This window comes from Phyllobates terribilis, unplaced genomic scaffold (assembly GCF_046119375.1).
Source record: "Phyllobates terribilis strain yellow unplaced genomic scaffold, ASM4611937v1 Scaffold_139__1_contigs__length_4784569, whole genome shotgun sequence".
NCBI lineage: Eukaryota > Metazoa > Chordata > Amphibia > Anura > Dendrobatidae > Phyllobates > Phyllobates terribilis.
The window spans coordinates 1,299,693-1,371,781 of record NW_027362899.1 but is presented as its reverse complement, the minus strand read 5'-3'; positions in this window follow the sequence as shown (position 1 = coordinate 1,371,781).

Genomic DNA, 72,089 nt, shown 5'->3' with positions numbered 1-72,089 from the left:
TCCTCTCGGTCTTCCACCTGCACCCAAAGCCTGTCTGGTCATGCCACAAGCTTTCTAACTGCGCAGAAGGGATCCTGCACACCTCCTTACTATGCTGGCAGTAGGGCTCAACGTCATCAGGCGGTTTTTACATTGAAATGTCTGGGAAATGTGAGTCACACAGCTGAGGAGTTGTGGTCAGCTCTGGAGAACCAATTTCATGAATGGTTGTCTCCACTGGACCTGAAACCAGGGAAGGCCGTGTGCGACAATGCTGCAAACCTGGGTGCGGCCCTTCGCCGGGGCAATGTCACACACGTGCCTTGTATGGCTCACGTGTTGAACCTGGTTGTCCAGCAATTTTTAGCCCACTATCCCAGACTAGATGGCCTTCTGCAGAGGGCACGGTCGCTGTGTGCTCACTTCCGCCGTTCGCATCCCGCAGCTCAGCGACTTACATCTCTACAGAAGTCGTTGGGCCTGCCACTTCACCGGCTAAAATGCGATGTGCCTACCCGGTGGAATTCAACTCTGCACATGTTGCAGCGACTGTGGCAGCACCGACAAGCCCTGGTGCAATACGTTCTGACGTATAGCCTGGGCCAACGAGATTCAGAGGTGGGGCAAATCACGCTGGAGGAGTGGTCTCAGATCAGGGACCTATGCACCCTTCTGCACAGTTTTGAAATGGCGACAAAGATGTTTAGTGCTGACGATGCCATTATCAGCATGACTATTCCGGTGATTTACATGCTGGAGCACATGTTAAACAGAATTCGGAGTCAGGTGGTGGCACAAGAGGAGGTGGAGGAAGTAGAGGAGGAGGAGTTGTATGCGGAAGGGCTAACATCTGCAAGGTCCAGACGGTCGGCAGCACCAGGGCGGCAGGCATGTGAGGGTGGGGGAGATGATTTTACCAGGGCGCATGGTAGCAGCCAAACTAGTGAGGAAGGTGCAGGAGCCCAGGAAGAAGTGGAGGACGAACTGATGGAAGACTCATCAGATGAGGGAGACCTTGATCACATTTCTGTTGTGCGAGGTTGGGGGGAGAGGACAGAGGAAGGAAGCATGATTGTTACCTCGCCACCAACACAACAGGGACTTGGTGCTCCTGGATGCGCAACACACATGAGTGCCTTCTTGCTGCTCTACCTGCAACATGACCCTCGAATTGTGAGAATTAGAAATAATCCTGACTACTGGGTTGCCACACTGTTAGATCCCCGGTACAAAAGTAAATTTGCAGAAATTATTCCTGCCATAGAAAGGGATGCACGCATGCAGGAGTATCAGCAGAGACTGTTGCAGAATCTTACATGTGCTTTTCCACAAAATACCAGTGGTGCACGTAGTGAATCTCACAGTTCCAACTTGCCAACCGTGGTCTGTATGGAATTGTTCAATAAAGGGCCCAAAATTAAGATAACATAGATGGGAGAGGTCTCTATGAATAGGAATTCCTAAGTATTTGATACCCTGTGAGGGCCAGGCAAAGGGAAAGTTGGACTGGATGGAATCCTATATGGATTTAGGGAGGGAGACATCGAGGGCCTCAGACTTCGCTGCATTGATTTTAAAATTTTACCATGTAACAAAGTGATCTATTTCAGCCATAACAGCAGGGATGGATATATGTGATTGAGTGATATATACTAGGACATCATCAGCAAATAGAGAGCACTTGTACTCGGTGCCTCCCACCTCAATCCACCTAATATTGGGGTTATGGCGAATTGATGAGAGCAGGTGCTCCGTCACTAGGATGTATAAGAGAGGGGACAGAGGACATCCCTGCCTTGTCCCATTGGTGATTGTGAAAGGTGATGAAAATGTTCTGACGCACCCCCTGGGCCTTGGGACACCCGGAGCCGGACCCTTTTTGGTGGATGCTGGTGGTTGTAGTCTTCGTGGCGGCGATCCGGTTCCGTGGCTCAGGGCGGTCAAACCAGTGGCGGAACTATTTATGTGGTTTTGATGTTTAAATGTCCGACTACGCCACCCGTGGATTGCGGTCAGAGTGAACCGCCGCTACAGGGCAGACCGCTAAGGCTGGTGTTGTGGGTGCAGCAGAGCGTAGCATAACTCCCCACGGGAGGAGTATAGCCTCAGGGCAGTGTATGCGGAGGATGGGGGTGATGGTGCAGGGCAGCAGCAGTAACGACACGGAGTCAGTGATGCAGTTCAGGGCCTTTACTCACAGTTCTTATTATCCAGACCACGTCTGCAGGTAACGGCTGCCCACGTCGTACTGTGCTCACCAGGTGAGGGGCTCAGACAACTCCCAGATAACTTTGGAGCGCTTCACAGGACCCCCTTTGTGTGTCCTTTGTCTGGCCTTTCTTACCAACACTTCTGTCCGGCTGCCTCGGGCCTCCTCTTGGTAAACTTGGCGCCAGTTTCCCTGACCCTATGTGGTGCCTTCCTAGCGGGTGGAGCAAGGGGCTGCGCCACATAAAATGTCAGAGCCTCCGGTTTCTAGCTGAGGGTCGTTTCCTGCCTCCACTAGTTCGGGGACCGGTCTCCCCCTTTGGCCTGACCCCTCCACGCAGGTGGATTCGGGCGTGCGGTGGCGACTCAGCCGTCCGCACCCCTGGGATCCCTTCATTCCTCGTTCCTGGAGCCTTCTCCGCTCCTCTTCCTTCCTTCTCCCTCTTGCAGGCCTGGGCCTCTGTTACTAGGCCCGCCTCCGGAGCAGAGCTCATGCAGAGCCCCTGCTCCCTGCCACTTCTGCTCAGACTTCTCTGCACTGAACTAAGATGGTGCCCACCTTTTATACTCCCTTCTCAATGCACCCAGGAACTGCTTCCTCCCTGCTCCTGCACTGCAGGGTTCCCCTTCCTCAGTGTTCCCTCCCCCCACTCCAGCCAGGGACAGGGACTGTCGTGCCCATCTCAGGGGCATATTGGTCGCCCTGCCCCACGGCAATGTGGTGTAATGCATGCAGGTGTCGGGTCCTGATCCACACTCCATCCTTATCTGAGAGTGAGATATCACACCTCTGGGTGAGGTGCAATACGTCTGTAGCAACCGAGCCCTCGGTGCTACAGTTCCATTTATCTTCAGCCTAGGTGACGTATTGTGATACAGGGCCGTGATTTTGGCTATAAAAGGGTCCCCTAGACCCCTACCCCAAGCTTTTTAAGAGAATCATATATGGCGTGCCAGGAGACTCTATGGAATGCTTTCTCAGCATCCAACGAGAGTATCTACTTACAAATTTTTAACTGCATCTAGCCCAGGAAATACTTTGTGCCTAGTAGCAGTGTCTGCTAGTCAGCGGATTATCCCGGCTGTTAAGCAAGCTACACCACCTGTAGTTTGGACACTTAATTTTTTCAAAGGAAATGCTTCGGGACCACGGGATACTTAGTGAAGAGCATCAGGAGGCACCCCAAGGCATAGGGGCTGGGACTGGCACTAGGATGCCTTGCGGTGGACAGCCGAGCTCGATCCTTATAAAAGCTTTTTAACTGCAGCAGCTTTAGTGGACGCTACTGGAGCTGGAATTACGCGGCTGCTGGCATGAGACTTGCCCTCCAATAGATCCTTGTAAATGGATTTAAAGTGTATTCATTCAAATTAGAGGGACAATTTAAATTAAAAAGCTTAGAGCTGCCTCCACCACAGGGGGGCTCTCTCGACCCACCAGCGGACAGGCACCAGTATTGGGAGAGGGGGGCTGGCCGTCAGGGTTCACCGCGGCTCTGGCACAAACCCGGCGACACGGAGGTGGCACGGGCAGGAGCGGACTGGCCGTCTCGGCTTCTCACTTTTTGGATTTTAGAAGGGCATGACATGCCTATATCTGTGTCTCCCCCTCCTTTTACTCCTCCACCTCTTTTCTTTTCGCATGACTATATGTACTTGTCACTTTTCCATGTGTTAGTTGTGTCTTCTGAGCAGTTTGTCAGCTTTTGGACACCTTTGAAGGTGTTTTCTATGTGTTTCTATGTGTTTTTGTTTGCCTGCCATTGGTTTTAACGGTGTTCGAAGGTGTTCGACGAACAGTTCGACGAACAGTTCGGCGAACACACGGGTGTTCGACGAACCGAACCGAACTCGAACACTACGGGGGTGGCTCAACACTAGTGATATATTGGTCTGCGGCAGATAAAGAACTTGTGAGTATGTGTATTACCTATACACGCACACTGACACTATATACAGAGCTCCTGTGTGTAATGTCACTGGTGATCACTGTATTACCTGTACACTGACACTATATACAGAGCTCCTGTGTGTAATGTCACTGGTGATCACTGTATTACCTATACACACACACTGACACTATATACAGAGCTCCTGTGTATAATGTCACTGGTGATCACTGTATTACCTATACACACACACTGACACTATATACAGAGCTCCTGTGTATAATGTCACTGGTGATCACTGTATTACCTATACACACACACACTGACACTATATACAGAGCTCCTGTGTGTAATGTCACTGGTGATGACTGTATAACCTGTACACTATATACAGAGCTCCTGTGTATAATGTCACTGGTGATCACTGTATAACCTGTACACTGACCCAATATACAGAGCTTTTTTACATTTTTATTATTTTAGCATTATTTGTCACTATGTGGTGGCATTATGTGCTTTGGTCATGGTGTGGCGGTATTTGTGCCTTGTATGTGGCATTATTTGGGCACTATGTGGTGGTAATATGTGATCTGGTCACGGTGTGGTAGTATTTCTGCCTTCTATCTGGTAATATTGGTCTTGGTAGAGTGGATTGTGGTTGGTCATTTGTTTTATCTGATATCAATTAGGGGAAACCTCTTCATTTCCAACAGATATTAAATACTTGGATGTTTAACCCCTCCCTGTCCTGTAACTATTACACAGCAGCAGAGATGCAGTTACAGAGGTTCATCAGAGAAAGCAAGTTGGCATTTGGTGAGATTTTGACCTCTGTATTTATAAGAAAAAAAACAGAAGTGGGTGAGAAATGCATAAAACATTACCTCGGATTGCTCCACTCCTGGTTTTGTCTTATAAATACTGAGGTAAAAATCTCACCAAATACTCAAAGTGCCACAATCTTCTGACAGTGCGGATTCCACCAATAAATAAGTGATCACCTTCCCAACCTGTTCATCGCTGATAACTTGTTTTCACCAATAAAAACCCTTTAATGCAAACTACAGTAATTGAACATCACAGTTCTGGTGAGGGCACAGTGATGGGCAGGAGCCGCCAATATAATGGGTATAACGGCTAACCGGTATTTGCAAATAGCTGAAGGGTGGGTTGGCCTGGGTGGGTGGGCCCCTGGAGTCAATTTCCCTGGTGGGCCCCAGACACTCCAGTCCGGCGTTGGCCTCCGCCTTCGCCCTAACTCCTGCCTTAGCCCTCCTTCTGTTCTCCGCCACCTGGGGAAGAGTGGCGCTACTGTGCACTGTAGTACACCAACTCTACAAACAGGGCTACAAAGACAGGGGTTAATAGAAAACTCCAGGCATACGAAATATTCACTCACATATTACAGAGGGAAACACCAGGGTGTGAAGGTAGGGGGAATAAACCAAAATGGAGAAGGATAAGGAATTACACGCATACAAACCAGACACCAGTCACAAGTAATTCCTCCAACACTCCTTCTCATAAGAAACTCCTCTCCCTCCTCTGACATAGATTAGTATCAGAGCCCAGATTATAAAGGGAAAAGGAGTGGCTAACCGAGCTCAGCTGTGAGCACAGGGAAATCCAACATGGCCGCTTAACCCCTGTTCAGCCAGAATAAATACACACAATTAAAATGACAGAGAAGTGCTTTGTCTCAGAGCCGGAGTAGGAGCAATATGACGCTTAGGTCTCCTGGCTCCAAACTGTCGTGGTAACCATGTGACAAAATCATTTTTCGCATGATTATTAACTGCTTTGTTTGTTTCTTCCTGACCATCCCCCAATGCTGCGCAGAGATTTGTGGAAGAAGTATCATAGAACCTGCAATTATCAGGTGACAAAACCTTTCCCAGTCCAGCACAGAAGGTGGGTGTGCGTGCATTTGCCAGTGTATGCATGTGCCTCTGTCTGAAAAAAATAAATTTTGCGCATGATTATTAACTCCATTATTTTTTACTTCCTGACCCTCCCCCTGCATGGAGATTTTATCATAGGACCTGCAATTATCAAGTGAGAAAATATTTGAAGGTCCAGCACAGAAGGTGGGTGTGCGTACATGTGCCTGTGTCTGCAAAATATTATTTTCACAGATAATTATTAACTGTATTATTTCTTTCTTCCTGACCCTCTCCTATTGCTGCACTGAGATTTGTGGAGTAAGTATCATAGGACCTGCAATTATCAAGTGAGAAAACCTTTCAAGGTCCAGCACAGGAGGTGGGTGTGCATGCATTTGCCTGTCTATACATGTGCCTGTGTCTTCAAAAAATAATTTTTGCTGATGACTATTAACTGCATTGTTTCTTTCTTCCTGGCCATCCCCCAATGCTGCACTGAGATTTGTGGAGTAAGTATCATAGGACCTGCAATTATCAAGTGAGAAAACCTTTCAAGGTCCAGCATAGTAGGTGGGTGTGCATGCGTGTGCCTGTGTCTGCATAAAATGATTTTTGCTGATGATTATTAACTGCATTGTTTCTTTCTTCCTGACCCTCCCCCAATCCTGCACTCAGATTTGTGGAGTAAGTATCATAGGACCTGCAATAATCAAGTAAGAAAACATTAAATTCTAGCACAAAAGGTGGGTGTGCGTACATGTGCCTGTGTCTGCAAAATATTATTTTCACAGATAATTATTACCTGCATTATTTCTTTCTTCCTGACCCTCTCCTATTGCTGCACTGAGATTTGTGGAGTATGTATCATAGGACCCGCAATTATCAAGTGAAAAAAATTTCAAGGTCCAGCAGAGAAGGTGGGTGTGTATGCATGTGTTTGCAAGAAATCATTTTTGCGGATGATTATTAGCTGCATTTTTTTTTCTTCCTGACCATCCCCGAATGCTGCACTGATATTTGTGGAGTAAGTATCATAGGACATGCAATTATCAAATTAGAAAACTTTTCAGGGTCCAGCACAGAAGGTTTGTGTGCGTGCGTGCATTTGCCTGTGTATGCATGTGCCTGTGTCTGCAAAAAATCAGCTTTTCAATTGATTATTAACTGCATTGTTTCTTTCTTCTTATCCCTCCCCCAATGCTGCACTGAGATTTGTGGAGTAAGTATCATAGGACCCGCAATCATCAAGTGAAAAACCCTTTCAAGGACTAGCACAGAAGGTGGGTGTGCATGCGTGCATTTGCCTATGTATGCATGTGCCTGTGTCTGCAAAAAATCAGTTTTGTTGATGAATATTAACTGCATTGTTTCTTTCTTCCTGACCATCTCCCAATGCTGCACTGAGATTTGTCGCATAAGTATCATAGGACCTGCAATTATCAAGTGAGAAGCCATTTCAAGGTTCAGCACAGAAGGTGGGTGTGCATGCATTTGCCTGTGTCTGTATGTGCCTGTGTCTGCAATAAATAATTTTTGCTGATGATTATTAACTGCATTGTTTCTTTCATCCTGGCCATCCCCCAATGCTGCACTGTGATTTGTGGCGTAAATTTCATGGGACCTGCAATCATCAAGTGAGAAAACCTTTTAAGATCCATCACAGAAGGTGGGTGTACATCATTTTGCCTTTGTATACGTGTGCCTGTGTCTGCAAAAATCATTTTTGCGGATGATTATTAGCTGCATTTTTTCTTTCTTCCTGATCCTGCCTCAATGCTGTACTGAAAGTTGTGAAGTATCATAGGAACTGCAATTATCAAGTGAGAAAACATTTGAAGGTCCAGCACAGCAGGTGGGTGTGCATGCATTTGCCTGTGCATGCATGTACCTGTGTCTGCAAAAAATCATCTTTGCGCATCATTATTAACTGCATTGTTTCTTTCTTCCTTACCCTCCCCCCAATGATGAACGGAGATTTGTGGACTAAGTATCATAGGACCTGCAATAATCAAGTAAGAAAACTTTTCAAATTCCAGCTCAGAAGGAGGGTGTGTGTAAAGGTGCCTGTGTCTGCAAAAAATCAGTTTTGCAGAAGATTATTAACTGCATTGTTTCTTTCTTCCTGACCCTCCCCCAAGACTGCACTGAGATTTGTGGACTAAGTATCATAGGAACTGCAATTATCAAGTGGGAAAACATTTCAAGGTCCAGCACAGAAGGTGGGTGTGCATGCATTTGCCTGTGTATGCATGTGCCTGTGTGTGCATAAATAATTTTTGCTGATGATTATTTACTGCATTGTTTCTTTCTTCCTGGTCATCCCCCAATGCTGCACTGAGATTTGTGGCGTAAATTTCATGGGACCTGCAATCATCAAGTGAGAAAACTTTTCAAATTCCAGCACAGAAGGTGGGTGTGCATGCGTGCATGCATGCATGCATTTGTCTATGTATGCATGTGCCTGTGTCTGCAAAAAATCAGTTTTGCTGATGATTATTAACTGCATTGTTTCTTTCTTCCTGGCCATCCCCCAATGCTGCACTGAGATTTGTGTAGTAAGTATCATTGGACCTGCAATTATCAAATGAGAAAACATTTGAAGGTCCTGCACAGAAGGTGGGTGTGCATGCATTTGCTTGTGCATGCATGTACCTGTGTCTGCAAAAAATCATCTTTGCACATGATTATTAACTGCATTGTTTCTTTCTTTCATACACTCCCCCAATGATGGACTAAGTACCATAGGACCTGCAATAATCAAGTGAGAAAACATTTCAAGGTCCAGCACAGAAGGTGGGTGTGCATGCATTTGCCTGTGTATGCATGTGCCTGTGTCTGCAATAAATAATTTTTGCTGATGATTGTTAACTGCATTTTTTCTTTCTTCTTGATCCTGCCTCAATGCTGTACTGAAACTTGTGAAGTATCGTAGTACCTGCAGTTATCAAGTTAGAAAACATTTCAAGGTCCAGCTCAGAAGGTGGGTGTGCATGCATGTGCCTGTGTCTGCAAAAAATTATCTTTGCACATGATTATTAACTGCATTGTTTCTTTCTTCCTTACCCTCCCCCAATGATGCACAGAGATTTGTGTAGTGAGTATCATAGGACCTGCAATTATCAAGTGAGAAAACATTTCAAGGTCCAGCTCAGAAGGTGGGTGTGCAGGCATTTGCCTGTGCATGCATGTGCCTGTGTCTGCAAAAAATCATCTTTGCACATGATTATTAACTGCATTGTTTCTTTCTTCCTTACCCTCCCCCAATGATGCACAGAGATTTGTGTAGTGAGTATCATAGGACCTGCAATTATCAAGTGAGAAAACCTTTCAAGGTCTAGCACAGACGGTGAGTGTGCGTGCATTTGCCTATGTATGCATGTGACTGTGTGTGCAATAAATAATTTTTGCTGATAATTATTAACTGCATTGTTTCTTTCTTCCTGGTCATTCCCCAATGCTGCACTGAGATTTGTCGTGTAAATATCATGGGACCTGCAATCATCAAGTGAGAAAACTTTTCAAATTTCAGCACAGAAGGTGGGTGTGCATGCGTGCATTTACACATTCTGTGCTTGACCTTAAAAGGTTTTCTCACTTGATAATTGCAAGTCCTACGATATTTATTTCACAAATCTCAGGGCAACATTTCGGGAGGGCCAGGAAGAAAGAAATAATGCAGTTAATAATCATCAACAAAAATTATATTTTGCAGACACAGGGACATGCATACTCAGGCAAATGCATGCACACCCACCTTCTGTGCTGGACCTTGTAAGGTTTTCTCACTTGATAATTGCAGATCCTATTATACTTACTTCACAAATCTCAGTGCAGCATTGGGAGAGGGTCAGGAAGAAAGAAACAATGTAGTTAGTAATCTTCTGCAAAACTGATTTTTTGTAGACACAGGTGTTAAGATGAATAAATTAAGTTGTTTATGAAATTAATTATTGCCTTTATATGAGTCAGTAGAGATGCTAGAAAGTGCTGTGAGACAAGATGGCGCCTGCACTCAGGACCAAGCCCTGGAAAGCAAGATATCTCGTGCTGGAAGTCCAATCAATGCAAAGACCATATATGGACTATCCAATGGAAAAGGACATGACAATCAGCTAGCTACGCCTTAGTATGCGATGATATAAAATGCCCCTTGCTTGTGTCGCAATAAAGATTTGACGCACCTACTCTGTCAAGAGAGGAGCTGCACCTGACTGTGTCTGGTTTTATTTCTTCTGCGCATGCACTTGATTTAAACCATTAGGTCAGGAGCAGGCAATCGAGCGTCCTGATATAGGACCACCCTAACATTCTTGGCGCCCAACGTGGGGCCACCAGCAGGAGGCGCCCCAACTCCAGCAACCGAAGGAGATGCCGCGGGACACATCGGCGAGGCTTGATACGGAGACTGATCACCTCCAAAGGAACACATTTTTTGGATATTCTATCTCTCAATGTTAAAATTACCCTACCCTTAAAATTATAGACTGTTCATGTCTTTGTAAGTGGGCAAACTTACAAAAACAGCAAGGTATCAAATACTTATTTCCCCCACTGTGTATGTATATACACTGCTCAAAAAAATAAAGGGAACACTTAAGCAACAGAATATAACTCCAAGTAAATCAAACTTCTGTGAAATCAAACTGTCCACTTAGGAAGCAACACTGATTGACAATCAATTTCACATGCTGTTGTGCAAATGGAATAGACAATAGATGGAAATTATTGGCAATTATCAAGACACCCTCAATAAAGGAGTGGTTCTGCAGGTGGGGACCACAGACCACATCTCAGTACCAATGCTTTCTGGCTGATGTTTTGGTCACTTTTGAATGTTGGTTGTACTTTCACACTCATGGTAGCATGAGACGGACTCTACAACCCACAGAAGTTGCTCAGATAGTGCTGCTCATCGAGGATGGCACATCAATGCGAGATGTGGCAAGAAGGTTTGCTGTGTCTGTCAGCGTAGTGTCCAGAGGCTGCAGGCGCTATCAGGAGACAGGCCAGTACACCAGGAGACGTGGAGGGGGCCGTAGGAGGGCAACAAACCAGCAGCAGGATCGCTACCTCCACCTTTGTGCAAGGAGGAACAGGAGGAGCACTGCAAGAGCCCTGCAAAATGACCTCCAGCAGGCCACAAATGTGCATGTGTCTGCACAAGCTGTTAAAAACCGACTCTATGAGGGTGGTATGGGGGCCCAACGTCCACGGATGGGGGTTGTGCTCACAGCCCAACACCGTGCAGGACGCTTGCCATTTGCCACAGAACAACAGGATTGGCAAAGTCGCCACTAGTGCCATGTGCTCTTCACAGATGAAAGCAGGTTCACACTGAGCACATGTGACAGACGTGACAGAGTCTGGAGACGCCGTGGAGAGCGATCTGCTGCCTGCAACATCCTTCAGCATGACCGGTTTGGCAGTGGGTTAGTAATGGTGTGGGGTGGCATTTCTTTGGAGGGCCGCAGAGCCCTCCATGTTCTCGCCAGAGGTAGCCTGACTGCCATTAGGTACCGAGATGAGATCCTTAGACCCCTTGTGAGACCATATGCTGGTGTGGTTGGCCCTGGGTTCCTCCTAATGCAGGACAATACCAGACCTCATGTGGCTGGAGTGTGTCAGCAGTTCCTGCAAGATGAAGGCATTGAAGCTATGGACTGGCCCGCCCGTTCCCCAGACCTGAATCCGATTGAGCACATCTGGGACATCATGTCTCGCTCCATCCACCAACGTCACATTGCTAGTGTTGAGCGAGCACTAAAATGCTCGGGTGCTTGAAGCTCGGGCCGAGCTCGCCGTGATACTCGGGTGCTCGACCCGAGCAACTAGCCCAATGTTAGTCTATGGGAGACCCGAGCATTTTTGCGGCGGCTCCCCCGGCAGTCTTTTAAAAGCCTAACAAGTGCCCAAAACGATAGTGACAGTGCTGAAATGACATGGGGACAGCATGGGGATCGCCCCAGGAAGCATTTCTGACCCCCAGGTCACTGCTGTCAGCAACGTGGTCAGAGATATTAAGCCACTGTTAAGGGCTCACAATAAAATGTTCAAAAACGAAACTGAAGTGCTTTCCTGTGAAATATGTTAAGGAAGTTCCTTTCCAGGGTAAAGACTTGTGTATAAGGTAAAATAAATAACCCAAAAAAAATACTCCTCCACACCTTGGGCTATGTTCACAAGTAGCATTTTTTATGCGTTTTTACACTTTTGTATTGCCTTCAACCGTGACAAATGCATTCACCGGGAAATGTCATTTTAACATTTTACAACCTTATCTGGCCATGTGCTGTGTGACACATGCATACAGTGCTGAAAAGACATGGGAACAGCATGGGGAAGACCCCTGAAAGCATCTCTGACACCCAGGTCACTGCCTAAATGTGTGCCCATCAGAAGTCATCCTTGCCGCATCAGAAGATACAGACTTGCAGCTATCCCCGTGCAAGTTCTTGTCCCAGGGCAGTGCTCAATTGTACCTCCCCCATTCCTTGCGATGCAAGCACAAATATGCAGCCAACTACCCACCCACCCCCAGGCTGCAATACCATACTGCTTGCTTGCACTTGAAATTGGGCCTTTTAGGCATGTGGAGGCGGAATCTGGCCACCACGTCATGGCTGCGTTGGCGGCCTGGTATCCATACTCAGTCCCCAGCCGCCCGGCGGCCGGGTGTCCACACTCGGTCCCCAGCCGTAAGGGGGCGGCCGGGTGTCCATGCTCGGTCCCCAGCCGCCCCGCGGCCAGGTGTCCACACACGGTCCCCAGCCGCCTGGGGGCAGCCGGGTGTCCATAAACAGTCCCCAGCCGCTCCTATTTCTCCTTGGAACATCCCCCACACACTTTTCTCCGGTGGGCCCTGGCTTTTCCATCAGGGGAGTTGAGAGTGCCAAGGTGAGGAGCATGATGATGATGATAGAAGTTAGCATCTGCTTTGTTTTCTTGGAATGCAAGCGTAAGTGTGCAGCCTGCCACCCACCCACCCCCAGGCTGCAATACCATACTGCTTGCTTGCACTTGAAATTGGGCCTTTTAGGCATGTGGAGGCGGAATCTGGCCACCACGTCATGGCTGCGTTGGCTGCCTGGTATCCATACTCAGTCCCCAGCCGCCCGGCGGCCGGGTGTCCACACTCGGTCCCCAGCCGCAAGGGGGTGGCCGGGTGTCCACACACGGTCCCCAGCCGCCTGGGGGCAGCCGGGTGTCCATAAATGGTCCCCAGCCGCCCCTATTTCTCCTTGGAACATCCCCACACACACTTTTCTTAGCCCGGCCTGCTTTAGGGCAGCATTGGACGAGCCCACCAGAGAACCAGACTCCTCCGGTGGGCCCTGGCTTCTCCATCAGGGGAGTTGAGAGTGCCAAGGTGAGGACCATGATGATGATGATAGAAGTCAGCATCTGCTTTGTTTTCTTGGAATGCAAGCGCATGTATGTAGTAGCGGCTAGGCCTGAGGTGGTCAGCATTTTGGTGCATATCCTACCTCCTCCGTGGATTGCTGGATGTTTTCCTGCTACTATTCCAGTTCTATGACTCCCGTTAAAACAAAGCTTCAGGTGATAAATAATGGATGAGGTAGTGGCAAAGGAGAAAGAGCAGGAGGAACAGGGACCATTCACATCAATATCAGGCCAGTCAACCACATATGTCTTGTAGGATATGTTTCTGTAACAAAAGGAGCGGTTCGGCTACACAGTTATAGGGCATACAGTGAGTGCAATGCCTACCAAAAATTTTGAGGCACTCCAATGCCCCTTGGAAATGACATGGAGGTCAGAGGGCCTTAACTAAACCTTTTTTTCCATTTATAGCAACTGGGTCTCCTGTACACTGTTGGCCTAAGCAGTGAATGGAAGGCTTTCCAAAAATTATGAGGAACTGCAATGCCCCTTGAAACAGATGTGGATTACAGCGTACTAAAAACTTTCTACCCATTATTGGGGAGTGGGTCTCCCTTAGTTTTCGCCTTTGCATTGAAAAGCAAAAGCTGACTAAAATTAGGAGGAAATGCAATGCCCGTTGGAAGAGTGGTGGAGGTTAGAGGTAATTAAAAACAACATTTCAATGCCCCTTGGAAGAGCTGTGGAGTTCAGAGTGGCTTAAGAAGACGCTTTTAATGCCCCTTTGAAGAGACGTGGAGGTCACAGTAGCTTAACAAGATGGTTTTAATGCCCCTCGGAAAAGACGTGGAGGTCCCAGTAGCTTAACAAGACAGTTTGAATGCCCCTTGGAAGAGACATGGAGGTCACAGTAGCTTAACAAGACGGTTTTAATGCCCCTCGGAAAAGTGGTGGAGGTCGCAGTAGCTTAACAAGACTGTTTTAATGCCCCTTACAAGAGCCATACAGTACAGCATCTTAAAAACATTATTCCCATGATTGGGGAGTGTGTCTCCCATAGTATTTGCTTATGCCTTCCAAGCAAAAGCTGCCAAAAATTAGGACGGAGGAACAAGCAATGCCCCTTACAAGAGCCATGCAGTACAGCATATTACAAACATTATTCCCTCCTCCTCCTCCCCTCTGTTCTCAGGCCACCCACGCTGACTCGACGGTATGACAGTTGTACAGGTACTACCGTCTACAGCGCATGATACAAGCTCCTGTTCTTCCTCCTCCTCCTCCTCTCCCTCATTGTCCCCCAATGCACGTTGGGATGAGATGAGGCTGGGCTGTGTGTAATCGACCGCTACGGCTTCTTGATCCATCTCATCATACTCTGGCTGCAATGCCTCCTCTTTAATTCTCTGCAGAGAGCGTTGCAAAAGACAGACAAGTGGAATGCTGACACTAATGATGGCGTCATCGCCACTCACCATCTGGGTGGACTCCTCAAAGTTTGTCAAGATGGTACAGATGTCAGACATCTAGGTCCATTCCTGAGGTCTTATGTGTGGAGTCTGACCTGAATATCGACTGCCTTGTTGCAGCTGGTACTCCACAACTGCTCTCTTCTGCTCACAAATCCTTTGCAACATGTGGAGGGTAGAGTTCCAACGTGTGGGGACATCACACACCATCGGTGTGAGGGAAGCTGCAATCGCTGCTGCAACACAGCAAGGGCGGCGGAAGCTGTAGCCGACTTGAGAAAATGAGCTGACAGGCGGCGTACTTTGATGAGCAGATCTGGCAACTCGGGGTACGATTTAAGAAACTGCTGAACCACGAGGTTAAGCACATGAGCCAGGCATGGTACGTGTGTGATCTCGCCTCAGAGCCGCCACCAGGTTACGGCCATTGTCACACCCAACCATGCCTGGATGTAGGTTCAGCAGTCTCAGCCACAGATCTGCCTGCTCTTTCACAGCTGTCCACAACTCACAAGCAGTGTGAGGTTTCTCACCTAAGCTTATGAGTTTCAGCACAGCCTGTTGCCGCTTGGGGGAGGCAGTACTGCAGTGCTTCCAGCTTGTAACTGATGTGGAGATATCTGAGATGGAGGCTGAACATGAGGAGGAGGAAGATGATGCGCAGGAGCTGTACACTGTGGGGGCAACTCTGACTGACATAGGGCCCGCAATCCTCGGTGTGGGGAGGATGTGTTCCGTCCCAAGGTCCGACTGGGTCCCGGCTTCCACTATGTTTACCCAGTGTGCCGTCAGGGAGATGTACCGTCCCTGGCCACAAGCACTTGTCCACGTGTCCGTTGTCAGGTGGACTCTCCCAGTAACTGCTTTGTTGAGGACACGGCAGTTGTTTTGGGACTCGTGCTTGTGTAGTCCGGGGATGGCACACCGGGCAAAATAGTGTCGGCTGGGGACCGAGTACCGAGGGACGGCCACCGCCATAAGGTTGCGGAAGGATTCCGTCTCCACCAGCCTAAAAGGCAGCATTTCCAATGCAAGCAGTCGTGAAATGTGCGAATTTAGGACTGTGGCCTGTGGGGCGTTAGCTGCGAATTTCCGCTTTCATTCAAAGGTCTGGGATATGGACAATTGAACGCTGCGGTGGGACGTGGACGTTGATGCTGTTTCTTGAGAAACTGCCATAACAAGTGAAGACTGAGAGGAGGGGGCATCTTTACATGCAGTATGGACAGGGGATTGCCTTGCACACACAACAGGGGGTTCTATTGGATGCACAACAGCGGAAGAAGCAGTGGTGACACCCGCTGACACTGGTCGTGGACCCTGGGGTTCGCCCCACAAAGTCGGGTGCTTTGCTGCCATGTGCCTGATCATGCTGGTGGTGGTCAGGCTGGTAGTTTTGTCACCCCTGCTGATGCTGGCATGGCAGGTGGCACAAATGGCCCTTTTGGGGTTATCAGCAGAGTCTTTAAAAAAATTCCAGACTCTGGAAGACCTACCGCTTGTACTGCCAACGTCCCTCGTGTTGGTGTTACGAGGAACTGTTGCCCGCCTTCAGTCTGCGGCCACCACATTGCTTCTTCCTGTCTGTTGGGGTACTCTGCCTCCTTCCCCCTTAGTGCTGCTGGCGTCACTCTGCATGTCCTCCTGCCACGTTGGGTCAGTTACTAGATCATCCACCACCTCCTCCTCTTCCACTTGCGCACCACGATCCTCCTCCTCACTTCCTGGCAATTGTGTCTCATCATCGTCCACCTCTTGTGACAAATTGCCAGCGTCGACTTCCTGTGGCCGTGGCTGTTCAAATATTTGGGCATCGCTACATGGGATCTCCTCTTCCACCACTTCAAGCGGAGCAGGCGAGGGGCACAAATCTGGAAATGACCAGTGAACAGCTCTTCAGAGTGTCCAAGTGTGGGATCAGTTACTGTCTGACGACACTCGGCATGGTGGGGGGAAGGAGCATCAGCGTGAGGAGGAGTATGCTGTCGAGACTCACGGCTACTAAGAGTCGACCGTGTGGAAGACAGGCCGGAGGTGGTGGTGCCCAGGTAACTGGAAGTATTATCTGTTATCCAATTAATAACCTGTTCACACTGATCAGTTCGCAATACTAGTGTTGTTCTGTGCTTCCCTAGTAATTCGGTCAAGAAGTGGGAGCAAGAAGATGTGGCTGTTGGTTGTGGCACATTTTCACCTTGGCCACGGCCCCGTCCTCTGCACGCACCATCACCAGAACGTCCACTTCCACGTCCCTTGCCACGTGCCTTGCCCATTGTAAAGGAAGCAAAATAGCTTACACTCGCACTATCAATGGAACAAGGGTAATAAAAAGTAGATTAGAACTGGGGAAGAGGAAAACCACAGTTCTTTCTCTGGCCTACACCCGACTCTTTTAAACAATCTGAACAATCAGGGAGAAACTATTACTGTTTTTCTTTACGGAAAAAATACCAAAAGCTGAATAATAGAGATTTCTTACCGTGGAACAGCAAAACCACAGTTATAATTTACTGGTGTATACCAGACTTTTTTAAATACATATATTTGCGGCTGAACAGTGAGCGATACACTCAAACTGTTTTTTTTAGATACAAATGGCCCAAAAGTGGATAATACAGAGGTTTGAACCGTGGAACTGCAAAACCACACTTGTATTTCTCGGGCCTACACCAAACTATTTTCAACAGATATATTTGTGTCTGAACAATCAGGAGACACTATTATTTATTTTTTCCGGCAAAAATTGCGAAAAGCAGGATAATACAGAGATTTGACCTGTGGAACTGCAAAACCACACTTGTATTTCTCGGGCCTACACCAGACTATTTTCAACAGATATATTTGTGTCTGAACAATCAGGAGACACTATTATTTATTTTTTACGGCAAAAAATGCCAAAAGCAGGATAATAGAGATTTTTTACCATGGAACAGCAAAACCACACTTCTGTCTCTCTGGCCTACACCAGAATATTTTCAACAGATATATTTGTGTCTGAAAAATCAGGGAGACACTATTATTTTTTTTTTTACGGCAAAAAATGCCAAAAGCAGGATAATAGAGATTTTTTACCGTGGAACAGCAAAACCACACTTCTGTCTCTCTGGCCTACACCAGACTATTTTCAACAGATATATTTGTGTCTGAAAAATCAGGGAGACACTATTATTTTTTTTTTACGGCAAAAAATGCCAAAAGCATTTAGATGAAAAAAAGGGACTTTTCCTGGCCCCCGAGACCTGGAGCTAAGTCCAGCAATTTCAGCAACAGGAGCACACAGGACTGTAATGCAGCGTTTGCTGGTATAACCACTGCGTCTCCTATACAGCCTGCCTGCCTGATATCTGGGATGGATATTAGTCCTTAGAAGGACTGTTTGTTTGATCTGGCAGCCTTTACAGACCCTACACTAACTATTTCGCAGTTTATATCTCTCCCTAAATCAACAGCGCTGTCCCTACACTGTCTGTTCTGGAGCGACTGTGTCCAAGATGGCGGCGCCCCGTTTTAAATACTCGAGGTGACGCTGTGCGGCCAGCCAATCACTGTAATGCCCACAAACAACATGGCTGCGGCATTAAAGTGACTGGCTGGCAATCCCTGCATGTTCATTGGCTCCTTAAAGAGCGCCAAACATGCAGGGCGGAGACCCGAGCTCCCGCCCGAGTAACCCGGAAATGCTCGGTGCTCGCCGAACATCTCGAGTAGCGTGATGCTCGGGCGAGTACCGAGCAGTGTCGAGCATGCTCGCTCAATACTACACATTGCACCACAAACTGTCCAGGAGTTGGCGGATGCTTTAGTCCAGGTCTGGGAGGAGATCCCACAGGAGACCATCCACAACCTCATCAGTAGCATGCCCAGGCGTTGTAGGGAGGCCATACAGGCACGTGGAGGCCACACACAATACTGAGCCTCATTTTGACTTGTTTTAAGGACATTACATAAAAGTACGATCAGCCTGTTGTGTGTTTTTCCACTTTAATTTTGGGGGTGACTCCAAATCCAGGCCTCCATTGGTTAATAAATTTGATTTCCATTGATGATTTTTGTGTGATTTTGTTGTCAGCACATTCAACTTTGTACAGAACAAAGTATTCAATGAGAATATTTCATTCATTCAGATCTAGGATGTGTTATTTGAGTGTTCCCTTTATTTTTTTGAGCAGTGTATATACACAGTGTGTCTATCTGTGTCTGTGTGTGACAGCTGAGTGTGTGTACACTTTATGGAACATAATACTATGTTGTGATTGGGGTCTGTGGGGCATCATACAGTGTGTGGGCATTGTTAGGGCTGTATACTATGTGTGAGAGGCTGTTGGGTATCATGCAGTGTTGTGGGCACTATTGGGGCCATATACTATGTGTGGAGGGCTGAGGGGGCATCATAAAGTGTTGTGGGCAAAGTTGGAGCTGTATACTATATGTGGGGGGTTTCAGGGGCATCATACAGAGTTGTTTGCACTGTTGGGGCTGTGGCGCCCCTGAGGGTTCGGTCGCCACAGAGGTATTGCATCTCATCCAGATGTGTGGTACTTCACTCTCAGGTAAGGAAGGAGTATGGCTCAGGATCCTAACACCAGCATTCGCTACACCACATTTCCGGGGGACAAGGCAAGATTGCTCCTACGGGAGAGCACAGTCCCTGATCCCTGGCTGGAGTGGGGGGAACCACCTAGAGAGGGGGAACCATGTAGTGGATGGGGTGAAGGACGCAGATCCTGGGAACACTTGAGTGGGAGCAGTATAAAATAGGGACACCATCTTAGAGAGTTCAGTCAGAGGAGGAGAAGTGAAGGAGCAGAGGCTCTGTATGAGCTCTGCTCCAGAGGTGGGCCTAGCCTGTGAGGCCCAGGACTGAAGGAGAGAAGAGAGGAGTGGGAGCAGGAAGGCTCCAGGAACTGAAGGGACCCTAGGGGTACGGGCCATGCAGAAGGCCACCCGTACGCCCGCTGCTACCAGGAGGTAGAGGGGTCAGGCCAGATAAGGGGAACCGGTCCCTCAACTAGCAGAGAAACAGCAAGGCTCAACTAGAAACCGGAAGCTGCAGCACTTTATGTACCGTAAGCCAAAAGTCCACACCAGTCTCACTAAGAAGGTAGCCACATAGGACCCAGGGGACGGAACACACGTCGCCCGCCAAGGCCCGAGGGTACCGGATAGAAGTGTCACTGAGTGTGAGGTGCAGGGAGAAGGCCAGAGAAAAGACACACAGAGGAGGATCCAGCTAAATACTCCGGAGTTACCTGGGGGTCGGTTGAACCCCTCACTGAGTGAGCACAGAACGACGAGGGCCGTTACATGGGTCCCTGTAACCAGAACTGCAATAACTGTGAGTAAAGACCTTGGGACTGCATCACACGGACTCTGTTTTCATTACTGACTCCTTGCCCTACAATCACCATCATCCACTCACACTGCCCTGAAGCTACACTCTTCCTGTGGGGAGTTATACCACATGTGCTGCCAAACCATCAGCTTCAGAGGACTGTTCCGCAGCGGCGGCCTCATTGCCCGCACTCCACAGGTGGCGTAGTCGGACATTATAAAACCCCTACACACAAATACTACCCTTAGATTGACCGCCCTGGGTCACGGACCGGGTCACCGCCACAGTGACTACAACCCCCAGCGTCTACCGGCCCGGCTCCGGGTACCCCACGACCCAGGGGGCACGTCAACTTTGGCGTAGTCGGCAGGATATGAGCCCACCCGTTATCACTGGGTATCGCGCGCCTAAAGACTGTTTTCTACTAAATATGGCGCCCGCCCCAGAAGAATGGGCGCCATTATGTGCGTGCTAAAAGACGACAAGAAACCACCTCCCATCGTGGGCCAGGTCCCAGAATGGTGCCAGAAGCGTAGCCCGCCCCAAACAGCAGTGGTCATGTATGCAAGTGTGTCCATCAAGTTGGGGGGGCTGACCCTGAAAGTAACCGACAGCAGATTGCCATGGGACCACAACAAACTGCCCTGGGACCGCCCCCAAAAGGGGAGAGGAGAGAAGAAAACTGGGAGACAGGGCGTGGTCTGGATCAGTCTAGACAGACCGCACCCTGTAGGGAAGATGGAGGACGGCAGCACAAGAGCCCCAGTCAGCGGCCTGCTGCAGGCCGCAGCACCCTACACCTTGGAGGAGCTAGTGGCTAAGCTGCCCCAGGAGGACTCGGAGTTCCTCCGCTCTGGGATGGAAGACCAGGGCCGGAGGATGGAGAGGGCCTAGCGAGACGCCATCACCGGGTGGAGACGGGAGATGGAACAGCGGATGGCGAACCAGCAGCCGACGACGCTACCAAGCACCGGCGGTGCCCCAGCCTTAGCGGAGCCCGACCAGCGCCAGGAGGCGACACGTGACGCAGGAGCGGCCGCGGGAGCAGGTAGGAGGAGTTTCCCTGTCCCGGGCGCTGCCAGCGTCGACCTGCTCCTGGGCCCCCTGGTGGAGCCGCTGACCCCGGGCGCTACCAACACCAGCCCGCTCCTGACCCCGCAGCAAGGCTCCCAGCCAAGCCCTCCAGCCCCGGGTGCCACCAGCGGCGGCCCGCTCCTAGGCCCCCAGCCAAGCCCTCCAGCCCCGGGCGCCGCCAGCGTCGACCTGCTCCTGGGCCCGCTGGTGGAGCTGCTGACCCCAGGCGCCACCAGCGGCGGCCCGCACCTGACCCCGCCGCAAGGTCCACAAGTCCCGGGCGCGCCTGCCCTGCACGCCCCGCAAGCCCAGACACCGCCACCTCCGGGCACCGGCACAGCCAGCCAGCTTCTGGGTCCCCTGCAGGAACCAACTCCCCCACCAGCCAAGTGGGTATACAGACGTCGCCGGTGGGACTGGTCCACGGAGGTGGAGGACCAGCGGCCCTCGCTCCTACCCGCTCCGCAGCCTGCCGCCATCTCCCGGTTGCCAGAAGACGAGGCCCAGTTTGAGTGGGATCACTCTGGGGAGGACCTGATGGGGTTGTCCCAGGAGACCAGGGCAGCCGCAGCCCGTCGCAAAGAGTTCTGCCACCAGCAGCTGGTCCAATTTCAAAAAGGAAAAAGAGCGCAGCTCACGGCGCGTGCGGTGGGAGAAATTAGAGGCCCAGAATATGCAGGAAAAGACCCGGGCCTGCCAGGCCAACAAAGCCACCCACGGTCCCAAGGAAGAAGGGACCGTAGTTAAATTCAATTTGGATGCCGGGTGGGGATTCATCCGGGACCCATACACAGACATTGATCTGTTCGTCAACAGGAGGGACGTGGAGTCCCACCTAATAGCAGGTCACCCTGATAGGGACCTCTACCCCGGAAACATCGTGACCTATACCCATCACAAAGGAGTCAGAGGCTGGTATGCCTTAAATGTCCACAAGGTGGTAGAAGAGCACGGCTTCTACCAGTATGAAGCTGAAGACCCGGCTGGGTCAGCTTGTGATGAACTAGAGCCTCCCTGGAGGGAGCAATACTACTAAGGACTGCCAGTAGTAATCAGTACCCGTACAGCAGCATAGACGCTGCAGGTTCACCGTTTGTGTTTTTACTAGGTTGTTTAGTTACCCGTAAAGGGTCCAGAGACTAACTGGCTGAGGACTGGGAGCAGCCGCTTCTTGTAAATAGTTGCACCTCTTGAGGTGCCCCTTATTGGTTTTATAAGAACTACAACGAGTGACCTCAGAACAAAAACCCGTTGTAGGTGACCGAAGACGAGGTCCAGCATCTGGATCGTCTAAGCCCTGCAGCCACCCCAGGGCCTCCGTTGAGGGTTTGGAACGGGTCCGTCATATTCATGTTTGCAAGTTTGTACTTTATCGAAAAATGGACACCTGGTTGCAGTCATTACTGTGACCGGTTGACCAAAAGTTTTACTTGAAAATGTGTTGATATGAAGAATGTTTATATTAAAAATGTCTTATATGTGTGAAGAAATATTTTATAAGTGTGAAGAGAAATGTCCTTTAAAAAGTATCCATAATGTTATATAATGTGATGCATCCAAAAATTTGCATGTCCTAATTTACCCTGTCTTTTGCTCTGTTCCAGCCTGTGGATGTGCTGTGTTTTACCAGGGGGGTGTGTGGCGCCCCTGAGGGTTCGGTCGCCACAGAGGTATTGCATCTCACCCAGAGGTGTGGTATCTCACTCCCATGTAAGGAAAGAGTACAGCTCAGGACCCTAACACCAGCATTCACTACACCACATTTCCGGGGGACAGGGCGAGATTGCTCCTACAGGAGAGCACAGTCCCTGGTCCCTGGCTGGAGTGGGGGGAACCACCTAGAGAGGGGGAACTATGTAGTGGATGGGGTGGAGGACATAGATACTGGGAGCACATGTGTAGGAGGTATAAAAGTAAGGAACCATCTTGGTTCAGACAGAAGAGCAGGTGGAGTTCCAGTCAGACAGACTGAGGAGAAGTCAGGGAGCAGAGGCTCTGTATGAGCTCTGCTCCAAAGGCGGGCCAAGTCAGGAGGCCTGAGCCTGAGAGAGAGGAGAGGGAGCAGGACGGCTCCAGGAATGAGGAGTGAAGGGACCCTAGGGGTACGGGCCGTGCAGCAAGCCACCCGTACCAGGAGGTAGAGGGGTCAGGCTAGAACAGGGAACCGGGTCCTTCAACTAGTAGAGAAACAGCAAATGCTTAACTAGGAACCGGAGGCTGCAGCATTTCAAGTACTGCAGACCACAAGTCCACACCAGTACACTAAGAAGGTATCAGCACAGGACCCAGGGGACAGAACACACGTCGCCCGCCAAGGCCCGAGGGTACCGGATAGAAGTGGCGCTGGGTGTGAGGTGCAGGAAGAGGCCAGAGGAAGGTACACAGAACGGGGTCCTGATAAGTGCTCTGGAAATACCTGAGGGTGGACTGAACCCCTCACTGAGTACGCACAGCACGACGGGGGAAGATTGCTTGGTACCTGTAATCTGAACTACAACAACAGTGAGTAAAGACCCTGGGACTGCACTATCCTGTCTCTGTGTTCCTTGCGGCGCCAGCACTCATAGCACTAGAACGCCCTGCACAATCACCACCATCATCCAAGCACGCTGCCCTGAAGCTACACTCCTCCTGTGGGGAGTCACATCACCTTGCTGCACATACCACCAGCTTCAGCGGACTGCTCCGCAGTGGCGGTTACCAATGACCGCAATCCACAGGTGGCTTAGTCGGACATTAACATTTGTACATATAGACTACCCCTTTGGTTTGACCGCCCTGGGTCACGGACCGGGTCACCACCACGGTGACTACAACCCCCAGCATCTACAAGGCCCGGCTCCGGGTATCCCCATGGCTCAGGGGGCGCGTCATCATGGCCAGGTATTTTTGACAAGGAAGGAAAAGTTTTCAAAGATGGTCAAGCAATACCTGGCCGACCAAAGCAGCTTATTTGTTAATTCCTCTGCGACCTTCAGCTATTGGGTCTCAAAGCTGGACACCTGGCATGAGCTGTCCCTCTATGCCTTGGAGGTGTTGTGCTGCACTGCCGCTAGGGTCTTGTCTCAGCAGATTTTTAGTGCCAAAGGGGGGTCATAACGGACAGGCGCTTTCTCCTGCAACAGAAAGGCTGACTGATAACAATGAACAAAGCATGGATTATACCAGGCTTTTACACACCACCTGATGACAGCAGCATATAAAGTGTTTTTAATGTTCTATATTTGAATGAGGCCTGCCAGTTGTTGCCTTCTAGGGTCTATGGATGACCTAACTTATAATTTGTTCCTGCCTTTGTACTTGTGCAAAGCCTTTATGAATGTAGGAGTACCACAACTACACTTTGTTCACAATATTTGAATGAGGCACTACAGTTGGTGCCTTCAAGAGAGTATGGATAACCCTGCTTGTAATTTTTGGCAGGATTTGCACTTAGTGCATAGCCTTTATGAGTCTAGGAGTACCACTACATGACAATTTGAACAGAATGTGTATGAGACCCTCCTTTATGTCTAATACAGGGTGTATCCGAGTCGATAATTTTTGGCAGTTCGTGCTTCCTTCATAAATTACACTGAAGTTTACTATTTTTTCATAAAAAAAACAATTTTGGTTTACTTAAATTATAATTTTTTTAAAATGCTTTTTAAATTTTGCCTTATATACAAGTTATTATACAGGAAACATATTTCTTAACATTTTTTTTCATCTAAAATGCAATTTATCGTTGATTTGGAATGTTTTATTGTCAGTCCTTAAAGTGGAGTAAAAGTGTGAAACCATTGTTCTCAGCTGTGATCTGGGAGTCAGAGATGCTTCCAGGGGTCTTCCCCATGCTGTTCTCCTTCCATTCAGCACCTTTCTCATCCATTTGCACATTTTCTCTGCCCCCCAGACCTCCTTGTAGGGTCTGCCGGAAAAATGCTCAGATTTCTCATTGACTCCCATTATACTCGTTACTCGAAACGAGCACCCGAGCATTAGGAATTGTTTGGTCCGAGTAAGGAGCATTTTAGTTACTCGTGCATGCGTCCTGCAGTCACCGAGCACTGATCAGTGACACAAATCACTAATCGTCACTCGTGCTCGCTGTTTTCCAGTAATTTTTTTTCCTCTAATCCCCAACCTCCACCCTTCCTTTACACCACTTCCGTGCATGCGTCCTGCAGCCGCCGAGCCGCTGATCAGACGCGCATCACTAATTGGAACCAATGCTCACATTTGGCTAGGACTTTTTTCTTTCCTTTCTATGTTTTTTATCCTCTTTTTTCACCAGATCTGTGTATGCGTCCTACAGCCATTGAGCGCTGATCGGCATCCGATTATTTATTTTTTTTGTGTGTGATAAAACAATTAAAAAAAATGAGAGTAATTAATAGGACTAGAATAGGGACAGCAAAAATATACATGGTGTGGTAGCCTTTTTATACATGGTGTGGTAGGTCGACTTGCTCGGCCGCTTCCGGAAGTAGACTCAGGAACCAGGTTTTCTCTGCAGGCTTTATTATATGGCATAATGCTGTCACATCAGGTATTAGTGCAATACAGAGGGAAAAGGGAAAGGGAGCCCAGACACTAGGGAAAGGGGGAAGTGGAGACCTCCTAGTCTAGTCTAGCATCACTGTTTCTCAACTACCGCCCCTATATTGACTCTTCAGCAATCGCTGCACGCGTGCCTCGCCCTACTTTCCCTCATGTATGGCTACGGCTAGGGATGGAAAGAGATGAGCACTAGTCAACCGCCACTAAACACTATAGACAACAAGGGAAGACAAAACGGGGAAATTGCTTAGCTTTAGATCAGTTCAAATATACACACGGCCTCAAGCTCCAGAAAGGACTAAGTGCTGCTCCTGATAAGCCTCACAAGTGGAAATGAATATAGCCGGCGACTCCCTCTCAGACACACCAGGTATATATATGACACGCCCCCTGGGCCGCGCGCGTGTGGGGAAACCCGGAACCGGACTCATTGCGGATGCTGGGGGTTGTAGTCTTCGTGCGGCGGGGACCCGGTCCCGTGGCTCAGGGTGGTCAACTCAAATGGCAGTCTATTTGTGTGGTTTTTATGATATTAAATGTCCGACTACGCCACCCGTGGATTGCGGTCAGGATGAACCGCCGCTGCAGGGCAGACCGCTGAGGCTGGTGTTGTAAGTGCAGCAGAGTGTAGTACAACTCCCCACGGGAGGAGTGTAGTCTCAGGGCAGTGTATGCGGAGGATGGGAGTGATGGTGCAGGAGTAGCAGTGACGACACAGAGTCAGTGATGCAGTCCAGGGTCTTTACTCACAGTTCTTATTATCCAGACCACTTCTGCAGGTAACGGCTGCCTACGTCGTACTGTGCTCACCAGCCTCTGCTCCCACCTCCTGCTCCCTCTTCTTCTCTCACTGAACTGTCTTCTCTTTTAGTGCTTGCTGGGCCTCACAGGCTAGGCCCGCCTCCGGAGCAGAGCTCCACAGAGGCCCTGCTCTGTCACTTCCTCTCTCAGACTGAACACTGATCTAAGATGGTGCCCACCTTTTATACCTCCCTCTAGGTGCACCCAGGAACTACCTCCTCCCTGCTCCTGCACTACAGGGTTCCCACTTCCTCGGTGTTCCCTCCCCCCACTCCAGCCAGGGACAGGGACTGTCGTGCTCTACTTGGAGCATATCGGTCGCCCTGCCCCCTGGAAATCTGGTGTAAAGCATGCAGGTGTCAGGGTCCTGATCCACACTGCATCCATACCTGAGAGTGAGATATCGCACATCTGGCTGAGATGCAATACCTCTGTAGCAACCGAGCCCTCGGGGTGCTACATATACACCCAGGCCAGAGAGCTAATTAGCAAGAGAGAGGTAGCCACTTGGTCCTAAAGACAGCTTCTTATCTACAATCTTATCTTATCTGTAATGCCAAACGTAGAGATCTCCTGCAACCCACTGCAGGGCGACTGTTTGTCACCTTTGACACACTTGCGATAGTAGCCCCCCCTCTACGAGTGGCCTCAGGACCGGGTTTCTCAGGAAAAGAGGTGTGGAATGAGCTAACCAATCTGGGAACGTTCACCTCTGACGCTGAAACTCACATCCTCTCCTCTGGACTATGGCCTTTTCAGTGCACCAAGTATTGTAAAGAACAACATTTGAGATGAGAATCTACAATCCTCAAAATCTGGAACTCCAGATTACCATCAACCAGTACTGGGGGCGGTGGTAGACTTGAGGGTTCAAGAGGTTCCACATACCTTTTGAGTAAGGATATGTGGAACACATTGTGGACCTTTAAGGGCCTGAGGAAGTTCAAGATGAAACGCTGCTGAGTTAATGACGGTGGTTATTTTATAGGGCTTATTAGCCTAGGTCCCAGCTTCCAAGAAGGAACTTTTAATCTTATATTCGTGGTAGACAACCACACAAAATCATTCACATTCAGGTCCAGACCTGGCAAGCTTTTTCTGTCGGCCATACGTTTATACCTGTTTCACATGGTCTTTAAGTTTCAAAGAACACCCTGCCATATGGAGGAGAGCAATGATGTAAACCGTTCCTCCTCAGAAACTCATGAAGCTCTTCCCCCACTGAAGGTACCAAACTGTGGATGATAACCATATGTACCGAAGAACGGTGACCTGCCAGTGGATTCTTGACGATGATTATTGATGGCAAATTCTGCTGGCGGTAAGTAGGATGTCCAATCCTCCTGATTTTCGGAAACGAAACACCTGAGGTATGTCTCCAAGTTCTGATTGACACGCTCGGTCTGACCATTCGACTGAGGGTAGAAGGCAGATGAAAAGGACTGCTGCACCCCCGGTCGAGAACAGAATGCCTTCCAGAACTTGGAAACAAACTGGGTCCCCTGATCAGACACCACATCAGAGAGAACCCCGTGAAGCTTCACAATATAATTTATGAACACCTGAGCAAGTGTCTTGGCATTGGGAAGTGCAGGTAATGCGACAAAGTGAACCATTTTACTGAACCTATCTACTACCACCAAAACCACCGTTTCACCTGCAGAAACCGGTAGGTCAGTAATAAAATGCATGGACAAGTGTGTCCATGACCTACTAGGGATAAGTAGCGGAAGAAGAGTACCAGACGGAGGGGTATACGAAACCTTAGAACGCGCGCAAATACTACAAGCAGCTAAGTGTTCAATTGGATCCCGATGCAACCCCAGCCACCAAAAACGATGAGAGAGGAGGTCCGCAGTTGCCTTACCACCTGGATGCTCAGCAAGCACAGAGTTATGATGTTCCTTGATTACTTTGCGGCGCAGGTCAGATGGTACAAATAACTTTCCTGAAGGGCAGAAGGCAGGGGCGTCCCCCTGAGCCTCCAACACCTCACCGTCCAGTTCAGGATAAAGAGCGAAAATGACTACCCCTTTCTGTAATATCAGGGCAGGGTTCTCATGGTCACCACCACCAGGGAAGCTCCGGGACAAAGCATCAGCCTTGACATTTTTGACCCCTGGACGAAGAGTGACAACAAAATTGAACCCAGGGTTGAGACATTTAGCTGACTGGAGATATGACGGGTTCTTATGGTCAGTAATAACAGTAATAGGATGGACAGCCTCCTCCAACTAATGTCGACATTACTTGAACGCCAATTTGATCGCCAAAAGTTCCCTATTACCCATGTCCTAATTTCTCTCTGCTGAAGACAATTTTTTAGAAAAGAAGGCGCATGGATGCCATTTACCAGGGGATGAACCCTGAGACAACACAGCCCCAACCCCAACATCAGAAGCATCAACCTCCACATTAAAGGGTTGAGAAACATCGGGTTGACTGAGTATACATGCAGTGGCAAAATGGTTCTTTAAGGAAGAAAAAGCCTGGAGGGAAGAATCAGGAAGACGGTTTGGATCATGGATGGTAATTTGATGTAATTCCCGGAAATCTAAACAGGGACGTAGACCGCCATCTTTTTTCTTCACAAAGAAGAACCCTGCCGCCACTAGCGAAGATGAGGGTCTGATATATCCCTTCTCCAGACAAAGGAAAAAAAATTACAGCTTTTTTTTTTTTTCTTTTCAAAACGTGCTCGGCCGGCTATAATGTCACGCCAGGAGTTAGTGCAACACAAAGGGAAAAGGGAAAGGAGGAAGTAGAGACCTCCTAGTATGGTCTAACGTCACCCTGTCTTAACTACCGTACCTATATTGCCTCTTCAGCAATCACCGTATGCGTGCCTCGCCCTACTTTCCCTGGCGTACGGCTACGGCTAGGGATGGAAGGAGATGAGAACTAGTCAACCTCCACTAAACACTATAGACAACAAGAGAAGACAAAACAGGGGAAAATTGCTTAGCTTTAGATGATTTCAAATATACACATGGCCTCAAGCTCCAGAAAGGATGAAGTGCTGCTCCTGATAAGCCTCACAAGTAGAAATGAATATAGCCGGCGACTCCCTCTCAGACACACCAGGTATATGTACACCCAGGCCAGAGAGCTAATTAGCAAGAGAGAGGTAGCTACTTGGTCCTAAAGACAGCCTCTTATCTAAGAAGCTGTCTGCAATGCCAAACGTAGATGTCTCCTGCAACCCACTGTAGGGCGACTGTCTGTCACCTCTGACACACCCGTGACAAAAGCTCTGCAACTCCAGCAAAGATAAACACAGCCTTACTAGCAAAACAACATAACAAAAGATAAACAATTGCACAGTCCATATGTGTATGTGCCATTCACCCACACAGGTTATGTCCACCCTTCAGCTCTGTCCTGAGCTATGGCTGTCCAGCCTGGAGACCTTGCCTCTCCAAACACAACACAAAGAAAAAAAAACAGGACTGAACATTTAAAGCTTGCTCAGCCACACCCTGAGGAGGAGATATGGGGAATGACTTCCCTCCCATCTCTACATCATTCCCATAAAACCACACCCTTTAAAAGAGGTAACCCACAGCATATAACATGCTGGCAGAGATTCAGTAGGTCTCAGTTCACACAGGAGAGAATCCTGAGTGACGCATACCTCCCCTCGCATATAATACCAGTGACTCTGTCACATATTCCCCCCCTCTGCCAAAAGCTGGGGGGCACCTTCAGTCACCCAGCAGGGAATTCTGGAGAGGGCAGTAGCATTAGCGTGTAACTTCCCAGGTCTATGCTCCATGTGAAAATTAAAGTCTTTGAGACCTAAGAACCACCTAGTTGCTCAGGCATTCTTACCCTTCTTTTCCCTCAACCATCTCAAAGGGGCATAGTCTGACACCAATTTAAACTTTTGGCCAAGTAGGTAATATCTTAGCGTGTGTATGGCTGATTTTATGGCTAAGCATTCTTTCTTCACAATGGCATAATTTTTCTCACAGGATGAGAGCTTCCGGCTCATATACAGGATGGGATGCTCTTCCCCATTTATCTCCTGTGACGGCACGGCTCCTAGGCCAACTTCTGAGTCATCTGTCTGGAGCACAAACTCTTTAGTAAAGTCTGGTGCAACCAGGACCGGCTGCTTACAGAGTGCCAGCTTCAGCTGTTGGAACGTCATCTCGGTTTCAACCGTCCATTTCGCCCTCGTTGATTTTGTGCCTTTCAGAAGGTCCGTCAGTGGTGCGGCAATCATAGAAAAATTTGGGATAAACCGCCGGTAATATCCCACGATTCCAAGAAACGCTCTCACCTGCTTCTTGGAGAGCGGTTGCAGCCAGTTCTGAATTGCCTCGTTCTTATTGACCTGTGGCTTAATTTCGCCTCTCCCAACTACGTAGCTTAAGTACTTGGCCTCCTTTTTTTGTTATTTTCTGTAAAGTAGTTAAAAATTATATACATTTCTCTTCATGTTTTGAATTAGAAAACAGTGTGTAATGTTCCCAATGCTGGAAATAAAAACTAGTAGAAAGATTTTGTGCTTAACTCATGTTTTTGGACACACTGCTATTGTTTTGAACACTACTGTATTAAAACGAAATCTGTGTTCTAAAAGCCAAGTAGCGCTCCTTCCTATCCAACCCCTGCTGTGTGCTCAAACATTAGTGTACAACCACATATGGGGTATCACTGTGATCGGTAAAAATTGCATAACAGATTATGGGGTCCATTTTCTCCTATTACCACTTGTGTAAATTATAAATTTGGTGCTAAAACAGTATTTTAGTATAAAAAAAATAATTTTTTGTTCTCACGTCTGGAAGTTATAAAGTTTTGTGAATCACCTGTAAGTTAAAAATACTCAATACATCCCTAGATAAATTCCTTGAGGGGACTAGTTTCCAAAATTGGGTCACTTGTGGTAGCTTCTGCTGTTTTCGCATGTCAGGGGCTTTCCAAATGCGACATGGCCTTCACAATATATTCCAGACCAATAGCTCTCTTTCCTTTCCTAGTCCTGCCATGAGCCCAAATAGAAGTTTTTGATCATCGCGTTATTTTTTAACCTATTGTCCATTGTGAAAATAATCAATTTGGGGCTAAAACGTCATTTTTGTGAAATAAATGACAATTTTCAATATGACGACCTAATGTTAACAAATTATGTGTAGTACCTGTGGTTTACAAATGCTCACTATACATAACCCTGGATAAAATCCTTGAGGGGTGTAGTTTTCAAAATGGGGTAACTTGAGGGGGGATTTCCACTGCTTAGGCACATCAGGGGCTCTCCAAACGCGACATGACACCCGCAGACCATTCCATCAAAGTCTGCTTTCCAAAACGTCACTCCTTCCTTTCCGAACCCTGCCATGTGCCCAAACAATAGTTTTCCCCTACATATGAGATATCGGCGTACTCAGGAGCAGTTGCACAACAAATTTTTGGGTCCATTTTCTCCCATTACCCTTGTGGGAAAAAAATTTGGGGCTAAAAGTATATTTTTGTGGTAAAAAATAGATTTTTTTTAATTTTCACGGCTCTGCGTTATAAACTTTTGTGAAGCACCTGGGCGTTCAAGGTGCTCACCAGGCATCTACATGCATTCCTTGAGAGGTCTAGTTTCCAAAATCGTGTCACTTGTAGGGGTTTTCACTGTTTAGGCACATATGGGGCTCTCCAAACGACATGGCGTCTGCTCTCGATTCCAGCTATTTTTGCATTCAAAAAGACATTATGCTCCTTCCCTTCCGAACCCTGCCGTGCGCCCAATCAGTAGTTTTATCCCACATATAGGGTATTGGCATACTCAGGACCAATTACACAACAATTTTTGGTGTCCATTTCTCCTGTTACCCTTGTGAAAATAAAAAAAATGGGGCTAAAGTAAAATTTTTGTGGAAAAAATGTTCATTTTTTCCTTGCCATTGCTTTAGTTCCTGTGAAGCACATGAAAGGTTAATAAACTTTTTGAATGTGGTTTTGAGGAATTAAGGGGTGCAATTTTTAGAATAGTATCCCTTTTGGATATTTTGTGTCATATATGCCCCCCAAAGTCAATTGAAATGTGATGTGGTCCCTAAAAAAAATATTTAGTAAATTTTGTTGTAAAAATGAGAAATCACTGGTCAACTCTTGTCCCTTATAACTTCCTAACAGAAAAAACGATGTTTCAAAAATGACGCAGATGTATAGTAAATATGTGGGAAATGTTATTTATTAACTATTTTGTGTGACATGACACTCTGATTTAAGGGCATAAGAACTAAAAGGTTGAAAATTGTGAAATTTTAAAAATTTTCGCCAAATTTCCGATATTTTCACAAATAAATGAAAGTCATATTGAAAAATTGTTACCACTATTATGAAGTACAATATGTCATGAAAAAACAGTCTCAAAATCAGTGGGATCCGTTGAAGCGTTAAAGAGTTATTACCACATAAATTGACATTGGTCAAACTTCAAAAATTTGGGCAGGTCATTAAGGTCAAAATTGGCTTGGTCACTAAGGAGTTAAGGAAGATTTGGCGGTATGAAACATGTTGTTGTTTTGCTTTAATAATAATAATCTTTATTCATATAGCGCCAACATATTCCTCAGCGCTTTACAATTCAGGTCCATATACAACAGTCATAAGTAACATAGCTAAAGATAATACAATAATTACAGCAAAACTAATGAGGACCCTGCTGGTAAGAGCTTACAATCTATAATGAGGTGGGGGGGACATAAAGTACAGGGGCTTATTTACAATGATGGTCCGCCATCTTGAGGGGATGAGGGAGAGATAAAGGCTGCAGGAGCTGTCACCAGCCAGGATTTGTAGGGGTTTTGGGTGCGGTGGAGTGACTTATGTTTGGAGAAATAATGAATGGGCTATAAATATATAAAAGGACTTTGATTAAGGAGCGTGATAGGCCGCCCTAAACAGATGTGGTTTTAGGGAGCACCTATCTCCGAGGAGTTAAGACTAAATGAACAGGTCACCAGCCAATATCTGTACATATGTACAGATATTAAGTGCTACTGAGTGCTGGGGGCAAAACTTAGATTAGTGACATGACTTGATAGTCTTGCTAAAAATTATCTGTTTTTAGTGCACACTTAAATCCATAGACAGTAGGAATGAACCTGATGCACTCCTGAGAGCTGGTGCAGCACAGAAAAAGTCATGGACGTGAGAGTGGGAGGTCCTGATTATGGAGGATATTAGTCTTTGCTCATTGGAGTGTAGATATGGTAGTAGACGGACATATGGGAGGAGTTGTAGAACAGTGCAGCACTGTGGAGAGCTTTGTGGGAGAGTGCAATGACTGGTACTGTGGAGGCGCCGGTGTAACTGCTGGACAGAAATATGAGCCTGGCTGCTGCATTCAGAATAATGACAAATGCAGTTAGTGTTAAGAAGCACAATTAGTGAGTTACAATTAGTTGTGAACTCAAGATGAAAAGAAATCAGAGCAACAGTAACAGCTTTTATTTTTTTATTATTAATAATAGGATAGAAGGTTAAGACATGAACAAAACCATGAATATTATTAATAGACGAAATCATAGTCATGAACACAGCTGAGGTCAGATACCAGGTGATCAATAAAAGCCAAGTCAGGCGAGTAGTATGAATACCGCGGAGCCTGATGATAGAGGCAAAGCATATCTGGGTAAAGATGTTCCAGTGAGAAGGCCACAGGAAGCTGGTGAAGGTCCTTCTATACAGGTTCAGCAGTGATGGAGGATCTGCTGCATTTCTGGGCACTAGATGCGGAGGTTTTCAGTCCTTTAGATGATGCTGGGGGAACAGTGACAACATGCACATATCCGAGCAGCCCTGGACAATCCACGCCGGCAGGATGATAAGATCCGGCGGAGGAGGGAACCTATGAGAAGAGAAATAAATATAATGTAAGTAATGGGACTCCGTATTACATGATACCACTGCGTGAACACTGCGGCCAAACGGCAGAGGAATCTTATCATACAGAGGTCAGGGATCATTGTCAGCCATCATACATGTGACAATCCCATCACTGACAGATGACATCTGCTCCACATGAATTATTCCCATTGACATCACACAACATAGAGCTGATTCTCACACTTACCTCGTCTCCTTCCTCTCTTTTCTTCATTTTCTGAGTTTTGTTCCTGTGTACTCAGATTTTTTTCAGATTTCCTTTCTTTCTGAGGTGGAAATTCTGATTAGAAAGTAAAAAAAAACCTCAGTAACAATATATTCTTATAGGATCTGCTTTGTATTTATAATGTAAGTAAAGGAGCTGATTCTCACACTTACCTCGTCTCTTTTGCCTCTTTTCTTTATTTTCTGAGTTTTGTTGCTCTCTAAGCAAATACAGCGAAGATTTTCTTTTCTCGAGAGCTGGAATTTCTGATCAGAAAGTAGAAAAAAAAAACAGTAACAATATATTCTTATAAGATCTGCTTTGTGTCTATAATGTAAGTAAAGGGACGACTTATTACTTGATACTACTGTGCGGTCACTGTGGCTGAACGGCAGAGGAATCTTATTCATAAAGAGGTCAGGGATCATTGTCAGCCATCATATATGTGACGGTCCGTACTGGACACCTAGAGTCTCCCGGAAGTCTGTGTTACTGTTCAGGTTCAGCAGTCCGAACAAAGCTTGTTGAAAGGATGCAGCACAGCCAATCAACAAACTTTTCTGGTGTGGGCACTTCAGGCCCCATCACAGCCATGCCAAGTATTGGTATGCGTGTGATTGGCCGACACAGTATATAGGGGACCCCACGTCATATTTGAGGGTGCCCCCCCTTTAATAATCAGTGAAGGCTATGCAGATAGCCGTGAGCTGATATTAATAGCCTGGGAAGCTTCATGGACATTGGCCTCTTCCCAGAATAATAACACCAGACCCGAGCTGTCTGCTTTCCCTCATCTGGGCATTTTTTTATTTTATTTTTTTAATTATTATCTAAATACATGTACAGTAAGCTACACACACACACTGCACTAAATTATGTATCTCACTGACAAATTTCTAACTATGCACAGGCACCGGCTGGTGAATACCATATTTTTCGGACTATAAGATGCACCTAGGTTTTAGAGGAGGAAAATAGAAAAAAATGTAAGCAAAAAATGTTGTCATGATGCCCTGTTAAGGGGGAGGGGGTCTGCTGCTGACACTGTGTAATGTACCCCACTTCTGTTAATATCCCCCCATCCTGGTATATATGGCCGCCTCCTTCCTGTTATATGTGGCCCTCATTCCCATCCTGATATGCAATGGCACCCCAATCCACCATCCTGGTATGCATGGCACCCCAATCCCACATCCTGGAAGGCATGGCCCCCTCATCCCTGTATGTATGGTCCCCTTCATCCCTGTATGTATGGTCCCCCTCATGCCACATCCCTGTATGTATGGCCCCCCTCATGCCTCATCCCTGTATGTATAGCCCCCCTCATCCTTGTATGCATCGCCCCCCTCATCCTTATATGCATGACCCCCTTCATCCCTGTATGTATGGCCTCCTCATCCTGGTATGCTTGGCACCCCCGATCCCTGTCACGCTGCTCATAAAAAAAATAAACAATCATACTCGCCTCCTCTCTCCTCCAGCGCTGTGTTCCCCGAACATCCACGAGTCTGCCCATCCCTAATAACAACTGCTACACATGAATTATTCTCACTGAATGACATCACACAACATGGAGCTGACTCTCACGCTTACCTCGTCTCTTTTCCACCTTTTCTTCATTTTCTGAGATTTCTTGCTCTATACTCAGATATATTGAAGATTTTCTTTCCACGTCAGCTGGAATTTCTAATCAGAAAGTAAAAAAAAGCCCTCATTAACAATATATTCTTATAGGATCTGCTTTGAGTCTATAATGTAAGTAAAGGGACGACTTATTACTTGATACTACTGTGCGGTCACTGTGGCTGAATGGCAGAGGAATCTTATTCATAAAGAGGTCAGGGATCATTGTCAGCCATCATATATGTGACGGTCCGTACTGGACATCTAGTGTCTCCCGGAAGTCTGTGTTACTGTTCGGGTTCAGCAGTCCGAACAAAGCTTGTTGAAAGGATGCAGCACAGCCAATCAACAAACTTTTCTGGTGTGGGCACTTCAGGCCCCATCACAGCCATGCCAAGTATTGGTATGCCTGTGATTGGCCGGCGCAGTATAAAGGGGACCCCACGTCATTTTTGGGGGTGCCCCCCCTTTTAATAATCAGTGAAGGCTATGCAGACAGCCGTGAGCTGATAGTAATAGCCTGGGAAGCTTCATGGACATTGGCCTCTTCCCAGAATAATAACACCAGTCCCGAGCTGTCTGCTTTCCCTCATCTGGGCATTTTTTTATTTTATTTTTTTAATTATTATCTAAATACATGTACAGTAAGCTACACACACACACACTGCACTAAATTATATATCTCACTGACAAATTTCTAACTATGCACAGGCACCGGCTGGTGAACACTGTATTTTTCGGACTATAAGACGCACCTAGGTTTTAGAGGAGCAAAATAGAAAAAAAATTTAAGCAAAAAATGTTGTCATGATGCCCTGTTAAGGGGGGGGGGGGTCTGCTGCTGACACTGTTATAGGGGTAATGTACCCCACTTCCGTTAATATCCCCCATCCTGGTATATATGGCCCCCTCCTTCCTGTTATATGTGGCCCTCATCCCCATCCTGATATGCAATGGCACCCCAATCCACCATCCTGGTATGCATGGCACCCCAATCCCCCATCCTGGTATGCATGGCCCCCTCTTCCCTCTTCCTGGTATGTATGGCACCCTTCATCCTGTTATGTATGGCGCCCCCGCACACCAATCCTGGTATGTATGGCACCTTCAACCCTCTTACTGGTATGTATGGTACCTTCATTCCTCTTCCTGGTATGTATGGCACTCTTCATCCCTGTATGTATGGCCCCCCTCATACTTCATCCCTGTATGTATGGACCCCCTCATCCCGGTATGTATGGCCTCCTTCATCCCTGTATGTATGGCCCCCCTCATGCCTCATCCCTGTATGTATAGCCCCCCTCATCCTTGTATGCATCGCCCCCCTCATCACTTATATGCATGGCCCCCTTCATCCCTGTATGTATGGCCCCCTCATCCTGGTATGCTTGGCACCCCCTGATCCCTGTCACGCTGTTAATAAAAAAAATAAACAATCATACTCACCTCCTCTCTCCTCCAGCGCTGTGTTCCCCTCTGTGCCGGAATATTCACTGCGTGCGTGGGGAGCAGTGACCACTCATTTTCCCTAATGGTTTGCACGTGGTAGCCGCAGCGCGGCTCCTGCTGCGCTCAGCTGTCTGTGTGCCCGCTATTAAAGTCCCATGAATATTCACCACATCCCGTTCGGGATCACGTTAGGGTAACATTCTTGAGCCTGTTGGACCCCAACATCCACGGGTCTGCCCATCCCTAATAACAACTGCTCCACATGAATTATTCTTATTGGATGACATCACACAACATGGAGCTGACTCTCACACTTACCTCGTCTCTTTTCCCCCTTTTCTTCATTTTCTGAGATTTCTTGCTCTATACTCAGATATATTGAAGATTTTCTTTCCACGTCAGCTGGAATTTCTAATCAGAAAGTAAAAAAAAGCCCTCATTAACAATATATTCTTATAGGATCCGCTTTGTATCATTCCTGTATATAGTAGAATTGTTCTACTCCTGTCCCCTATACATCTGGTAATCTGGAAAAACTTTACAAAATTAGGCAAATAGAGACACAGTATGGGCCTATGGGCAACATAATTGGGATCCATGAAACATGTATAACATAGAAGACCACTAACAAAAATACCATATGAAAATATTTGAGCCTTGACATCAACATTCTCATTTTTTGTGCTGTAGACATGTACATACCTGACAATGGGGACGAGGGTGGCAAGCTGGTAATAGCATCATCTCTAATAGACACAGGAAAAGATTCTTTCTGCCTGTTTGGAAGAAGATAAACGTGTAAATTGCAACTAAATTCGGTATAGAAGGGGTTGTCTCACTAGATTAACATCAACAATAAGGCCTATTAGGATATATAAGAGTTATGGTAGGGAAGGTTTCCTACTCAAAACTACCTTCTATAAAGCAGAGCGAAAAACCACTACCAAGAATGGCTGGCATGTAGTACTACATCTCTCCTACAGTGTGGGCAGCACTAAAAGTGCAATTATGGGCTGTCACCACCAGAGGTTTCTGAAGCCAAAAGCACAATGACTGCTAATCACGGGCGATGCATGCTGTATTTGTTGTTATGGTATTTATGTCCTATATTTGGGTTTCTGCATATATATCAGTATGGAGCTCCCAGTAATGACCCTAGAATCTACTCACATTTCTGAGATGCTTGTGCTGGATGCCGGGGTACACTCTGGAGGGGACTTGGGATCCTCATTGTTCATCCTCCTGGTAGCGGTGGTACAGAGCTAAATGCGGACAACAAGAAGATATTAAATACTTTTTTTACTTTTAGAGGTCTTTTTTTACATATTTTAGATTTATTGTTCTCATGCTTACTTTAGAAAGCTTTTCAGAAGAAGATGTAAAATTCTGGAAGTTAAAGCTCTCATTGTCCTCCTCATCCTCTGAGACGAGATGTTTGTTTATATCAGAGTGATCTACCAGAGATAAGTAATGAAGTATTATTAGAGATTGTTAGTTTAGCACAGTCACCATTTATCCATAATATTAATGGGAGCCAATTGTCTCAAATTATGGTAGACGAGACAAATAGCTGCTTTGTCTAGATGACGTCTCCTTCTACTTACTGATAGGGGAGCTTGTGTCCACGTCTGACAAAAGCTGAGGAACGTACTCCGGCTTCTGACTTAAAAGGTTGTCAAAGTCTACATCACTCAGGAATGGATGATCTTTGATCTGAAATGCTCCTGCTGTAGAAGACAAAACAAAAGTGTTGCGGATATTGTCAGAGACTGCTCCATATCTGAACTGTTTAACTTAATCTGAACTAATGACATAACTGAGCAAACATGAAGGAAATATACTGAAAGTCATATTATGGCGAACTAAAAATGGATGAGCTGATAGAGAAGTGCTGAGTCTCATGGACTTGAGCGATATGACCTTGGTGTAATAATTATCTGTTACCTGTCCCAAGTCTTTGTGCAGGAATTTTTCTGAGCAGTTTAGTGATGAGGTTCTGAGCAACAAAGGGAGGAACGGGATTACAATCCCAAATTACGCCTCCTGTTATATAGAAAAAGACAGAAAATGAAACCTCTTTATTGGACTGTACGATAAAGCAAAGGAAATAAGTAAACAAATGTAACCAATCAAAGCTATAATCGGATTATTCTACTTACCTTTGACAACATTTTCATAAATCTCAGTTGGGGAATTTCCATAAAATGGAACCAATCCCACAAGAAATTGATGTAGTATGATCCCCATTGACCACCAGTCAACAGGTCTCCCATAGCCTTTTTTCAGGATGACCTCTGGGGCTACATAATATGGGGTGCCACAGACCTGGAAACCAATAGAAGAAAGATATGAGATTGATGATACCATTAATATGACAAGTTCTCACCATAAAAGCACAATGACAGAAGATAAAATATCAGTGGAAAAGTTCTCTAGGAATGAAGAACGTAGAGAAGAAGCAATAGTGTGATGAGATTTGTAAAGAACAAGCTGGGTTTCTGTAAGTGATGCTGACCTCATGGTCCCGGAACTCTCTGGTGATGTCCTCTGTTAATTGCTTGTAGATGTTGGTATTCGGTATCATGACACCAACTTTTGAAAGCCCAAAATCGGTAACTTTAATGTGTCCAGCAGATGTTATCAGGAGGCTGCGAAAAAAAAGATGATTTTAGCCTTACAGACTATATGATAATAAATAATAACTTTCCCTCCTTATTATACTACAGGGGCACTTACTTCTCCGGTTTCAGGTCTCTGTGCACCACACCACAGCTGTGCAAGTATTCCACAGCTACAACCACTTCTGCAAAGTACAAGCGGGTCAAGGGGACAGATAAATGACCCCTGGTGTTTAGAAGGGTCTGACAGTTTCCACCTATAGAAAAAAAGGAAATATGACAAGTGAAGGGTTTATAAATCAGATCCCTGTGACGAATAATGAGAAGTCAGCAGATATATTTGGCAGGAGAGAATATATACAGATGTAATGGATAGTGCACATAATATTAGACTAAAGTAGTGGTAAAATGTCCTTAGCTAATTACATAAATACATGTCCCACTCAATATGAGTGGCCCCTCACACATAATTTTGACCACAACATAGAATGAGGATCCCCACACAGAATAAGGACTCCCACAGCACACCACTCAGTATGAGGACCCCACTCAGTTTAGGGGCATTCACAGTCGGCAACTCAATATTGGAGCATTCACAGTCTCCCATAGCCTCTCACACAGTATTATGTCTCCCATAGCCCCCAATTCAGTATTATGCCCCCCACCAGCCACATCACTCAGTATTATGGCACCCACCAGCCTCACTATTTCATATTATGGCCCTCACCAGTCATCTAATCAGTATCATGGCCCCCACCAGCCCCACCAATCAGTATTATGGGCCTCACCAGCCCTCCAATCAGTATCATGGCCGCCTCCAGCCCCACCACTTATACAAATCAGTATAGTTGTTCCCATTAGCCTCTTAACTCAATATTATGACTCCCAGCTGCCCCACCACTCAGTATTATGGCTAACACAAGCATCACTACTCAGTATTATGGCCCCCATCAGCCCCATCACTCATTATTATGGACCTCACCAGCCCCACCACTCAGTATTATGGCCCTCACCAGCCATCTAATCAGTATCATGGCCCCCACCAGCCCCACCAATCAGTATTATGGGCCTCACCAGCCCTCCAATCAGTATCATGGCCTCCACCAGCCCCACCACTTAGTATTATGGCCCTAACCATCCATCCCATCAGTATAATGGCCCCACCACTCAGTATTATGGCCCCCTCCAGCCCCATCACTCAGTATTATGGCACCCACCAACTCTCAGTATTATGGCCCTCACCAAGCCTCCAATCAGTATCATGGCCCCCCCCCATCTTCCAAATAAGTATGATGGCCCCCATCAATGCTCCAATTAGTATGATTGGCTACCTTCAGCCCCCTATTCAGTATTATGGTCACCACCACTAAGTATAATTGACCCCACTAGCCCCCCAACTCATTATTATGGCTCCCTTCAGCCCCACCACTCAGTATTTTGCCCCCCTGAAATCAGCATGATGACCACCACCAGTGCCCCAAACAGTATGATTGGCTACTGCCAGACACCCATTTAGTATTATGGCCCCTGCAAATACTAACATAAAAAAGCACTACTCATCTCACCCCATTCCCCAGGCATTCTGGTCAGTGCATTGTGAGTACTGAGTCGCCACACTACAGGCGTGATGCTATTGCGACTTTTCACCTTCAGTGCACAGAGTCTCAGACTCACCACAGGCTGAATGGTGGATCAGGGAGCTTTTGGCTTCTTGATCCACCATTCTGTTCAGCCATATTCGCATTCTGAGGATGTGGCTATGCTGAAATTTTGATGATAGGATCAGGGATGGGAAACAAAGCAAAGTGGTGCAGGACCCCTCCGACTCATGGGCACCATAGCACCCGTGCACACAGATCAATGAATTTCCAGGTATCTTGGTAATATATAACCTATAGTGGGGATGTAGCCAACCACTTGGACAAATCCTAATTATATGAGCGGTGATAAGATGTAAGCAGACATGGATTGAATATAAAATAATGTATATGTCCTACCTTCTACATACTCCATAACCATACACAGGTGAGATTTAGTTGGAAAGGAGCAGAGCATGGAGACCACAAAGGGACAATCAGCGAATGTTAAGATGTCCCTCTCCAGAAAGGCCAATTCCACTTTTCTTGGAGTATCCAGGTTCTGCTTGGCCATTTTCTTCATTGCAAAGATCTGGTGTGAGTCTTTATGGTGCACTAAGTATACGGCCCTGGAGAAAAGGAGAATCTATGGTTTATAATGAATCCTTATTAATAGTCCATCTATAGAAGTCATTACATGATCTTCTGTACCAATTCTTGAAATCTGGCCGTCAATGATATTCATTTCAAGAAATTAATAAAATAGCACTTTCTAGATCAACTATGGGCGATCTGCGCAATGCCATGTCTGTCTGAGCCCTCACCCATGTCGCATTAGAGACATGGGAGAGAATCTACCGAAATTCTTCTTGGCCAGATTCTCTATATTTGGTGAATAGATACGATTCTGTCCAAGTGAAATTTACTGCAAATTGAAATTCCTCCAATTGCTGTAAGAAGAAATTTGTTATGCTTCTCCCATACCCTATGGCATAATAAAAGGAGGGGATGGAAGTAGTTAAAAAATAATAAAACCTGTTATACCCACCTATCCTAGGCTCTCACCTGTCCATCACTGCAGTCCTGCGTCCTCTGTGCCAGTCTCTGGATGTTCTGGCGCCCCCTTCTGGTGCTGAGGCCAGTGATTGGACTCACATTGTCATGGTGGAGGATGTGGGTGCAGATGTCATTGACGTCAGTATCGTGTCAATCCTCACGTGACCGTGTGCAGCCAATCTCTCTTATCAGCTCCATAATGGAGCCGCCCCGAAAAAAACAAAGTCCGCTGAGGAGGAGAAGGAAGCCCTGGTGGAGGTGCAGCATAAGAACAGGTGAGGGGCTAGGACAGGGGAATGGAATATATTATTTTATCTCTTTCCTTAAGGGTATGTGTCCATATGAAGTATTTGGAGCAGAAAGTTTTCCACCAAATCTGCATCCCTAGGCAGGAAAAACTATGCAAAAAAGAGGTGCGTTTTGTCCTGTTTTTACCTGCGTTTTTGTTGCAGATTTTTCCCCACTTATTATTATGTGTGAAATCTGCAGAAAAAATACTGAAAGAAATGACATGATGCAGATGTGCTGCAAATCTGCAAGGAAAAATAAGCATCGTGTGCATAAGATTTCAGGAGTCTCCATCACTTTGCTGGCAACATGAAATCCCTCAGGTTTTGTGACAATTCTGAGCAGAAAAAACAGCAAAAATGCAAAAAATCTGCAATGTGTGCACAGGCCCTTACAGTCTGATTTGTTATAGATCAGTTTGCTCAGCTGTATATAAATGACCTGAATAGTGAGAATTAGAACAGTGATGTGGACTCAGATCATTTCCCTATGATAACACTGAATGGCAGAGCACAGAGGCAGAAGCATTGTCATAGGGAACCTGAGAAATATGGATTATACCAACAGAAATCTCACCCAAAAGCTCCGCTGCCGATCAGATTGGATGTTTGGAAGTCGCTCATATGCGGCTTTCTCGCCGGGATCAATGATTCGATCACACTCTATAAAAAAATAAGAAATGATTTTCAGATAAAAAAGCTGCAAGAAAAAAGCTCCGGATACAAAACCATCTTCCACCTCTGTTATGTCCCGGCTGATTTACACTGATTGTATGTAGGGGGCGATACAAGCAGGACGCGCCACAGACATGGGGGTAATTTAGGGGGATCCTCCATACACCGGAATCATTGTACAGTGCAGAATAATATGGGAGATCACAGAAGAGAACTGAAAAGGAATCTGTCAGCAAGTTGTTTTTTATATGTAATCTAAGAACTGCATGAAGTAAGGGCCGAAATCCTGATTCCGGCTATGTGTCACTTACTAGGGTCTGTGTCGTTGTTTTATTAAAATCAGTGTTTAATCAGCAAGAGATTATCACTACAGGACTAGTTGTCTTGTGCCATGTAGTCCTATTGCTCTGTGTAGCCCTGCCCACACCACTGATTAGCGGATTTCTGCCTATCCACAGCGTACTGTACAAGAAAGCTGCCAATCAGTGCTGTGGGCAGTTATACATAGCCCAGCATGCAGAGAAAGAGAGATTTTATCACAACTGCTGCACCCAGTAAGTGACATTGCTGGAATCAGGGTCCCTGCCCCTACATCATGCTGCTCTCAGATGAGTAGCACAATCTGGTGACAGATTCCCTTTAGTATAAGTGCTATTATCTAACACAATAGTGTCATCTACATTTAGAATAGAGATGTCCCATGGTTATATGGGGATAATACAGGACGTGTCATTCACACCCCATGATCTGGTGATATACTGACATCTCCCTCTATGATACTTACAGCGGCAGGTTCTTGGATCTCTGGGATCTCACAGATTACACTGTCAGCATCCGCCAGCACAGTTGTATCTAAAATAGCGATAAAACAATGAAGAAATAAAATGTATTAGATGATATCAATCCTATATACACAATACAGCAATATAATGGAGAAATGGCAGGACGTCTGTAAATGGGGCTATTACTAATTATATGGGGATTCTAAATATGAGAACGTACGGCACATCCATAGACAGATACATGTAATATAAATGATGGAGGAATCCCCAATCATCACATGAATGAGGAACTCATCACCCTCACTGTACATGTGAGTGATGGGAAGAGACAGTTCAAGCAGAGCAGCCATATGCAAGTTAGCCTGGAAGTGCACTGGGGGCTTGTTACTGCACTCTGACTATTTCTTCCCCCCCAGTGAACTTCCATCCAGATTTATATTAGATTTCTCCTGACTAAGACATTGGATCCTGATCCCCCATCCTGGTATATGCTACCCCCCATCCTGGTATATGCTCCCCCATCTTGGGCCCCCATTCTAGTATGTGCTCCTTCATCCTGGAATATGCTCCCCCATCCTGGTATATGCTCCCCTATCCTGGTCCCCATCCTGGTATATGCTCCCTCATACTGATTTCCCATCCCGGTATATGCTCCTCCATCATGACATATGCTCCCCCTCATCCTCTGGCGCCAGTCTCCTCCACCAGCCTCTCAGAAGATCAGGGTATGTCTCCACTGGAGATCGCAATACACGGTAAGCGCCTACGCATACCGCTTTATCAGTCACCACACTCCTCCTCCATCCTCATCCTCCTCCCTCCCTGTCTGGGATGTGTCTTTCTGTCTCTGTCACATCCCTGATTATATTATAGGTAGAAGGTCGGATGATCGGCTTACCTGTAATCAGATCACTGGTCAGTTCCGGCTGACTCGTATTAGGGTCAGGGATTATTTCCGGGTGTAGATTTTGCCCATCTTTGTTGTTGCCTTTTGCTGTTTCCTAATAATTATAATATATATATTTAATATGTGGAAGATTTCACCAAATCACGAAACACATAAATCAGGAAGCACTAAACCCACATTTACAGATGCAGCAATTGTAACTATACAAATAATGCGCCATCTTGATAATATTTCTCAGAAAGTTCTCTGATTTACGTGGATTAAGATAAATTTAGATTGAAAAATCAAACGTTCAGTGTAAACTTCGACTTTTCTGCACTGTGATACCCCAGAGCTGTGTTACCTGCATTCTCTATATCATGGGTACATCTTGTACTCCATTCCCTACAGTATTGGGTGGAATTGCTTTACACTGCAGTTCCTCTCCACAAGTCCATGTTAATATAGTGTAGAAGAGACTTGTGTGCACTATTATCGCCTATTATCTCAGCTTCAGCATTTACAAGCAGGAAGACTCTGATAATAGTGATAGACAGAAGCGGTAATACAGACTTCCCACCACTGAGCTGTGACTACATCAGCAGAATACAGACTGTCCTCACAGGCGAGGGAGCAGCACAGACTGGCGGCCATACATATGCTGAGCCTGCCAGGAGCTGACAGGAGGCCTGTAACATCTACCACCAGATCTGATATCTGACTGCTGATCTGGAGAAGATCAGAGAACAAGGACGTGTGATAGGGAAGATGACGGCTCCTTACCAGGCGTTCCGATGAGCGGGCCGGACGTTCCAGTACAGACAGGACTTTTTCGGCGAGTTCTTTAATAAAAGCCAAATCGCCGTTTTGAAATCTTTTTTCAGCCTATAAAAAAGAAAAGAAATAAAAATGAAAATCCTGAGTGAGAAAGGGCACAATGGAGGCGGCCATTGTATGTGACATCTGCTCCTCTAAAGAAGTTTCTGTCCCGCTATTATTATCTATGATTATGGAGAAGATTTGTGCGGAGCGTCCGCCACTTACCTGCTGTAGTAAAGTCCTGATGTTCTGATGTAAATCCGTCAGATAGTCTGACGTTAGATGACCTTGGTAGTGTTTGGTCAGGCAGTCATTTACTAGCTTTATCACCATCCGGTGAGTGAAGCTGAGGACGCCATCAGGTGGTAGAAGCGCAGTGTCTGGGTTATTATTGATAATAATCTCCCATAGTGCGTCTACCTGAAGATTATCCAAAAGTAATTCAGCCATAGCGAAAAACTGCAAATGCTATCAGTCACTATGAAGCCAAGAAAGGCACCCGTGACCCTGTGTACATTCTATAAGTAATGGCTGTGAGCTGTGATGTCATAATGGCCGACCATCACCAGTGATGTCATCATGGAATCTTGTCACAGAATGTTAAACTGGCGGCTCTGCACAAAAAGATGCCACCTAGCAATGCTGACAGTGCAAACACCATAGAATGAATTACATCTCCATGTTATTATGGACGTTTTATTTTATTTCCAATTACAGCACAACCAGGATAAGGGGATGTTCACACGTTGCATTTTCACTGCATTTTTTTCCACCCCGAAAACCTGAGTGGTAGGAGGAAAAACGCTGCATACAATACTCGCGTTTTTGCAGCTCTTTTAATGTTTTTTTTTTATTTTAATGGGTGAAAAGCGCTGCAAAACTGAAAGAATTGACAAGCTGCAGATTTAAAAGAACAGGAAAAAAAATGCAGCGTGTGATTGAGAGTTTAGAAATCTCATTCTCTAAGCCGGCTCTGTAAAATGCAGCGTTTTATTTCCTCAGAAGAAAAAAAAAGGCTGAAAAAAAACTGCCAACTGTGAACATACCTTAAAAATATACTCTGCTATGTTACTGGAAACATTGTGTAGATTTATTTCTCATGTGTCTTTTTTTACTATAGAACATTTAACTCATTGGCTGCACATGACTATTAACAACTGTGACAACTATTGAGCAATTAAAGATAAGCGACTGAAGTTATAAATCATTGAGATCAGGGGTCGGCAATTCATTTTCCTGAGGGGCCACATAAGAAATTGTGACTGTTGTGGCTGAACTAATAGGCTGAGAATTAATTCTACTATGCTCACGCGCCATGCTCAAGCCCCCGGCCCGCATATTGTGCGGCTGTGACAGCTGACAAACATGCAGGAAATGTTTTCCATACACATGGCCTTAGCCATGTTGGTTATTGGCATTCCTGTGATTGGCCGGCTGCATTGCGTCATCGGGTTTATAGAAGACCCTGTGAGGCGAAGCTTACCACACTGTCCTCTGGAAACAGTTCAGAGAGAGTTGACCTAAAAAGGGAGAGCTTATATTATTCTACGTCCCACCCTAAATATTATAAAATTGTACCCTTTACTACCTTTCATGGTGTTTTTAATATTTTCTGACCTATTTAATAAGTAATGAATTTAAAAAAATGACGTGGCGTCCCCCCTAATTTTGATAACCAGCCAAGGTAAAGCAGACATCTACAGGCTGATATTACTGATATTATCAGGCTGGGAAGGTCTATGGATATGACGCGCCCCCTGGGCCGTGGGGTACCCGGTGCCGGGCTGGTAGATGCTGGGGGTTGTAGTCACAGTGGCGGTGACCCGGTCTGTGACCCAGGGCGGTCAATCCAAGGGAAATTATATGTATAGGTTTTATTAAAGAGTCCGACTACGCCACCTGTGGAATGCAGCTAAAGGGGCCGCCGCTGCGGAGCAGTCCTCTTAAGCTGGTGGTATTGCAGCAAGGATGTTATGACTCCCCACAGGAAGAGTTAGCTTCAGGGCAGGGTGTAAATGTTGGTGGTTGTGCAGGGTGTCGTAGTGCAGTAATAACCACAGAGTCAGTATAGTGCAGTCCCAGGGTCTTTACTGATGACAATTAGGCAAGCCTGGATTGGAGTACTGGCTAGAGGTAACAGTCCGGTCAGCCTGGAAGCAAGCATAGAGTCCTCCTTGCCAGGTGAGGTTGTAGGCCTCCCCTTCTCACTATACTCTTTGGCTTTGCTGCTTGTAGCTGTGCTATAGCCCATGTCCCTGAGTATAATGTTCTGTGCTCACCCGTATGGCTTGCAGCTCGGGCCTTACTCATGCATTGATCCCACGTAGCGGTGCTGGTCCCTCTGTGCTGCTGAGCCTCCGGGCGTCTGATGGGGCCAGGAGACCTTCAATCTCCTGCCCTACGGTATCTGCTGCTGGGCCTTCAGTGCCCCACAGCCTCAGACTCCGGTGTCCGGTCCTCTGTGTTTTTTCTAGCTAGGACGAGCTACCTCAGCTCCAATCCCTAGCTCCTCTCTCTTCGACGTCCTAAACTCAACTCCCAATACTAAGACTAACTAACCCCGCCCCCAGATCCCAGTTACCAAGGGGAGGAGCTCCCCTTGCTGGTCTGGAGCCAGGAAAATGTTGCATGCTTAGTATCCCTGACTAGGGGATCCCTGCTTGCTTCCAGGCATGGCATTACCTCTTTTGAGGAAGGCAAAGCCACTGTGGCAACCGTACCACTAGGGTGCCACATTCCCTCCTTGTTAATTTCAGGACTCCCGGACTGAGAATATTTTTCAAAAGTAACAAATAACAACAACAAGGCACATAGAAAATTATTAACATTACAGTCTTTAACAGGTTACAGTATAATCTGCAACCAGGTGTCCATTTTCCTTATTAAGGTGCAAACTTGAACATGAGGGACCCGTCCGCAAACCCTCAATGTAGGCCCTGGGCGTGGCTGCAGGGCATGGATGATCCAGGTGTTGGACCACGTCTTCGGCCACGCCAAACGGTTTTTTGTTCTAAGGTCATTTGTTATAATCATAAAACCAATAAGGGGGGCACTCTAATAAGTGCAACTATTTACAATGGAAAGTTCTTTGGTTATTCACTGTCCATAACCTACAAGTCTTTGTACCCCTTTCAGGTAACTGGATAAACACATATAAAACTTATCAAACTGGCAATGTCTCTGGCATACCCTTACGGGTAACTATATACAGCATACATTTTAATACTTTTATACTTTAAACTTTACATTTTAGTCTCTCCAACGGGCAGGGAGCTGACCTTTTGTACTTCTAGTCGATCTACGTAGTACATCGGTAGTTACTGCTCTACCCTGGTCCCTTGTGTCTACCCCTGGTGTGGTGGGTTCAGTGTGAACTACACTACAGGTATTCTGAGGTAACACTGGTAGGATGGGTAATTTCCTATGAATTCTTTGGCTCACCATGGGTACGACAGGTTCACTGCTAGCAGAGGGTTGATTCTCCTGGTTTGCTGATGATGAAACTTCCGTCTCTGGGGCCAACTGGTCTTCCAGCTGTTCTGGGAGTTCTGCAGTTTCCGGTGAGGCTGCTTGGAGAAAGTTAATGACCGGTACTACAATTGCATTGTTTACCTGTGTCCACGACCGGGGAAATTCTCCGAGTACTGTTTGGACCACTTCCTCCAATTCTTCTGTGGGCTGAGGGTTGTCTTGATTTTGTTTAGTGTGTTTTAACTGCTCAGGACATATCTTCAAGTGGTCTCTTGAGACTGCCGCTGAAATTTCTCCTCCATCTTTGCAGATGAGGCACACTTAGGTGTTATCGTAACTCGAGGGTAGGATGGTGTACGGCTCTACCTCCCACTGATCATCTAGTTTGTGGAGTCGTCTCTTTCTCTTAAGGACTTGTTCTCCAGGTAGCAAGGGGACAGCAGGTGCATGTTGATTTTAAGTTTTCTCTTGCTTCTGTCTTGCCTGGGACAAACTTCTTTCAACACACTCTTGCACTTTGTAGTATTGTTGCTGCCGCTCGGTATCCCAATCCGCATCTGGTGAGGTTATATCTGGTGTTAGGACTCCCATGTCCAAGTCAACAGGCAGCTTACCAGGTCTTGCCCTCATCAGGTAAGCGGGTGTACAATTGGTTCACCGGGATGTGATTATATAGATCCACCAGATCTGGCAACTTCTTTGGCCACAGGCTACGTTCTTCAAGGCGCAACGTCTTCAACAGGTCTATCACCACCTGGTTCATCTTTTCACACAACCCGTTGGTTTGGGAGTGATACGGCATTGTCCTGATTTTCTTGCAGCCGTACAGGTTGCAGAATTCCTGGAACACTTCCGCTTCAAAGGCTGGACCTTGATCAGTAAGCACACGGTCAGGGTAACCGTGCAGGCGACAGAAGTGCTTTTGAAATGCCTTGGCTGCCGTCTGAGCCGTCTGGTCTTTCACTGGCACTACTACCAGAAACCGGGAGTAGTGGTCTACGATGGTGAGAGCGTAGACATAGCCTGACCTGCTTGGGGCTAGCTTCACGTGGTCCAAGGCTACCAGTTCGAGTGGCTGTTTGGTGATGATGGGCTGCAGGGGAGCCCTCTGGCTGTCACGGTCTTTTCGTCTCAGGTTGCATGGTCCGCATTCTCGACACCATCTCTCGATTGCTTTTCTCATGCCAGCCCAGTAAAATCGCTCATGTAGCAGGACTTCCAACTTCTTCCACCCGAAGTGTCCTGCTGCATCGTGGTACGCTTCTAAGACCATCGACGCATCCCGCCTCGGGACTACCACCTGCCAGACAAGTTCATTCGTCTGGGAGTTGATGCTTCTTCGACACAGCTTTTCTTCGTAAATGAACAGTTTGCCCTTCTCCTTCCACAACTGTTGGGTCTCCTGTGGAGTATCTGGGTCAGGGCGCGAGTCAGCTTGCGTCAGCAACTCCTTGACTAGGCGGACAGCCGGGTCGCTATCCTGCGTTTCTGCGCATCCATGGTGGGGCAATGAGTTGAACGTGACCTCTCTATTGGCGTAGCACCTGTTCTTCACACAATGGGAGCACTGGGTTACCCCATGACGATGGAAAGCCGGTATCTCTATCTCTTCCAGGTCTACCCCCCATCTGGAAAGTTGGACATCCTGGACAGTGCGTCAGCATTTGCATTTTTGTGCCCAGCCCGATACTTGATGGTGAACTTGTAGTTAAAGTCGGGCCATCCATTGTTGTTCCAGGGCACCAAGCTTCGCAGTTTCCAGGTGCATCAGCGGGTTATTGTCCATGAAGACTGTAACTTTGGAGGAGGAGAGATAGTGCTTGAAGTGCTCTGTCACAGCCCAGACTACGGCGAGGAACTCCAACTTGAAGGAACTGTAGTTATCGGGGTTCCTTCCCGTGGGCCGGAGCTTCCTGCTGGCATAGGGAATTACTCCCTCTCTGCCCTGCTGTATCTGGGACAGCACCGCTCCTAACCCCACGTTGCTCGTGTCCGTATGGAGTATGAAGGGTTGGCCATAGTCGGGGTAGGCCAGGACTTCGTCTCCCGTGAGGGCCATCTTCAGTCGGGTGAAGGATTCGTCTTCTGGCTTATCCCATTTGAACGGAGGCTTCGGGGTTTTGGCCTTTCTGGACTGGCCTACTAGGAGGTCCTGCATAGGTGCCACTATCTTGGTGAAGCCTTTGAAAAACCTTCGGTAGTAGCCTACCACCCCGAAGAACTGCCGCACTTCCTTAATAGTGGAGGGTCTTGGCCAGTCCTTGATTACGGTGACCTTTTCAGGGTCTGGTGCTACACCTTCGGCGCTTACCACATGACATAGGTACTGTACCTTGGGCTTCAACAGGTGGCATTTGGACGGCTTCACCTTCAGGCCAAACCCAGCTAGGGCTTCAAACACCTCTGCCAGGTGCTTCACATGGTCTTCATAGGACTTGGAGTAGACAATGACATCATCCAGGTACAGCCGGACAGTCTCGAAGTTCCCAGACAGCACTCCATCAACTGCTGGAAGGTTCCTGGGGCGTTGCAGAGCCCGAATGGCATGCAGTTGAACTCGCTGAGGCCCATCGGCATTGTAAATGCGGTCTTTTATTTATCCGCCTCTGCTACAGGAGCCTGCCAATACCCACTGGTGAGATCCAAAGTAGAGAAATAATTAGCAGATTTTAATGCAGCTAGGGACTAGTGTTGAGCCACCCCCGTAGTGTTCGGGTTCGGTTCGGTTCGTCGAACACCGGGATGTTCGAGGAACTGTTCGTCGAACTGTTCGTCGAACACCTTAGAACACCGTCGAACACCGTTAAAACCAATGGCAGGCAAACAAAAACACATAGAAACACATAGAAAACACCTGCAAAGGTGTCCAAAAGCTGACAAACTGCTCAGAAGACACTCTCTTTAAAAAAGCCGGCCGGCAAATTCAGCAGCGGCATACACCGGTACCCGACAATTTAGACAAGAAGGAATAGAGCTTCACACATAGATTAGATAGATAGAAACATGTCAGTCACACATATAAGAAGCACAGTGACAGTGTTGGTTACAGCACTTGTCATTTAGTGTAAAGGATTTATTAAAAAAAATATTAGTGTTTTCATGCACCGTCTCTTTAAAAAAGCCGGCCGGCAATTCAGCATCTGTACCCGACAATTTAGAACAGAAAGAATAGAGCTTCACACATAGATTAGATAGATAGAAACATGTCAGTCACATATATAATAAGTACAGTGACAGTGTTGCTTACTGTACTTGTCATTTAGTGTAAAGGATTTATTTAAAAAAATAATAGTGTTTTCATGCACTGTCTCTTTAAAAAAGCCGGCCGGCAATTCAGCAGCGGTACCCGACAATTTAGAACAGAAAGATAGAGCATCACACATAGATTAGATAGATAGAAACATGTCAGTCACATATATATGAAGTACAGTGATAGTGTTGGTTACTGTACTTGTCATTTAGTATTAAAATAAAGGATTTATTATTAAAAAAATTGGCGTGGGGTTCCCCTTAATTTTAGGCTCTAGCGGAGGTTAAGCAGACGGCTGGGGCAGATGTTTGAAGCCTGGGAAGGGGGTAATACCCACGGAGCTTCCCAGGCTACTAATATCAGCCCCCAGCTGAATACATAGCCTTTATTAGCTATTAAAATGGGGGACCCCCCCAAAAAAATGACGTGGGGTCCCCCCTAATTTAATAGCTAGCAAAGGCTAGGCAGACAGCTGGGGGCTGATATTAATAGCCCAGGAAGGGAGCCATGAATATTGGCCCCCTCCCAGGCTAGAAACACCAGCCGTCAGCCGCCCCAGAAATGGCGCATTCATAGGATGCGCCAATTCTGGCACTTAGCCTCGCTCTTCCACGCTGCCCTGGTGCGGTGGCAGGGGGTAATAGGGTTGGGGTTGATGTCAGCTTATAATGCCAGCTGACATCAAGCCCAGGTTAGTAATGGAGAGGCGTCTATAAGACACCCCCATTACTAACCCCATAGTCAAAGTTAAAAAAAACACAAACACCCAGAATAAAGTCCTTTAATTGAAATAAAGACACAATCCTTTATTGTTCTAAATTCAACCATACTTACCATCACGCCCATTCCAGCTGAAGCCAACGATCTCCTGCAATAAAAGAAAAATAATAAAGCAACCTCATCCTTACCTTTCCATGGTTCCCACGACAGCTTCAGCTCTGCTACATCGAGATGACAGGCTGGACCGCAGCAGAACGCTGCCATCCAGCCTGTCATCCCGCAGACACTGAGAAGCGCAGGCTTGCTTGCGCTGCTCAGCGTCTCTCTGTGACGACATCCAGATGAGCCGAGTTCATGTCCAATGAACTTGGCTCACCTCATGCACGTCACTGACAGCGTGGGAAAATTCTCACGCTGAAGCGCTGATTGCAGGAGAATTTTCCCACGCTGTCAGTGACGTGCAGGAGGTGAGCTGAGTTCATTGGACATGAGCTCACCTCATGCACATCACTGACAGCGTGGGAGAATTCTCCTGCACTCAGCACTTCAGCGTGAGAATTTTCCCACGCTGTCAGTGACGTGCATGAGGTGAGCCGAGTTCATTGGACATGACCTCGGCTCATCTGGATGCCGTCACAGCGAGACAGTGAGGAGCGCAAGCATGCCTGCGCTTCTCAGTGTCTGCGGGATGACAGACTGGATGGCAGCGTTCTGCTGCGGTCCAGCCAGTCATCTCGATGTAGCAGAGCTGAAGCTGTCATGGGAACCATGGAAAGGTAAGGATGAGGTTGGTTTATTATTTTTCTTTTATTGCAGGAGATCTGTAGCACCCTGAGGATTCGGCTGCTACAGGGGTATTGCACCTCAACCCAGAGGTGTGATATTCCACTCCCGGGTAAGGAAGGAGTGTGGAACTGAGCTCAGATAGACTGCATGCACTACATACATCCCATTCCAGAGGAGCAGGCCGACGGCACTCCCACTTAGAAATGTGCAGGTGCGACCGAGCCTGTTCCTGGCTGGAGTGGGAGGGGGGGTGGAACATCCCATGTAGTGTAGGGGCAGATAGGGGGAGCAGTCTGGGTAGTGATAGGAGCTCATTGGGTGCTGGTCACCTGAGCTCACACATAGAGGGATATATAAGGAGGGCACCAACTTAGAATCAGGGTCAGACGCAGAGGAGCCTGTCAGACGCAGAGAGGAAGCTGGCAGAGGAGCAGCTGAGAAAAAGAAACAACAGCCCTGGAGAGAGAGGAGCAGTGAGAAAGACCCAGAGGGGGACAAAGAAGGGACCCAAGAACCCAAATAAGAACACCGGGTGAGGAGTCAGCAGAAGGGTACCGGAACCCAAGCTGGTGGGGGTAAAGACATTCCCCAGCCAGAGACCGGAGACCGTGGGCAGTGTCTGTCACGGTCACCCACTACATTCACCCTGAAGGCACACCACATGGAGGGTCAGGGAACCTGAGGCCAAAGGTTGCCCAACAGAAGGCCCGAGGGAGCTGGATTTAGGTGAATCACTGGTGGGGACGGCTGAAGTAAGGACAGAGGGAGAGCTCAGGGCCACGCTCCGGACTTGTTTGGGGGTTGGCCGGATCCAGGACCTGGTGGACGCAGCACGGCTCGGGAGGTCACTTGGAGCTAGAGTGACCAGGAACATCTGCAGTAAGTAAAGACCCTTAACTGCACAACCCGAGTCTGTCATCATTACCGGCTGCACCGCACCACCACAACCCCCATCCTCTGCGCCTGTCCCCTCTGAGGCTATACCCCTCCCGTTGGGGGTTATCCCACCAAGCTGCGCATCCACCATCAGCCTCAGCGGACCCTGCTGCAGCGGCGGCCACAGTGACCGCATCACAACGGGTGGCGTAGTCGACACAACGAACTTTAATAACATCAGTAAGGACTGCCACATAACACTGAGCTTGACGCCCTGGGCACGGGACCGGGTCACAGCCGCTCGGAGACTACAACCCCCCATCTGATCCGGTGCCGGGTATTCCCCTCAAAAAGGAATATGTCCCAGGGGGCGCGTCAACTTTGGCGTAGTCGGCAGGATGACGTGCCCGCAACACCCGGGTACTGCGTGCCTGAAGAAAAGTGCAAGTTTACCTCAGAAAGAAGTTTCCTGCCGGTTCCGGAGGGTCCACGCCATCGGACTCCATCACCAGTCGTTTCCCGCCGATTGTCCGCCATTTCCAGCTTGTTCCCGCCATCTGCAGAGTTTCCCGCCACTGGGCGACGCTTCCCGCCAAAACCGCAGATTTCCCGCCTTGGAAGAGCAGCGGACGCCATTATGGGCGTGCCAAAGGAGGGCAAGAGGCCACCTCCCATCGTGGGCCGGGACAGAAAATGGCGCCAAAAGTGGAAACCGCCCCCACCAACAGAGACTGTGATGCTGGAGGTGTCTGTCAGCGTGAAAGAACTACCCCTGGAGCTGACAGTCACCGAGTTGCCCCGGGACCGCCCTCGAAGTGGGAGGAGACGAAAGGAAAGAGAAAAGATGGGTGTCGCTTGGAGCAGTCTAGAACGAGCGCACCCGGAGGCGAGGTGTCTAGAGCGAGAGCACCCGGAGTCGAGGAGAGAAAGAGTAGACCCGGGAATGGAGCGGCAGCAGAGCAGCACCGGCCCGCTGGCCAGGAGCCTGCTGGAGGAAGAAGGAGGAGAGCAGAGCAGCACCGGCCCGATGGCCAGGAGCCTGCCGGAAACAGAGCAGAGCAGCACCGACCCGATGGTCAGGAGCCTGCTGGAGTCAACAACCCCGCTAGGCTTAGCGGAGATCCTAGCGCAGCTCCCCCGAGACCGGGAGTGCGCGCGGAGTGCCCTGGAGGGCCTCGCGGGAAGGATGGCCCGAGTGCAGAGGGAGATCCTGGCGGAGTGGGGCCGGGAGATGGCCCAGCAAGCTGGAACCCGTCCACGGAGCCCGCTCCCTTGGAAGAAGACATCGACTGCCTCTGCGGATGAAGCGGGAGGACCCAAGGCCGGAGACGGCGCAGAAGAGGGAGCGAGACGCATGGCAGCAGGTAAGGGGGACGCCTATACCCCATACCGGAAGACCGCTTACCTACCCCAGCTCCCCGTCGCAGAGCCCGAAGGTCCCCCAGCCGTACCCGAGACCGCCATGACACCGCCACCGACTAGGCCCCGACCGGAAGCCGCCGTCGCGACCCCGATGACGTCACGCATCGTGACCCGGAGCGTGGCGCAGGAAGAAGAGCCTCCGGCCTGGTCACAGGGCCTAGCGTTTCCGGGCGCCGCATCCAAAGCAGAGCCATCTACCTCCGCGGAGTCTCCGGCCTGGTCGCAAGGCCAGGTAACCCAGGGCGCCGCCGTCCTAACGGTGCCCTTCACCTTCCAGGTGCCCCAGGCCTGGCCGCAAGGCCTGGGCAACCCGGGCGCCATCACCACCGCGCCCGCGCCCACAATACCAAGGGTGCCACACCTGGGGGAGGACCTCTTCGGCCAGCTCACATGGCCGGACGGGCGGCCCTTCATCTGGCCCGAAGGGTACCCTGAGCTGGAGCGGCAGCAAAGACTAGGGCCCTTGTGTGAGCCCCTAATCCCGGCTCCGAAGCCCGTGACTCGGGTCTCGCCTCCACTCGAGGAAGCCCAGTTCGTGTGGGACCCCACGGGAGAAGATTTAATGGGGTTCACCGGAGAGACTCGGGCAGCTGCAACAGAGCGTACCGAGTGTTGCCGTCAACAGCTGGCAGAGTTCAAGAGAGAGCGGGAGGAGAGGCGGGCCAAAGAGCAATGGGCCCAGACCCGCAGCGCGGAGCAAAAGAGTCGGACCAGAAGGGACCCCCGTGCAGCAGATCGTCCCCGTACCATCGGGACGGTAATAAAGTTTAATGCGCAGCATGGGTGGGGCTTCATAAGGGACCGGAACACCATGGGTGACGTCTTCGTTACTCGGCGGGACGTCGAGTCCCACCTGCCAGAGGGTCACAAAGGCCGTGACCTCTACGTCGGTGACGAGGTAACGTTCACCCGGCACAAGTGTGCCAAGGGACCTTACGCCCTCCACGTGCATCGCCTGACAGAGGAGGAGTTGCGGTGCGAGGAGGAGGAGCAAGAGGACCCGGACGGGTCTGAAGTTACCACCAGCAAAAAGCAAAGAGCAGGAGGAAGACGCCGTTGAGTGCGGCAGAGAAGTGCTGTAAATAAGTTACCCAATCGGGGTATATAGAAACTGAAACTGTTGCTGCTAAAGTAGTCCCCGTTGGGACCAGTGAACTGTTTACCTGTGTGACCCCTTCCATACCAGGCTGAGGACTGTGAGCAGCCATCCCTTTCCCTTTAACTGGCCGGGGACTGAGAACGGCCAAAACTCCCCTGTACATAGTTGCGCTTCCTAAAGCGCCCCCTACCGGTTTTATATGAGAAACTGTTTTTTTTCAAAAGACTGTCGCACTTTACCTGGTCACGAGTTGCACGGTGACCAGAGGAGGAAGAAAGAAAGAGAAGTCTACGAGAATGTTATATGAAAAGTTTTATATATATATAATGTTTATATGTTTTATATGTTTATAAAAATTTGTATGTTTTGGTGTTTTTGTCTTTGCAGCCCGAGGACGTGCTGTGATTTACCAGGGGGGAATGTAGCACCCTGAGGATTCGGCTGCTACAGGGGTATTGCACCTCAACCCAGAGGTGTGATATTCCACTCCCGGGTAAGGAAGGAGTGTGGAACTGAGCTCAGATAGACTGCATGCACTACATACATCCCATTCCAGAGGAGCAGGCCGACGGCACTCCCACTTAGAAATGTGCAGGTGCGACCGAGCCTGTTCCTGGCTGGAGTGGGAGGGGGGGTGGAACATCCCATGTAGTGTAGGGGCAGATAGGGGGAGCAGTCTGGGTAGTGATAGGAGCTCATTGGGTGCTGGTCACCTGAGCTCACACATAGAGGGATATATAAGGAGGGCACCAACTTAGAATCAGGGTCAGACGCAGAGGAGCCTGTCAGACGCAGAGAGGAAGCTGGCAGAGGAGCAGCTGAGAAAAAGAAACAACAGCCCTGGAGAGAGAGGAGCAGTGAGAAAGACCCAGAGGGGGACAAAGAAGGGACCCAAGAACCCAAATAAGAACACCGGGTGAGGAGTCAGCAGAAGGGTACCGGAACCCAAGCTGGTGGGGGTAAAGACATTCCCCAGCCAGAGACCGGAGACCGTGGGCAGTGTCTGTCACGGTCACCCACTACATTCACCCTGAAGGCACACCACATGGAGGGTCAGGGAACCTGAGGCCAAAGGTTGCCCAACAGAAGGCCCGAGGGAGCTGGATTTAGGTGAATCACTGGTGGGGACGGCTGAAGTAAGGACAGAGGGAGAGCTCAGGGCCACGCTCCGGACTTGTTTGGGGGTTGGCCGGATCCAGGACCTGGTGGACGCAGCACGGCTCGGGAGGTCACTTGGAGCTAGAGTGACCAGGAACATCTGCAGTAAGTAAAGACCCTTAACTGCACAACCCGAGTCTGTCATCATTACCGGCTGCACCGCACCACCACAACCCCCATCCTCTGCGCCTGTCCCCTCTGAGGCTATACCCCTCCCGTTGGGGGTTATCCCACCAAGCTGCGCATCCACCATCAGCCTCAGCGGACCCTGCTGCAGCGGCGGCCACAGTGACCGCATCACAACGGGTGGCGTAGTCGACACAACGAACTTTAATAACATCAGTAAGGACTGCCACATAACACTGAGCTTGACGCCCTGGGCACGGGACCGGGTCACAGCCGCTCGGAGACTACAACCCCCCATCTGATCCGGTGCCGGGTATTCCCCTCAAAAAGGAATATGTCCCAGGGGGCGCGTCAGATCGTTGGCTTCAGCTGGAATGGGTGTGATGGTAAGTATGGTTTAATTTAGAACAATAAAGAATTGTGTCTTTATTTCAATTAAAGGACTTTATTCTGGGTGTTGTGTTTTTTTTAAATACTTTACTAGAAATTCATGGCGGTCATGTCTAATACTGGCGTGACCCCATGAATTTTGGGCTTGGGGCCAGCTGATAATACCAAGCTGGCCCTAACCCCTTTATTACCCAGTGAGCCACCGCACCAGGGCCCTGGATGAGTTGGGTACAGCGCCAGAAGATGGCGCTTCTATGAACGCGCCATTTTCCGGGGTGGCTGCGGACTGCAATTTGTAGCGGGGGGGGGGGGGGCACAGAAAGCTTGGGCCTCCCTGCGCTGCAGATTCCAGCCCCCAGCTGCCTAGTTGTACCTGGCTGGACACAAAAATAGGGCGAAGCCCCACGTACTTTTTTTTAAATTATTTCATGAAATTCATGAAATAATTAAGAAAAAAAGGCCTTCCCTATATTGTTGTGTCCGGCCAGGTACAAATAGGCAGCTGGTGGTTGGGGGCAGCCCGTTCCTGCCTGCTGTACCTGGCTGGACACAAATATAGTGCGAAGCCCCACTTCAATTTTTTTAAATTATTTCAGGAAATTCATGAAATAATTTAAAAAAAATTGACGTGGGGCTTCGCACTATATTTGTGTCCAGCCAGGTACAGCAGGCAGGAACGGGCTGCCCCCAACCACCAGCTGCCTATTTGTACCTGGCCGGACACAACAATATAGGGAAGCCCTTTTTTTCTTAATTATTTCATGAAATAATTTAAAGAAAATTGACGTGGGGCTTCGCCCTGTTTTTGTGTCCAGCCAGGTACAACTAGGCAGCTGGGGGCTGGAATCCGCAGCGCAGGGAGGCCCAAGCTTTCTGGGCCACCCCCGCTGCAAATTGCAGTCCGCAGCCACCCCGGAAAATGGCGCGTTCATAGAAGCGCCATCTTCTGGCGCTGTACCCAACTCATCCAGGGCCCTGATGCGGTGGCTCACTGGGTAATAAAGGGGTTAGGGCCAGCTTGGCATTATCAGCTGGCCCTAAGCCCGAAATTCATGGGGTCACGCCAATATTAGACATGACCACCATGAATTTCTAGTAAAGTATTTAAAAAAAACACAACACCCAGAAAAAAGTCCTTTAATTGAAATAAACACACAATTCTTTATTGTTCTAAATTAAACCATACTTACCATCACGCCCATTCCAGCTGAAGCCAACGATCTCCTGAAATAAAAGAAAAATAATAAAGCAACATCATCCTTACCTTTCCATGGTTCCCATGACAGCTTCAGCTCTGCTACATCGAGATGACAGGCTGGACCGCAGCAGAACGCTGCCATCCAGCCTGTCATCCCGCAGACACTGAGAAGCGCAGGCTTGCTTGCGCTCCACAGTGTCTCTCTGTGAGGGCATCCAGATGAGCCGAGTTAATGTCCAATGAACTCGGCTCACCTCATGCACGTCACTGACAGCGTGGGAAAATTCTCCTGCACTCAGCGCTTCAGCGTGGGAGAATTCTCACACTGAAGCGCTGAGTGCAGGAGAATTCTCCCACGCTGTCAGTGACGTGCAGGAGGTGAGCTGAGTTCATTGGACATGAGCTCACCTTATGCACGTCACTGACAGCGTGGGAAAATTCTCCTGCACTCAGCGCTTCAGCGTGGGAGAATTCTCACGCTGAAGTGCTGAGTGCAGGAGAATTCTCCCACGCTGTCAGTGACGTGCAGGAGGTGAGCTGAGTTCATTGGACATGAGCTCACCTTATGCACGTCACTGACAGCGTGGGAGAATTCTCCTGCACTCACCGCTTCAGCGTGAGAATTTTCCCACGCTGTCAGTGACGTGCATGAGGTGAGCCGAGTTCATTGGACATGAACTCGGCTCATCTGGATGTCGTCACAGAGAGACGCTGAGCAGCGCAAGCAAGCCTGCGCTTCTCAGTGTCTGCGGGATGAGAGGCTGGATGGCAGCGTTCTGCTGCGGTCCAGCCTGTCATCTCGATGTAGCAGAGCTGAAGCTGTCGTGGGAACCATGGAAAGGTAAGGATGAGGTTGCTTTGTTATTTTTCTTTTATTGCAGGAGATCGTTGGCTTCAGCTGGAATGGGCGTGACGGTAAGTATGGTTTAATTTAGAACAATAAAGGATTGTGTCTTTATTTCAATTAAAGGACTTTATTCTGGGTGTTTGTGTTTTTTTTAACTTTGACTATGGGGTTAGTAATGGGGGTGTCTTATAGACGCCTCTCCATTACTAACCTGGGCTTGATGTCAGCTGGCATTATAAGCTGACATCAACCCCAACCCTATTACCCCCTGCCACCGCACCAGGGCAGCGTGGAAGAGCGAGGCTAAGTGCCAGAATTGGCGCATCCTATGAATGCGCCATTTCTGGGGCGGCTGACGGCTGGTGTTTCTAGCCTGGGAGGGGGCCAATATTCATGGCTCCCTTCCTGGGCTATTAATATCAGCCCCCAGCTGTCTGCCTAGCCTTTGCTAGCTATTAAATTAGGGGGGACCCCACGTCATTTTTTTGGGGGGGTCCCCCATTTTAATAGCTAGTAAAGGCTATGTATTCAGCTGGGGGCTGATATTAGTAGCCTGGGAAGCTCCGTGGGTATTACCCCCTTCCCAGGCTTCAAACATCTGCCCCAGCCGTCTGCTTAACCTCCGCTAGAGCCTAAAATTAAGGGGAACCCCACGCCAATTTTTTTAATAATAAATCCTTTATTTTAATACTAAATGACAAGTACAGTAACCAGCACTGTCACAGTACTTCATATATATGTGACTGACATGTTTCTATCTATCTAATCTATGTGTGATTCTCTATTCTGTCTGTTCTAAATTGTCGGGTACCGCTGCTGAATTGCCGGCCGGCTTTTTTAAAGAGACGGTGCATGAAAACACTATTATTTTTTTTGATAAATCCTTTACGCTAAATGACAAGTACAGTAAGCAGCACTTTCACTGTACTTCGTATATATGTGGCTGACATGTTTATATCTATCTAATCTATGTGTGAAGCTCTATTCTTTCGGTTCTAAATTGTCGGGTACCGGTGTATGCCGCTGCTGAATTGCCGGCTTTTCATGTTTCACTGTTGGCACTGTTCCCATCGATTTGGGCAATCACTGTAATGCCACAACCACCATGGCTGTGGCATTACAGTGAGTGGCAGACAATCCCTGCATGATTGGTGTTCTAAATAGCGCCAGACATGCAGGACACGCTTTTGGTGCACGAACAGTTATCGAACATAACCTCGAACAGCCGAATTTTTTGCAAATCGTTCGGGTTCGTCGAACAACTCGAACACCGCCCAAAACAGCTCGAATTTGAGATTGGCGAACAGTTCTAGTCGAACACCGCTCATCTCTACTAGGGACTCTTCAATTCTGGGCAACGGGTAGGCATCCTTATGTGTAATGCAGTTAATTTGTCTGTAGTCAACACACATTCTCATTGTACCATCCTTTTTCCTGACGAGAACTAATGGAGAAGCCCAGGGGCTACAACTATCTCTTATCACCCCAGCCTCCTTCATCTCCCGTAACATCCCTTTGGCACATTGATAGTGAGCTGGGGGCACAGGCCAGTACCGCTCTTTAATAGTTGGATGATCTCCCGTGGAGATATGGTGTTGTACCCCTTTTACCTGCCCATAATCTAGTGGGTATTTGCTGAAGATCCGCTCATACTCCTGGACCACCCGGTATACTCCATGTTTTTGGTGCTGAGGGGTGGAGTCAGTGCCCACGTGTAGCTTCTGACACCAATCCTCCATCTGTCCCTTAGAGCCATTATCCTCCGCCGGTTTGGATAGAGGCAGGGGCTCTACTGCTTTTGTAGAGTTGTTACTAACTATGAATAATTTAGCAAGGGTAGCATAGCGGGGTAAATGGACCTCCTCCTCCCCACAATTCAGGATGCGGACTGGCACTCTGCGGACATCAACCACCCCCCTGGCTGTCAAAATGGTAGGCCTACTATTAGAGTAGACAATAATTTCTGAAAGACAATTTTCTATAACATTAGTGCCTAAGGTTATCATGGGATGACTTTCTCGGCGATCAATATCAACAATTATCATTCCTTGTGATAGCAATTCTACTTTGCCAACTTTTATGGTCACCTCTTTATACCCCACGTGAGGCAAGGGCTGACCATTGCTGTCATAGATGTTAAGATATTCATCTGGACGGCGAGTAATGTCTAAATCAGCCCAGTATTGTTTATAAAGGACATATGACATCGTGGTCACCGGGGACCCAGTGTCCAGCAATGCGTTCATTGGGATGCCGTCAAGTACGACAGGTAGGACCGGCCGTGATCCCACGTACTTGTCTCGCCAACTTTGTGGGCCTGGTCGCCTTACTCCTTGGGGTTGGCCCTCTGCCCCAGGTGTTGCTCATTTAAATTACAGTACCTTGCGTAGTGTCCTGCCTTTTGACAGCAGCGACAGATGGGTTGTCCGTCCTGGTCGTAGCGATCGCTGTTCCTCCCTCTGATCGGTGGGATTCTTTTCTGTCGTCGCCACGGGACGTCATCTGGACTGGAAGCCAGCTTGATCTTTTCCTCTGGAGACACTTGCATGGCCTGCACTGTTTTGGTTAATGCGGCCACGCTTTTGGTCAACTCTTGGACTTGAAGGCGCAGGTCTGCAGACGGGTCATTGTCCAGCGTCTGCGCGTCAGCCTCCACAGGTGCTGGGGGAAAGGATGCCACCTCCTGGTGGTAGGTGATAGCTGGGCGCCGGTGGGATGTGGTGCCTCGTGGTGTTGATTCCCGCAGCACCCTGATGGCTCTGTCTTTAAATTGTGCAAAGTCCAGATCAGGGTTTTGCAGAGCCATAATGCACAGCTGCGTCCTGTGAGCGCTGGACAGGAGTCCCTCAATAAATTGTTCAGTTAGCAATCTGTTCTCATCATGCACACTGTCAGGGTCTACCTGTTTGATGGCCCGCAGCACCTCCTGCAGGTTTAGAGCATAGTCCCGTACACTGTCCTGTACTCTTTGTTTGCATCCGTAAAACTTCATTTTAATTTCCGCTGCGGTGCGGGTGTCAAAGGTATCCTTTAATCGGGCCAGTATTTCTTTTACAGTGCCTTTGTCTCTGCCTGGCCAGGACTTCACCTCTCTCTGGGCTGCACCGATTAGCTGGCCTATGAGGATGCTGACTTTATGCTCCTCAGACAGGGGGTATACTTTAAACAAACTGTGCAGTCTTTCCTCAAAATCATTCAGGGTGTGCGACTCCCCTGAGTACTGGGGCAACCATGCCGCCCCCGGTATGTATGGCATTGATAACGGCATTACAGTGGCAGCGGCCGCGCCAGCAGGTTGAACCCTTTTCCACGTTGGGCATCTTCCTCCCCCCTAGTGAACCGCGTCCTACCTTCCTGCTTGTTGAGCCGGCTGCGGTCCCTCGGACGGGAAGAGGAGAACTGCTCGACTAGCAGTTCCCGCTGCAGGACCAGGCGTCCCTTGCATCTGACGTCAGGGCATTTGCTTACTGTCACGGCGACTTCCTTCCAGGACCTGACGCTGCGTCAGTGCGTGAGGCAGGGCTTGGGCTTCGCGAGCTTCCAGCGGTTACGCCCCTCTTCTTCCCACACGGCAATTCGGAAATGGCGGACAATGGCGGGAAACAGCGGTAATTGGCGCAAAACTTCACCACGGTATGCGACACAGTTCGTTAAAGTGCACAGTACCCGGTGGCAACAGGCACGAGATCCTGCCGACTACGCCAAAGTTGACGCGCCCCCTGGGCCAATGGGTACCCGGTGCCGGGCCAGTCCTCTTAAGCTGGTGGTATTGCAGCAAGGATGTTATGACTCCCCACAGGAAGAGTTAGCTTCAGGGCAGGGTGTAAATGTTGGTGGTTGTGCAGGGTGTCGTAGTGCAGTAATAACCACAGAGTCAGTATAGTGCAGTCCCAGGGTCTTTACTGATGACAATTAGGCAAGCCTGGATTGGGGTACTGGCTAGAGGTAAGAGTCCGGTCAGCCTGGAAGCAAGCATAGAGTCCTCCTTGCCAGGTGAGGTTGTAGGCCTCCCCTTCTCACTATACTCTTTGGCTTTGCAGCTTGTAGCTGTGCTATAGCCCACATCCCTGAGTGTAACGTTCTGTGCTCACCCGTATGGCTTGCAGCTCGGGCCTTACTCATGCATTGATCCCACGTAAGGGTGCTTGTCATTCTGTGCTGCTGAGCCTCTGGGCATCTGATGGGGCTAGGAGACCTTCAGTCTCCTGCCCTACGGTATCTGCTGCTGGGCCTTCAGTGCTCCACAGCCTCGGACTTCAGTGTCCGGTCCTCTGTGTTTTTTCTAGCTAGGACGAGCTACCTCAGCTCCAGTCCCTAGCTCCTCTCTCTTCGACGTCCTAAATTCAACTCCCAACACCAAGACTAACTAACCCCGCCCCCAAATCCCAGTTGCCAAGGGGAGGAGCTCCCCTTGCTGGTCTGGAGCCAGGAAAATGTTGCATGCTTAGTATCCCTGACTAGGGGATCCCTGCTTGCTTCTAGGCATTGCATTACCTCTTTTGAGGGAGGCAAAGCCACTGTGGCAACCGGACCACTGGGGTGCCACAGATATTGGCCTCTTCCCTGCCAAACAATACCAGCCCGCAGCCGCCCATGTAATCCATGGCGATCCCACGACATCTACCGATTCTGTAGTACAGACGTTGGAGTCTCGTTCTGAGAACAAAGCCTCTTAGGTCACTCCCGGTCAAGCTGTGCTCTGCGAGACCCGGCGAGATCAGTGATGACATCAGTAATGTTACTAAATATATATCTAAAATATTTACAGCGTCTATCTATCCATCTATATACAATATCACCTATGGCGTATGTACATTCATGGCCGAAAGTGTTGGCACCCTTGAAATTGTTCCAGATAATGAAGTACCTTATTTTTCGATTTATAAGACGCACTTTTTCCCCCCATATTAGGGGGGAAAATAGGGGTGCGTCTTAGAAAGCGAAATCACCTTACCGGCTGCGGTCGAGCGGGTCCCGGAGATGCTGCGGGGTGCCAGAGATGCGGACGTGGTGCCGGAGATGCTGCGGGGTCAGGATGGGGTGTTCTGAGGCGGCCCCCATGTTGTCTGCCAAGTTCTACGCTGTAGATGTCCGGTGGTGAGGGGGATCCGCTGACATCTTGTGGCAGCCGGAGCCCCGCACCTTCCATGCTGTCCTATGCGATGGGCTCTGGGAAAAAGGCCGCCGGATTGAGATTTCGTCTCCTGAGATCTTGGTGCCGAGATCTCAATCTGAGCATGCGCCGCCTCTGGCGACCATTTTCCCGGAGTTCATTGCATAGGACAGCATGGAAGGTGCGGGGGCTCCGCCAACATCCGGCTGCCACAAGATGTCGGCGGATCCCCCGCACCACCGGACACCTCCAGCGCAGAACTTGGCAGACAGCATGGGGCCTGCAGCTACTTCTGAACACCCCGTCCTGACCCTGCAGCATCTGCGGCCTCAGCCAGCGGCAACCCTGGGACCCCGCTCTACCAACGCCACCGCCCCCCAGGCAAGCTGATTATAATACGCACCGGTTTATAAAAAAAAAATTTCATATTTTCCTGCCCAAAATTATAAACTGGTGCGTATTATAATCCGCAAAATACGGTATTTCTTCCAGAAAATTAATGCAATTACACATCTTTTGTTGTACACATGTTTATTTCCTTTGTGTACTGGAACAACACACAAAAAACAGAGATAGAAAGACAAATTGGACATAATTTCACAAAAAAAACCTAAAATGGGCAGGACAAAATTGCTGACAACTTTCCAAAATTGTGTGGGCAATATGAAAATCACACCTGAAACAAGATAAAAATGGTAGAAGTTGACTCAATCTTTGCATTGTGTGTCGAACTGTCTGGGGACTTGAGAACTCAAATTGTTGAAAAATATCAACACTCTCAAGGTTACAAGTCCATCTCCAGAGATCTTGATGTTCCGTTTTCCATGGTGTGCAACATAATCAAGAAGTTTATAACCCATGGCACTGTAGCTAATCTCTGTCGACATGAACGGCAGAGAAAAATTAATGAAAGGTTGCAACGCAGGATAGTCCGGATGGTGGATAAGCAGCCCCAATCAAGTTCTAAAGAAACTTTAGCTGTCCTGCAAGCTCAGGGTGCATCAGTGTCAGCGTGAACTATCCGTCGACATTTGAATGAAATTAAATGCTATGGCAGGTGATCCAGGTGGAACCCACTGCTAACACAGAGACATAAAAAAGCTAGACTGCAGTTTGCCAAAATGTGTGTGAGTAAGCCAAAATTTCTCTGGGAAAACGTCTTGTGGACAGATGAGATCAAGATAGAGACGTTTGGTAAAGCACATCATTCTACTGTTTGGAAGGCCTACAAAGAAAAGAACACAGTACCCACAGTCAAATATGGTGGAGGTTCAAAGATGTTTCGGGGTTGTTTTGCTGCCTCTGGCACTGGGTGCCCTGACTGTGTGCAAGGCATCATGAAATGTGAAGATACCAAAGGATGCAATGTAATGCTGTAGTGCTAAGATGTTAATGGTCATCAGGAATTCATATTGGTATCTTGTCTTTAAAGAACCCTTTAAGATATTTCACAGTAACAGTTCAGCTTGATAGCCTTGTACTTTCTGTAATTTTCTCAAACACCTGGACTGCATAGCTCCATTATCATTGTTTAGTTTATAGTATCACCCAGTACCATATAGCTCCATTATCAATGTTTAGTGAGAACGATGCATGTTTATATTCGTTGGCAATATTTGGTGAGAATATGCTGTGTTTATAGAATGGTAAGACATCTGGTACCAGGAGCATTTGGCATATTTCATCTCCGGTGATATATTTGATATATTTGTTGGTGTTAATTGACATCTGAACAGCTGGCCACTCAGAAGAAAGATACTATATTGAACAAATAGAACCTGTCAGAATTTGTGTAACATTTGGTTGCGCAAGCATTTGTTTTTGAACAAGATATAAGCTAGTGAAGTTTTCAGCTAAGACAGAAGCCTGTTGACCTGTGGACTAAAAGGGGACGCCCTGACGTCGCAGTGTGGATTCATCCCAGGACTTTTCTCTGTCTTCGCTGTTTTGCTTCTCACAGCTGATATTTTTCCGGACAGATGATTTATGTTGCTCCTGGTGAAGTTTTTCCTGTATAGTGTGCGCTGTAACTACATTACCTTTGTGATTTATACTATGCAAAAGTGTACGCAATATCACACCATTTCCTATTTTCTGTAATGATTTAATTATAATAAAAATTAATTGCCTTCTTTAAAGCTGTATCCGAGCCCTTTAAATACTTGGCAAAACATTTTGGTGTCAGAAGTGGGATACACAGAAGGCTTAAAATATAAATTTTAGCTAAATTCCGATAATCCGGAATTTTGAGATCAAATTCCAATAGTCCGGAAAAGTGTGCGTACACCCCAGCAAGCTACTACTCTGCTGAACCAACTCCCAGATCCAGAAAAACAGCCGATGCCTTTCTATAGAAGCATGCTTCAAATCCAAAGGAATTACTCCGCCACATGGCAAGATCTCATTTCCCTGGCAAATCTTAAAGCAGGTGATGCATATTGGCCTGTTATGGACACTGCATTTAATGATGCCTCACTTGTCAGTGACACCACATGGGACTCTGATGTTCAGTTCTGCCAAAAACTTAAGCTCCGAGCTGTTAACGTGGCAATCGTGATAGAAAGTCCCATTGTGCCCAATCCACATACATTGTCAGAAATGCCATCAGATGCAAAACGTGTCATCGATCTGGTCAATGCTTTCTTCAGTGTACCACTGCATCCACTGTTTACGGCCATGGAAAGAGACTAACCATCAAGTTGTCCTTCTTCAGTAAGTGGATGATCTCCTACTATGTTGGCCGGATCAGGTGACAGCTGAAGAGTCGAGTCTCAGTCTTCTCTTTCATCTTGCACAACAAAACTGTAAGGTGTCCCTCAACAAAATCCAGTGGTGTCAGCCCAAAGTTGTGTTTTTAGGCCACTGTCTCTCTCCAAACCTGAAACACCTAACGGGTGAAAGGAAACTTGCTTTTGAGACCGTTCCTCTACCAAAAGGACCTAAGCAATTACAAGCTTTCTTAGGAATTAACACATATTGTCGCCAAGGGATTCCAGATGCCTCAAAGCTGATGCAACCATTGTACTATTGTAGCAAAGGCGAGAGAGCTTGTAAGGGAATTCCTACATGATGTTTCAAAGATAGAGAGAGGCTGCCATCTGCTGGCCAGACACAGTCAAGCGGAACCAAGATATGCAAGGGAAGTTGAAGGGAGAGCAGATTTAGATGCTGGGCTCAATCAGGTAACTTTCAGGAAGGAGTTCCGGGAGATAAAAGGCCAGCGCGCCAAACCTGAGGGGTCTTTGGCGCCAAGCAGCAGAAAGGAGCAGACGTGTTCCCTGCGTGCTGAGAAGCCCCGCGTGACAGGCCTAAGCCAGAGGCCTGTGAGGTGCCACAGCCGGGCACCAGTAGAAGAGCTCCGGATCCCTCACAGATGTGACCCGAGTGCTGTGCCTGCTGAGGAGACTCGGAACCTGCTTGTGGTGCTGAGTGAGTTCGCGGAACCCGACGCCGCCCGCCGACAGACGAGGACTGGACCCCCCTACCCAAGGCTTGAGAGACTGCCTTCAACGGTCAAGCAGAGAGGACTTGAGAGACGGCTACCCCAGGAAAGTTACGCCAGCGAAAGCAGAGGAGCTGCATACGTGAACAGGGCCGTCACTTCTACTGTTCACTCATGGTACCGGGGACAATTGGGTTTAGGTACTCAGGTGGGGAGGGGAACAGTTGGGGCTAAAGAAGCTCAATGTGACCTAATTGAATTTTTCCGGAAAAAGACTCACGGCCTAGCGGGAATAACCGGTGACCCCCGCTAGAGCCATATGCACAGTTAAGGAACTCATGTGGTGTCTCCCATGATCTAGGGCACCACATTACCTTGAGAGACTTTGCATTTTGCTAATACTTCAAATTACTGTTTATTACCCTTGTTGCAATCCCTTATTCAGCGTACCTGTTAAATATATATATAAACTGTTTATATTCAACTCTTACTGTTCTCGCCTTGTGTCTCTGTGCGTTGCATTCCGGCACCTGCATTACATTTAGCGTAGTCGGCAGGATGCAACATTCAGACGCAGAGATGGCGGAGCAGCCTGTGACTGGGTCCGGCCGGAGCCATATACCTTTGGGGGCTATGCTCAGCCACCTACCCAAGTTTACGGGGGATGGCATGTCACTGTGGGACTGGATGGAAAGACTGAGAAGTATACTACGTATGTATCCCCTCGATCCTCTAGCCCAGGCGGAGCTGGCCCTCCTAACCCTTGATGGAGAGGCCCGGCAGACTGTGATATACCGCCCACCTGGGGACCGTGACACCGTGGACAAAGTGATAAAAATTATAGAGGACATGCACGGTGACACCACAGATCTGGGACACTTGCGCTTACGGTTGTTTCAGCGGGTCCAAGGGGAAAATGAGACAGTAAATCAGTATGTTAATGCATTGCAGGAAGTGACGGCCCATATCACCAAGAAAGCTGGAGATGGGAACCGAGGACTGGGACCATTGGATGAGGTGTTGCGTGACCAACTGATTGCTGGCTTGAAAGACCCTTCCCTGAGGCAGATCCTGAAGGAGCGGCTGCGATTGAGCCCTGATCTGGGCTTCCCGGTGGTAGAGGCTGAAGCTAGAGTCCTGGAGAGAGAAGTTCCTGTTCTCAAAGCCACAGTTAGAAGTCATGAGGAAATTGCCCCTGAATTCACCAACAAAGAGCCTGATTGGGTACGGGAAATACGTCAGGAAATTCGAGACATTCGGGGTGAGTTGAATGCTATTAGAAAGACCCCTACTGCCCCCTTACCTACGGACCGTACTGCCCAACGCAGACGGAGACCAGAGCGAGAAAGACGTTCCTACCCGGCCCCAGCACGGCATGTACCTGACCTATCGGTAGAACGAGGACCAGAGTGCTGGACCTGCGAAGGTAGGGGGCATATGTCCAAAGACTGTCCCAACCGAGAAAGGAGGAGGAGGGGACAGCTGTTAAACTAAAATGCCCCACGGTTGTGGAGCATACCGTGGGGTCTCGAGCTTCAGAGAGTGGAAGAGGGAGCTCTAAAGACATTGTCTCCGAGAGGCCCATTATCTGGGCTGAATTCAATGGGCAGCGGATCCGCTGTTTAATGGACACTGGGTCTCAAGTGACCACTATGCCTGAGGCGTATTTCCAAAGTCACTTTCCTGAAGTCCCTCGTTCCTGCCGGGAACCCACTGTCAAACTGGTGGTGGCTAATCAACTACTTATCCCAGTAGCGGGAGTAGTATGGATGTCCGTTCGGGCATGTGGAAAGGACCTCGGTCGGA